At 46.1% G+C, this 72,089-nt stretch overlaps 1 protein-coding gene across 1 annotated transcript; it reads left to right on the top strand.

The window, feature by feature from the left end:
* Positions 1–22,238: 22,238 nt before the first annotated feature.
* Positions 22,239–65,186, top strand: LOC144804947 (uncharacterized). Its single transcript, XM_078671934.1, has 6 exons — positions 22,239–22,365; positions 24,928–25,045; positions 43,458–43,527; positions 57,769–57,938; positions 58,034–60,636; positions 64,921–65,186. The coding sequence occupies exons 5-6, from the start codon at positions 59,235–59,237 to the stop codon at positions 65,184–65,186; spliced, it is 1,668 nt and encodes a 555-aa protein (XP_078528060.1). The 5' UTR covers positions 22,239–22,365; positions 24,928–25,045; positions 43,458–43,527; positions 57,769–57,938; positions 58,034–59,234.
* Positions 65,187–72,089: the final 6,903 nt, after the last annotated feature.

Below are 72,089 nucleotides of genomic sequence, written 5' to 3'. Positions count from 1 at the left end.
AGAAATAGCCTGAGAGTACTTAAATCCCTAAGAATTGAGCACTATCGATATTACGTAAAGATGCAAAAAATACGTGTTAGGTGAAAAACAATCACGCAATAAGGCTAAATATATTATGAAGAGCTGTACATAAGCACAAGCGGCAAACAGATAAAATAAGCCGATTGTGCATGATAATAGTCAAAAAGTAATCCCCAACCTGTTACACAGTAAGTCATGTACCGACCGAAAAAAGACACGAGAACGTGCCCGCCATCTTAGCGCGTATAGCCTGCATAGTCAGTCAGCTACAAAAGTCCATACACAGTAAATATTATGATAGGATTAGACCCAGTGAGGCAGCATAACTGTCAGAGGGTTATAAAAAGTATGTCTAAAAAGACAATTCAGGAACCCATATAGCGTTATCCTTTGGGACTCACCATTTATTCGGCGGCGTCGTCTCGTGCGTATGTGGTCGTCTGGTCTGCCGGTGAATAATGAGGGCATTTTTTGGAGGGTATATATATCCTCCAGAGGTGTATAATTAATCAATTGAGATCACTAATTAGTCAAACACTAAAAGCGCGCAGTCCCTGATGACGTGAAGGACAATACTAACATGGCCGCCATCTTAGTCTAGTCAAGAAAAGGCGGAGAAAGTAACGAAAACGGATGAAGAGACGGTTTCTTGTTCTTTTATGCAAAAAGCAAGATTGTTTAGTGGCCGATAACATTACTAGGGATGGTTATAATTAGAAATCGTGCTAGCAAGTTAAAAAAGGAGCCTATTTATGGAATATTTATGGACGGTAAGACAAATATGTTAAGGTCCCAAAAGACATAAGTGCGAGCAGACATCTTGTACTGGTAAAAAATGGTCATGAGAAGCCATAGACACTTAGAAACAAGAGTCATACATATCGTTATTGGGCTTACAATTATATACTGGCGTGATGTGAACAATTTGAAAGCAAAATAAGCGCAATTGAATATTTTGCACATATTTATCAAAAAGTCCCGAATTATATCCCGTTTGAGGAATCTTTGCTCACCTCAAATATTGGCGCTTATATATGCACGATTAAAGGTAAGGAAGCTAAATAACGCACATACATTTATACTCACAGACCAGGCATGTATAATGGCCAGCAGTCTGGAAAAAGGGTCAGATGTTAGTTTAGAGAGAACGCACTCAATGTTGTACAAAACTGGCCATTGCGTCTATGGCCAGATATAAATGAGAATCTAATCGATATGGCTATACAACACAAATGTAGTCATGGTCATCAACCAGGCCAATGTATTGGCCAACAGACTAAGTATTAGATCATGGCATTGTAAACACATGTGACAAGTAGCAATTATTTGATACCTGAGCAAATGATTGGTGTAATAGTAACAGAAAATGTTAGGTCTAAGTTCAAAGGAATAACTCAACAAAAAGCTCACATCAGTTACCCAGATGTGATACTAAAAAAGCCCCAGTCATTACACAAAGTTCTAACTTTATGTACTTGAATTTAGACAGAAAACGACCAAGGACAGATGCAGTTGATCTAATGTGAAAATAACATGCAATGACATACAAATCAAGTCTCTAATGTATTTGTAAGAGACCGACAAAAAGAATTTCTGGGTCAGCAGTAATCTTACAAGGAAACCTCAAAAAGATAGGATGGAATAAGCTGATTCACAAAAAGTGATGGAATTCATTGTTCGCATTTAATCCCTGATCTACAGCTCTAAGTCTACATATCCAGCGGGCCTCAAGTTGTCTGAGGCATGTGATCCTGTCACCACCACGTTTTCCTGGCGCCACCCTATCAATTGCATGGAATTTGATTTCTTTTTCGTCCGGGTGGTTGCCTGTGATATCTTGTGCCACTGGGCTACGGAGATCATTGCTTTTGATGTTTCTAATGTGTTCCTGAATACGTGTTTTTAAGCATCTGGTGCTGCTACCAACATAGATCATGTTACAGTGGCAAATGATTACATAAACTACAAAAGTAGTATTGCAGTTAATAAAAGAAGTAACCCTATGTGTCCTAGGGCTGTTATACCTGTAGTCAACCAATTTGTTTATGCCGTATTCACACACTGTACAGTTACCACATACAAAAAAGCCAGCCGGCTTCTCTGTAAGCCATGCAGAGCCACTTGTCTTTGGGGGATCTACATGACTGGGGCAGAGAATGTTCTTAATGGTTCTGCCCTTTTTGTAAATGACCTTAGGTTTGTCAGGAATAATACCTTTCGGTAGTGTGTCAGATTTTAAGAGGTGCCAGTGCCGCCTCAAGATGTTGTATATATGATTACTATACATCCCGTATTCAGTTATGAAAGCACATTGATCATGGGGTACACTGGTGTTCTTTTTGGGTTGTTTGAGCAAGGTTTCATGGCGTTTCTTTTTTCTAATTTTACTCTCTGCCCTGTCAACATCTTTCTCAACATACCCCCTCGCCAAAAAATCATTCTTCATTCTTTGTATGGTGTTTTCAAAGTTGGTATCTTCACTGCAAATTCGGCGAGCACGTATCATCTCACCATAAGGAATAGCCACTATGGTGTTCCTAGGATGACAACTTTCAGCATGAAGTATGCTGTTGCAGGAAGTAGGCTTTTTGTGCATTTTGCTCTGGATGCTGCCTTCTTTTATATAGAGATGCAAGTCAAGAAACACAATTTCACTTTGGGAGGAGCTCATGGTGAGCTTAATATTACGATCATTACTGTTAAGGAAGCGAAAGTAATTGGTCAACCCATCAGTACTGCCCTTCCAAATAAGGAAAATGCCGTCAATGTAGCGTACATAAAAAATTATGTCATCTATCCATTGACTTGCACCATGACCCCAGGCATGCTCCATCTCAAACAGACCCATAAAAAGGTTTGCATAAGATGGAGCAAACCTGGAGCCCATGGCAGTCCCCTGTGTCTGTAGGTACCAATCGTCTTCGTGCAAAAAGACATTGTGAGTCAAAATCAATTTGGCCATGTCCAGAAGCATCTGGGTATGCTCAAGGTGACAAGCATTACGTTTGAAAAGAAAGTACTTCAGAGATCTCATCCCATTCTCCAATTCTATACAGGTATACAAACTTTCCACGTCCATGGTTACAAACGTGAAAAGCTTGTCCTCCCAAATTACATCCTCTAATTTGCAGAGAAGTTCCCTGCTATCTTGCAAGTATGAAGGCAGGTTCCGTACAAAAGGTTGAAGAAAGGAATCCACGTATTCAGCTAGATGTTCAGTGGGACCTCCGTTGCCCGATATAATGGGTCTTCCAGGAGGAAATGCACCGCCCTTATGCACCTTGGGAAGGGCATAAATGCATGGAAAACGTGAGTTGTCCGCCCTCAAATATCTGTATTCTGGGTCGGATATCAGTCCTGATTCCTTCCATTCTACTAGTCTCGAGTTGATCTTACTCTCAACATCTTTAATGGGATTTTTTCGCAATGGAGTATAGCAGGCAACATCATTCAACTGTCTCTTTATTTCATTGGAGTAGTCCATGAAATCCATTATAACAATATTGCCGCCCTTATCAGCCTCACGAACTACCAAGGACGAGTCATCACGTATGGTCTGCAAAAACAATTTATCAGATTTGCTGATGTTATAAGGATGTTTGCATTTGTTATTAGAATAATGCACGTCTTCTAATTTGTTAAGGTCCTGTGTCACTCTGATGGAGAACTCATCGATGGCAGTTTTAGAACTAGGTGGTATGAATTTTGAGCGATTTTTTAAGCCGCTATCTATAGTCGTGTCCTCATAGATATCAAGATTTCGGGCATGCATGATCAAATCTCCCACCATATCATGTTCATCCAATGTAGCAATAGTGTGGGAAGTGTCAACTTCAGCAATTGTAAATTCTGAAACATTTTTTACAGATTGAACAGGAACACGTATATCAGGTTGCTCAGCAAAGTATTTTTTTAATTTCAACTTGCGGGTGAAACAGAAAAGATCAACATGTACTTTGTCCAACATTTGTTTTTCAGTTACACAAAAGTTCAAACCTTTTTGCAGAATAGACATTTCTGAATCAGAAAAAGTTTTAGAGGACAAATTAATCACATTCACATCGTTACCTTTATCATTTACCATAGTCCTGTCCATTTCATGGTTCACAATCTGAGTACAATGGCCTATTGGTTGTTTCCCATTTTTGCCTTTGTTGTGGATCTTGTGTTTCTGGCCACCCCGCCTGGTTCTTCGTTTTGTGCTCTTTTTTTGTTGTTCCCCAGGCGGTACCTCTGTACCTCTTTTAAAAAATCCGACTCTGGGATTGGGTTAGAGGTAGCAGTACTAGTTCCCTCCCCTGGGTCAGTTTCAATTGATGAAATAGAGGAGATAGACGTGCTGCTTGATGATATACTTGGTGTACGTATTACAGCAATAGGGGCCGTGGTATTTCTTGGGGCTACATCATCAAATTTTCGCGCAAAGGTAAATATACGTCCCCTTTCATAGTCCCCGCGATCTCGCTCTATTTTTTGTTGTTTCTTACCCTTGATGTATAGTTGGTAACTAGTCAATTCCTTTTTTAAGATCTCATAGTTTTTTTGGGTCAGGTCAGGTAAGTTCATTTCACTAATTTCTTTTTCTAGTGCCAGTATGTCTTCCCTTATTTTTTTGCCTCTCCTTTCAGCATTACGCACCAATATGTCCATCATTTTGAATGATGCGGCATGTAAACCTTCCTCCCATTCACCCAAAAGGTCCAATTCTAAATTCTCATAGTTTGGAAAGATAAGAATACGGAGTCCTCTGGGGATGCGTTTGTTCTCTAAGTATTTTTTGAGTGTCGCACCATCCCACCATTTGGCGAGCTCTTGTTTACGTAGTTTTTCTAGTCGGAAATGAAATGAACTTACCTGACCTGACCCAAAAAAACTATGAGATCTTAAAAAAGGAATTGACTAGTTACCAACTATACATCAAGGGTAAGAAACAACAAAAAATAGAGCGAGATCGCGGGGACTATGAAAGGGGACGTATATTTACCTTTGCGCGAAAATTTGATGATGTAGCCCCAAGAAATACCACGGCCCCTAGTGCTGTAATACGTACACCAAGTATATCATCAAGCAGCACGTCTATCTCCTCTATTTCATCAATTGAAACTGACCCAGGGGAGGGAACTACTACTGCTACCTCTAACCCAATCCCAGAGTCGGATTTTTTAAAAGAGGTACAGAGGTATCGCCTGGGGAACAACAAAAAAAGAGCACAAAACGAAGAACCAGGCGGGGTGGCCAGAAACACAAGATCCACAGCAAAGGCAAAAATGGGAAACAACCAATAGGCCATTGTACTCAGATTGTGAACCATGAAATGGACAGGACTATGGTAAATGATAAAGGTAACGATGTGAATGTGATTAATTTGTCCTCTAAAACTTTTTCTGATTCAGAAATGTCTATTCTGCAAAAAGGTTTGAACTTTTGTGTAACTGAAAAACAAATGTTGGACAAAGTACATGTTGATCTTTTCTGTTTCACCCGCAAGTTGAAATTAAAAAAATACTTTGCTGAGCAACCTGATATACGTGTTCCTGTTCAATCTGTAAAAAATGTTTCAGAATTTACAATTGCTGAAGTTGACACTTCCCACACTATTGCTACATTGGATGAACATGATATGGTGGGAGATTTGATCATGCATGCCCGAAATCTTGATATCTATGAGGACACGACTATAGATAGCGGCTTAAAAAATCGCTCAAAATTCATACCACCTAGTTCTAAAACTGCCATCGATGAGTTCTCCATCAGAGTGACACAGGACCTTTACAAATTAGAAGACGTGCATTATTCTAATAACAAATGCAAACATCCTTATAACATCAGCAAATCTGATAAATTGTTTTTGCAGACCATACGTGATGACTCGTCCTTGGTAGTTCGTGAGGCTGATAAGGGCGGCAATATTGTTATAATGGATTTCATGGACTACTCCAATGAAATAAAGAGACAGTTGAATGATGTTGCCTGCTATACTCCATTGCGAAAAAATCCCATTAAAGATGTTGAGAGTAAGATCAACTCGAGACTAGTAGAATGGAAGGAATCAGGACTGATATCCGACCCAGAATACAGATATTTGAGGGCGGACAACTCACGTTTTCCATGCATTTATGCCCTTCCCAAGGTGCATAAGGGCGGTGCATTTCCTCCTGGAAGACCCATTATATCGGGCAACGGAGGTCCCACTGAACATCTAGCTGAATACGTGGATTCCTTTCTTCAACCTTTTGTACGGAACCTGCCTTCATACTTGCAAGATAGCAGGGAACTTCTCTGCAAACTAGAGGATGTAATTTGGGGAGGACAAGCTTTTCACGTTTGTAACCATGGACGTGGAAAGTTTGTATACATGTATAGAATTGGAGAATGGGATGAGATCTCTGAAGTACTTTCTTTTCAAACGTAATGCTTGTCACCTTGAGCATACCCAGATGCTTCTGGACATGGCCAAATTGATTTTGACTCACAATGTCTTTTTGCACGAAGACGATTGGTACCTACAGACACAGGGGACTGCCATGGGCTCCAGGTTTGCTCCATCTTATGCAAACCTATTTATGGGTCTGTTTGAGATGGAGCATGCCTGGGGTCATGGTGCAAGTCAATGGATAGATGACATAATTTTTATGTACGCTACATTGACGACATTTTCCTTATTTGGAAGGGCAGTACTGATGGGTTGACCAATTACTTTCGCTTCCTTAACAGTAATGATCGTAATATTAAGCTCACCATGAGCTCCTCCCAAAGTGAAATTGTGTTTCTTGACTTGCATCTCTATATAAAAGAAGGCAGCATCCAGAGCAAAATGCACAAAAAGCCTACTTCCTGCAACAGCATACTTCATGCTGAAAGTTGTCATCCTAGGAACACCATAGTGGCTATTCCTTATGGTGAGATGATACGTGCTCGCCGAAATTGCAGTGAAGATACCAACTTTGAAAACACCATACAAAGAATGAAGAATGATTTTTTGGCGAGGGGGTATGTTGAGAAAGATGTTGACAGGGCAGAGAGTAAAATTAGAAAAAAGAAACGCCATGAAACCTTGCTCAAACAACCCAAAAAGAACACCAGTGTACCCCATGATCAATGTGCTTTCATAACTGAATACGGGATGTATAGTAATCATATATACAACATCTTGAGGCGGCACTGGCACCTCTTAAAATCTGACACACTACCGAAAGGTATTATTCCTGACAAACCTAAGGTCATTTACAAAAAGGGCAGAACCATTAAGAACATTCTCTGCCCCAGTCATGTAGATCCCCCAAAGACAAGTGGCTCTGCATGGCTTACAGAGAAGCCGGCTGGCTTTTTTGTATGTGGTAACTGTACAGTGTGTGAATACGGCATAAACAAATTGGATGACTACAGGTATAACAGGCCTAGGACACATAGGGTTACTTCTTTTATTAACTGCAATACTACTTTTGTAGTTTATGTAATCATTTGCCACTGTAACATGATCTATGTTGGTAGCAGCACCAGATGCTTAAAAACACGTATTCAGGAACACATTAGAAACATCAAAAGCAATGATCTCCGTAGCCCAGTGGCACAACATATCACAGGCAACCACCCGGACGAAAAAGAAATCAAATTCCATGCAATTGATAGGGTGGCGCCAGGAAAACGTGGTGGTGACAGGATCACATGCCTCAGACAACTTGAGGCCCGCTGGATATGTAGACTTAGAGCTGTAGATCAGGGATTAAATGCGAACAATGAATTCCATCACTTTTTGTGAATCAGCTTATTCCATCCTATCTTTTTGAGGTTTCCTTGTAAGATTACTGCTGACCCAGAAATTCTTTTTGTCGGTCTCTTACAAATACATTAGAGACTTGATTTGTATGTCATTGCATGTTATTTTCACATTAGATCAACTGCATCTGTCCTTGGTCGTTTTCTGTCTAAATTCAAGTACATAAAGTTAGAACTTTGTGTAATGACTGGGGCTTTTTTAGTATCACATCTGGGTAACTGATGTGAGCTTTTTGTTGAGTTATTCCTTTGAACTTAGACCTAACATTTTCTGTTACTATTACACCAATCATTTGCTCAGGTATCAAATAATTTCTACTTGTCACATGTGTTTACAATGCCATGATCTAATACTTAGTCTGTTGGCCAATACATTGGCCTGGTTGATGACCATGACTACATTTGTGTTGTATAGCCATATCGATTAGATTCTCATTTATATCTGGCCATAGACGCAATGGCCAGTTTTGTACAACATTGAGTGCGTTCTCTCTAAACTAACATCTGACCCTTTTTCCAGACTGCTGGCCATTATACGTGCCTGGTCTGTGAGTATAAATGTATGTGCGTTATTTAGCTTCCTTACCTTTAATCGTGCATATATAAGCACCAATATTTGAGGTGAGCAAAGATTCCTCAAACGGGATATAATTCGGGACTTTTTGATAAATATGTGCAAAATATTCAATTGCGCTTATTTTGCTTTCAAATTGTTCACATCACGCCAGTATATAATTGTAAGCCCAATAACGATATGTATGACTCTTGTTTCTAAGTGTCTATGGCTTCTCATGACCATTTTTTACCAGTACAAGATGTCTGCTCGCACTTATGTCTTTTGGGACCTTAACATATTTGTCTTACCGTCCATAAATATTCCATAAATAGGCTCCTTTTTTAACTTGCTAGCACGATTTCTAATTATAACCATCCATAGTAATATTATCGGCCACTAAACAATCTTGCTTTTTGCATAAAAGAACAAGAAACCGTCTCTTCATCCGTTTTCGTTACTTTCCCTGCCTTTTCTTGACTAGACTAAGATGGCGGCCATGTTAGTATTGTCCTTCACGTAATCAGGGACTGCGCGCTTTTAGTGTTTGACTAATTAGTGATCTCAATTGATTAATTATACACCTCTGGAGGATATATATACCCTCCAAAAAATGCCCTCATTATTCACCGGCAGACCAGACGACCACATACGCACGAGACGACGCCGCCGAATAAATGGTGAGTCCCAAAGGATAACGCTATATGGGGTTCCTGAATTGTCTTTTTAGACATACTTTTTATAACCCTCTGACAGTTATGCTGCCTCACTGGGTCTAATCCTATCATAATATTTACTGTGTATGGACTTTTGTAGCTGACTGACTATGCAGGCTATACGCGCTAAGATGGCGGGCACGTTCTCGTGTCTATTTTCGGTCGGTACATGACTTACTGTGTAACAGGTTGGGGATTACTTTTTGACTATTATCATGCACAATCGGCTTATTTTATCTGTTTGCCGCTTGTGCTTATGTACCATGAGATAGCTTTTCATAATATATTTAGCCTTATTGCGTGATTGTTTTTCAACTAACACGTATTTTTTGCATCTTTACGTAATATCGATAGTGCTCAATTCTTAGGGATTTAAGTACTCTCAGGCTATTTCTCAAATTAGTTGAACTCCCTCACTATCGCGATGTGTTCAAAATCGCACATGTCTAAATATTGACTACAGTGATTATGGGCTTTTTAGACATTTGTCCAACACTCCTCGTTTACTCATACGGATATATGTAGAAAGGCTTTCATTCTGATGACTACCATTTACTAATTAATAACTGTTGTCTCTGGTCTTATAACATATAGTTTTCACTTCTCTTTGTAATATTCTGCCAATCCTTCTTTTCAGGCATACACTTTGTTCTTCTCTTGTCCCACTGGATCTTAACGAATGGATGTTATTAGATTTGCCAACTACACAATTATAGTAAGTGCTCATTTGCCCATCTCTGTGATTAACAAACGTTCTCTAACCCCTATATACACTTTTGTGTTTTTAAACAGGTAGGCTCTCCTTTGCCAGTTTATTGTTTTTAAATAAAAGCATATTTTCATAAAATAGCCCCATAGATTAGGCATACTATTTAGATATCGACTATGCTTCTACCAAAACTAGTTTTAAACCTTATAGATACCAACGGTTGTTTGTTAATATAGGATCTTAAATATGACCATGCTCTCTAAAACATGGATATATTTACTTATAGAACCCCATTGTTCAGACAACTATCAAGACGGATGGGACGCATAGCATAAAAATACACTGCGTAAAGGTATTTAAAACCATTTATGTTTATAAAGTTGTTATGTAAATACCATAATGTGTACTTAAGTTAGAGTTCAGTAGTCACTCTCTTTTCACAATCCCTTTCTTAAATGGTTAGGTTAATAATACTCTGTATACAGTATATCGTTTTATATCTAGAATAATTTTTGGCAACAACATATGTTCTCCCTGGAATTTATATGCATTTCTTCCAAGTCCTCTTTTTCGTATGTTGTACATTTCTAAATTGTCTGGTGTATTATAAATTGTTTCTCTGAGTTTAAATTGTATGATCTATTTATCTGTGCACGTACTTCTGTATCTATACACACACTTATATATACTTTTGTATCTTTTTTAAATGTAGCCCTGAAGAAGTCCGGTTTCGGACGAAACTCGTTGGCTATTTTTATCTGCGAATTTTGAATAATAAAAGAAAGAATAAAACGAAGAAAATTGACTTGGAATTTTCTTGGGAGAACTGTTGGATTCCATCTTTGTCACAAAACAAATGTTTACCAAGCACTAATATCGTGTTTATTATACTGTTTTTGGTGTGCGAGGTCAACTTGTGAAGTTTGATGTATAGAACAAATTCCTATTTGTTTTATGTTGGGATCTAAGGGGTTGTATCCCAGACCATTTGCACCCATATTATAGTAACAATAGGAACTTGACCCTCGGTGCGGCCCTTAAAGCCTCAATCCCTTTTTCTGCTTTGACGAATCCAACAGAGTCCTTGCATCTTGGAAATGCTGGGCTCAGCTACAGGTACAGTGGGGACAGGGGGAGCAGGGTTTGGGGGAGAGCAGGGTGTGAGTCCTTGCATCTTGGAAATGCTGGGCTCAGCTACACTTAGAGTGGGGACAGGGGAAGCAGGGTTTGGGGGAGAGCAGGGTGTGAGTCCTTGCATCTTGGAAATGCTGGGCTCAGCCACAGGTAGAGTGGGGACAGGTGGAGCAGGGTTTGGGGGAGAGCAGGGTGTGAATCCTTGCATCTTGGAAATGCTGGGCTCAGCTACAGGTACAGTGGAGACAGGGGGAGCAGGGTTTGGTGGAGAGCAGGGTGTGAGTCCTTGCATCTTGGAAATGCTGGGCTCAGCCACAGGTAGAGTGGGGACAGGGGGAGCAGGGTTTGGGGGAGAGCAGGGTGTGAGTCCTTGCATCTTGGAAATGCTGGGCTCAGCCACAGGTAGAGTGGGGACAGGGGGAGCAGGGTTTGGGGGAGAGCAGGGTGTGAGTCCTTGCATCTTGGAAATGCTGGGCTCAGCTACAGGTACAGTGGGGACAGGGGGAGCAGGGTTTGGTGGAGAGCAGGGTGTGAGTCCTTGCATCTTGGAAATGCTGGGCTCAGCTACAGGTAGAGTGGGGACAGGGGGCGGGGTTTGGGGGAGAGCAGGGTGTGAGCCCTTGCATCTTAGAAATGCTGGGCTCAGCCACAGGTAGAGTGGGGACAGCGGGAGCAGGGTTTGGGGGAGAGCAGGGTGTGAGTCCTTGCATCTTGGAAATGCTGGGCTCAGCCACAGGTAGAGTGGGGACAGGGGGAGCAGGGTTTGGGGGAGAGCAGGGTGTGAGTCCTTGCATCTTGGAAATGCTGGGCTCAGCTACAGGTACAGTGGGGACAGGGGGAGCAGGGTTTGGTGGAGAGCAGGGTGTGAGTCCTTGCATCTTGGAAATGCTGGGCTCAGCTACAGGTAGAGTGGGGACAGGGGGCGGGGTTTGGGGGAGAGCAGGGTGTGAGCCCTTGCATCTTAGAAATGCTGGGCTCAGCTACAGGTAGAGTGGGGACAGGGGGGGCAGGGTTTGGGGGAGAGCAGGGTGTGAGTCCTTGCATCTTGGAAATGCTGGGCTCAGCTACACTTAGAGTGGGGACAGGGGAAGCAGGGTTTGGGGGAGAGCAGGGTGTGAGTCCTTGCATCTTGGAAATGCTGGGCTCAGCCACAGGTAGAGTGGGGACAGGGGGAGCAGGCTTTGGGGGAGAGCAGGGTGTGAGTCCTTGCATCTTGTAAATGCTGGGCTCAGCTACTGGTAGAGTGGGGACAGGGGGAGCAGGGTTTGGGGGAGAGCAGGGTGTGGGAGAACAGCGGCCAGGGATGATGCCGTTAGGTGTGGGTCAGGTGTGCGGGTTGAGAGGGAGGACTCAGCAGTGTAATTTAAGCGATGAGCCGTCCAACGCGTCTTGTAATAACAATTACAGCGCCTGTTGCGGTGCCTCAGCATTAGGCTTGCCTAATCAATCCCCGGAGGTGCTGCTGTCGAGTTCGCGTGTTTGGTACTGACTTTTGGGTGTTGATTCTATGTTATAAGATATGTTGCTGAGACCCAAGCACATCTGTGCTGCTGGCGGCATTGCGTGCGGGCCTAGGAAAGTATCCACTTTGGGGTAATGATTTAGTTCGTTTTGGCCCGAGAGAGTAGTCATAGTTTTTATGAATAACTACACTTCCTGGCTGCCGACTCAGCTGTGACCCACCAATGTCACTAGTATGCATGACTAAGCCTTGCTTAGTCATGCATACTAGTGACATGCAAATAGAAGTGATGCAACATGTTTAGGTGCCATTCAAATGGAACAGAAGTATCACAGTTGTGCAGCGTGCATTGATAATCCTTCTGTACGCAAGTCATCTGTAGCATGGGAGCAGCTCCATGTTGCTCTTTCTCACCCAGGCTCCCTCTTGCTGTCGTTCGTTTGAATGCTCCTCCCGATCCCACAGTATTCCTCTCCCTTGAGTGCTGCTCCCCCCCTCCGCCCCCACCTCAGTCCTATGTATTTATATTACTGCTTTTTAATTTTATACTTCAAATAAAAAATTCGGGGAAATCGCTTTAAAAGCATAGCGATTTACCTATTCCTCTCGTAACAAAATGTCAAAAAGAGGCTCTTGAGTCAATTTGGAAACATGGTCATGCACAAGGCCCTTGCATAATGACACATATAAAGGATCACGTAGGCTCTATCACGCCTTTATTCCCTCTTTGTGCTCATGCCGTGAAGAGTACAGCATGATGGATTGGTAGAGCCAATAAGCCTCATAGACAAGACTTATTGCATTTGATGGGTTCCCTGAGGGGATCCAGTGGGGCCCAGTGGGCAAAGGCGGGCTGAGGGAGGAATCAAGTTGTTTTTCTTCTGCCCATCCTGCAACACTACTGAGGGCCAAGATAAGAATTTTGTTGGGGCCTTGCATCCTGTTTGGGCCGGGTCCCACGTGGGACAGAAAGGCCCTGGAGTCCACACTGTGATGGTCTGCAGCTGCGCACCATTAATAGCCAGGGAGGAGTCAGGGGCCTAGTCGGCAAAGCCTGGCTATGGCAATCTGTTGGTAATTGGCTTTTCTGTCGATCTGTCTGGCAACTAGTGGAGAGAGAAGTGTGGCTCAGGGGTTAGAGGCGGCAGACCCGGAAGCTGAGATCGGCCCTGGACCAGGGTTCAATTCCCCGCCTCGGCGGGTCTTGGGCTAAAAATTCCACGGACTCGATAATTCTCGCTCCGGTGCCTTCTCGACTCACGGGTTCACACTCTGCGACTCTGGGCAATAGCTTGCTTAATCTCCACAACGGCCCCTCGCGGCGGGATGCCTGGCTTTCACCTTGTGGATACCCTGCCGTCCCCTGTGGTTATCTCACAGGGGAATACCAAGACGGGTTCCCTAAGCAAGCGCCGGGAAACCCACTGCGGGTAGCTGTGCGCTATATAAGCTCAAATACATTTACATTTACAACACATCAATCATTCCAACCAGGCTCTAGCAGCCCAGCTTCGATGTTTTCCTGCCTCAGCCTGTTCTCCTGGCCAACCTTGGAGTATGTCTACCGTATGGGCACAGAACTTTAATACATAACTGCTTTTGAAAAACGTGTTTAATATCATGGTTACTCATTCGTTTAACACTATGATCTGGTGGTTACAAGGGCACACCCGTTTTTCAATTTCTGGTGCTTTGCAGTAGGTTTAAAACCTTGCAAGGGTTTCTTGTTGGTCAAATGGGTGTAATTTCTAATATTATGTTTCCCTATGTTTAATTTCTTGATTTTTGCTCGCGAGAAAGTGTCACTCTTAGTCCTTGAAATGTCACTCACAATTACACTAAAATTATGAAAATGTCACACATAGCAAACCTGCAGAGAATCCCTCCAGGATTATTCAGTCTATTTCTACAAACACAGCAGAAGGTGCAGACAATCTCCTACCTGAGCAGAGACCTGCGCAGATATGTCCAGGTTCTCTCCTCTCCCTGGGGCTGGGGCGGGGGGGGGGGCAGATCTGGTGTCTCGGGGGGGGGGGGTCTGTGAGGGTCGAAAGATGAAGGTAACTGCTCACCAGACAAGGCTCCTTCCTCCTCTGCAGCAGGCTGAACACACCAGGAGAGGCCGGAAGTGATGCCAGCACCGCTGCTGGTGCTGTCTCTGCCGGCGCTGACCCGGAAGAGGAAACCCTTCTCCCTTTCATCCAATGTGCAGCTTAGCGGGTTTCATCAGCAGGCGAGGAGAACCCTCTAGTGGCCACTGACGGAACCGCCGCCTCCAGCAGTGAATACATTTCACACAAACAAGCATTTATACCTGTAAAGACCTGGGACTTCAGATGTAAGGCCGTGCAGCAGTGTGAGCCACCTGAGGCCTACCAAGCCACTACTCACGTCAATCACAGACCCATCCAAAGTCAGGCATGGCGGGGCCTCGGAGACAGACAGGGTTGAGAGCGGGAACCCTGGGGAACCGAACCACGACCGACCAGAAGCGCCCGCAAGTCCAGAACCCACTCTACGCCATGACGGAGAACTCGTATAGCGCTTATGCCGTGATGCTGCTCTCCTCGATCATCTTCGCCGTGGGCATCATCGGCAACATGTCCTTCATGTGCATTGTGTGGCATAAGGTGCACTGCTGACGGACCAGGAAGAGACAGCAGTCTGAACTCGTCTAGTCCAAGTAAGTGTTACTTAAGTTACATCAGCCCAACAGGCAAAGTGCTGCACGTCAGGCAGAGCCGTGACTGACTTAGAACTGTACAGTCAGTTTATTATTGTACTTTTGTGTCAGTACAGCTGCGGAGCGGCACAAGTCTGTCTGATCATCAACAGAAAAAATTATTTCACAAACAATAGCATCTGGAGGCAGTTACGTGATTGCTGTTTAAACGCTGCCGCCCGGCCCTCCGCACCGAGCACGCTCCCTCCTCACTTACTCTACTTAGACACTTACACACAGTTACACAGCGGAGGTGCTTTCGACTCCCCCCCCTTGGCCTCCCACTCGTAAATAACAATGGCATAAACTAACTTTGCCCGTCTGTGATTTAAAGCGTCAGGAAGTCCCTCAGCCCACCTGACCAATGTGCAAAAATCCCTTACTTAGCATTTACTTCATGGCAATGTCATTTTTGGAAAAGCCTCATGTTAGCCACAATTTCGTACCTTGACAATTGACGGGCAACTAATTATTACGTTGTTTGCAGAGGAAATAAGAGTCTGTATTTTAGAATAGCGCGGTTGAAATGAAGCATCATTCTTTTCTGCACCAATAATAACACTCTCTGTGCAGCTGAGATTGAGATTTGTATAATTGTACAGAGCGCACACTTGCAAAAGTGATTCAGAGTAACTGGCCCGTCTATATTTCTTGACGCACTGGCCTCTAAAACTTCCTTTTTGTCTGCTGCTTCCCAGTGTTGATCCACGACCACGAGTGAGGTCTTGTCAAGCTAAGCAAGTGTCTCACAGCCCCATCAAACTTCCTTCTCATGTGTCTTCATTGCCGCTATTAGTTTAAAAATGTAGTTATATTAGAAAGAGGTTGTATGCGCAGTATCGCAGTAGCGAGATCGGCATGGAAGAAAAGTGCATTTTCTCACCCGCAGCAGCCCGTCTGACCGAGACTTTAAAATGGCGGCCCTGCACGGACGAGCAGACGCCTGGTGAAGGAGGCAGATTCGAGGGCATCTCAAAGGCACTGCGGCAGATCCTGCGGAGGGAGCCGGACGGGAACAGCAGGAAGCGGGGCAGAAGGCGCCCTCGCGCCTGGACCTGGCACCGTCTGCTGAAAACGAATGGATGCTTCCTACGCCACTCCTCTGATGAAACAACGGCCCGACCAGGATCCCCCTGCAGCACGCCTGGAACCTCCTCTGCAGCCCCACGAGAAACCACCAAGTGAGACCCCAATCCGACCGAATACTCAGCCATGTGCACGGACTGCTGATCTTATTTTTGGAAGGATTCAAGTCCAACTCTCCACTGGAGTAGCGCCGGAGGTAGGACGCCTGACCCCAAAATGGCCGCCACGCGCGACCTCACCAACAACAAATGAAGCTCGCCGACTCCCAATGCCCCCAATTTGATTAAGCGGAGCACAGACTCCCAGGGGAGCACAAAGGGGAACCATACAAAAATATAATCGCTCTTGCCACTGTCCTGTCAGCAAGTCTGGACGCACGAATAGCAATCTGACTGCCGGTCGCTCCTCACGCCCCATCGCTGCCGCTGCCCTCCGGAGATAAGTTCTGAGGCTGCATTCATTTGGTATTGCTGCTGCACTGATTTTATTTCATCGTCCTCCGTGCCCCTGCTGATACTGTTGTGCCTGCTTTATTATTGTGCTTAATTTAGTTTTGTGTACATCGCGATCCCCGCCACTGCTCCCCCGCGGCACAACCCACTCCCTCCAGCATCACCGATCCCCTCCCCACTCGCAACCCCGCACCCGCCTCCCAGCTGCTCCTCCCTCCCACTGGAACCAAAAGGAGAGGTCCGATAAGCCAGGAGCTGTGATCCGACCTGACCTGGTCAGTGCCGGTCGCTCCTCACGCCCCATCGCTGCCGCTGCCCTCCGGAGATAAGTTCTGAGGCTGCATTCATTTGGTATTGTTGCTGCATTGATTTTATGTTATTGTCCTCTGTGCCCCTGCTGTACTGTTGTGTTGTGAGGCTGCATTCATTTGGTATTGCTGCTGCACTGATTTTATTTCATCGTCCTCCATGCCCCTGCTGATACTGTTGTGCCTGCTTTATTATTGTGCCTAATTTAGTTTTGTGTACATCGCGATCCCCGCCGTTGCTCCCCCGCGGCCCCACCCCCGCTCCCTCCAGCATCACGATCCCCTCCCCACTGAAGGCACGCCAAAGGTAAGCTCGTCTACGCCCGTCCGCGCCTGGACCGCGCCCAGCGCCAGACCCCCTGGCCCACCCAGAGACCATCCCACCCGCCGAACTTACGACGCCGCAACCCTCACTGCACTCAACACCGGACGCCTTATCGACTGTCACAGAGCCGCCCCAGGAAGTACCCATGGACCCTTCACTTGCCATTCCTGCACGTTCTGCTGCATCAGGACCCAAGCTGCAATCACTAACACCAAACTGAACTCCAACAACAACCACCTGAAGTGCATCCTGCTCAACACCCGCTCGGTCCACAGACATGCCATTGAACTATGAAACCTACTCGACACCACAGCGCCGGACGTCGCCTTTCTCACGGAAACCTGGATGAACGCCTCATCAGCACCCGACATCGCCATAGCCATCCCGGACGGATACAAGATCATCCGAAGAGACCGCATCAACAAAACAGGAGGAGGCATCGCCATTATCCACAAGAACACCATCCGCATCTCGACCAACTCCGACGACACCCCCATAGCCACCGAACACCTCCACTTCCAAATCCAAACCGACCCCAAGACAACACTCTCATATACAGACCCCCAGGACCCCACACACAATTCAGCGAAGACTTCGCTGACTTCGTCAGCCCACACGCCCTCCCCTCCGAGGACTACATTCTCCTTGGGGACCTCAACTTCCACCTGGAAAATAACAATGACAACAACACCATCACCCTGCTGGACAACCTCGCCAATCTTGGACTCAGACAACTGGTGAACACCCCCACCCACTACGCCGGTCACACGCTTGACCCAATCTTCTCCTCCAGCAAGCACATCACCTTTAATTATATCATAGGACTCCACTGGACAGACCACAGCTCCGTCCACTTTAGCTTCAGAAAGACTACGACCCACCACCACCCGCAAGAAATTCCCCACCAAAACTGGAACAAAACTACCACGACCAGCTCACCACATCTCTGAACCAAAAACCCCTTGCCACATCAACGGACCCAAATCAAGCAGCCATCAATCTCGCAAAGTGGATCACCCACTGCGCTGATGAACTAGCACCCTTGAAAAACCATCCCAACAAGACAGGAAGCAAAAAAGCCTCCTGGTTCAATGACGACCTCAAGAACTCCAAAAAGAACTGCCGCACCCTAGAGAAAACCTGGCGAAGAAACCCCACCACAGACAACATGACCGCCCTCAAGAACGCCACCCGCAAACACCACCAGCTAATCCGCACCACCAAGAAATCAGCGTTCAAGGATCAACTAGACAACAACGCTCATAACAGCAAGGAACTCTTTAGCATTGTCAAAGAGCTCACCAATCCCAACGCCGGCAACAACGACATCACTCCCTCTCAAGACCTCTGCGACTCTCTAGCCTCGTTCTTCCACAGCAAGATAGCAGACATACACAACAGCTTCTGCGACCAGTCCACTCCCCCCACCACCGAACCGAAGCCCCCCACCAACACCCTCCACGCCTGGACCCTGATCAGCAGTGAAGACACCATCCGCATGATGAACTCCATCCACTCCGGATCTCCAACCGACCCATGTCCCCATTACATCTTCAACAAGGCCGACTCCGTCATCGCACCCCAACTTCGGGACATCATCAACTGCTCATTTGACACCGCTACCTTCCCGGAAAGCTGGAAACATGCCAAACTCAGCGCCCTCCTGAAGAAACCTACAGCAGACCCCACCGAACTTAAAAACTACCGCCCCATCTCACTCCTCCCGTTCCCCGTCAAGGTCTTAGAGAAGACCGTTAACAGTCAGCTCGCCGCCTTCTTCGAATCAAACAATTCCCTCGACCCCTCACAATCCGGGTTCCGAGCCAACCACAGCACCGAGACCGCCCTCATTGCAGCCACAGACGACATCCGGACCCTGCTCGACAACGGAGAAACAGCGGCCCTCATACTCCTGGACCTCTCTGCAACGTTCGACACGGTCTGCCACCGCACCTTTGTACAACGCCTCAGTGACGTCTGGATACAGGATAAGGCATTAGCTTGGATCATCTCGTTCCTCGCTGGAAGAACCCAGCGAGTTTGCCTCCTCCCTTTCAGATCAGAGGCCACCGAAGTCATATGCGGCGTTCCACAAGGATCATCGCTCAGCCCCACCCTCTTCAACATCTACATGTGCCCCCTCGCATCCATCGCACGCCAACACAACCTCAAAATCATCTAATACGCAGACGACACCCAGCTGATCCTCTCCCTCACCAAAGACCCAACCACCGCCAAAACCAATCTACACGAAGGGATGAAAGACGTAGCCGCATTGATGAAGAATAGCCGCCTAAAACTGAACTCTGACAAGACGGAAGTCCTCATCCTAGGCACATCTCCCTCTGCCAGGGACGACTCATGGTGGCCCCCGGCACTAGGCAATGCACCAAAACCAACTGACCATGCTCGCAACTTGGGATTCATCCTAGACTCCTCCCTCTCGATGACCAGACAAATTAACGCCGTCTCCTCATCATGCTTCAACATCCTTTGCATGCTCCGAAAGATCTTCCGATGGATCCCCACCGAAACAAGGAAGACAGTCAACCAAGCACTCATCACCAGTCGTTTGGACTACGGAAATACCCTTTACGCCGGAACCACAGCCAAATTGCAGAAAAGACTTCAACGTATTCAGAACACCTCCGCTTGACTCATCCTAGACATACCCCGCCACAACCATATATCCGGTCACCTGAGAGACCTGCACTGGCTCCCAGTCAACAAAAGAATCACGTTCCGTCTCCTCACCCACGCACACAAGGCACTACACGACCTAGGTCCCAGATATCTCAACACTCGCCTGACCTTCTACACCCCCACCCGCCATCTTCGATCGTCCAACCAAGCCCTCGCCACGATTCCACGCATCCGGAAAGCCACCATGGGAGGAAGATCCTTCTCCTACCTGGCGGCCAAGACCTGGAACTCCCTCCCCACCCACCTCCGTCTCACACAGAACCACCTCTCCTTCAGAAAGCAACTCAAAACCTGGCTGTTCGATCAGTAGTGAACTCATCTTCCTTAAGCGCCTTGAGACCCTCCGGTGAGTAGCGCGCTATACAAATGTTTGACTTGACTTGACTTGAAAATGGCCGCCACTCACGACCTCCCCAACAACAAATAAAGTTTGCTGACTCCCAATGCCCCCAATTTGACTAAGCGGAGCACAGACACCCATGAGAGCACAATGGGGAACCCCTTGGAAAAAACTAATCGCTCTGGCCATCGCCCCGTCAGCAAGTCTGTACGCACGAAGAGCATTCTGACTTCAAAATGGCCAGGGGCACTCCTATTAGACGCATCGGAGAGTCGGATGGCCATAATTACAGACCCCGGTACGGGAAACACTTGGGGCACTGAATTTGTGGACCACAGACTCTCATGGATTTCTTTAATTTCCCTTCTGTCCTGCCCGCCATTTTGCTGCTGTTCTCGGCCGTCTTTCCTTTCCATTCCTTCGTCTTTTAACCTTTTCCCTCGTTTCCCCCTCGATGTTCCTCAAATGTTTCTTCCCTTTTCTGCCTTGCCTTCTCTCCTTACCCTGATTCCCTCCCACCCTCCCTTGGTGTTGTGACCACATGCCCCCCTACGACCCCACTTAAGGGACCTCTGCCTAAGAAATTCTACTATGTGTGTATACATATATATATATAGGGATAACTCTAATCACTAGTATATGCAGTAGACTGTTGTGCTCTCTTCCATTTCTATGTGACTCTTAGAGTATATCCATTCGTATCCCTTCCCTCTGTATATAGAGATAACTCTATTCACTAGTACATGCTGTAGACCTTTATACTATCTACCATTCTTATGTGACTCTTAGAGTATATCCACTTGTATCTCCTCCTTGTGTGACTTTACATCTTGTACATTTGCAATTTTTTCCGTGTGTAACCTTTTTGTAACGCATGTAATCCTAAGTCCTTATGTTTTTCAACTGGTGCTTATGTAAAGCGCTCTGACACCTTCGGGTAAAGTTTGCGCTATAGAAAATCGCATAAATAAATAAATAAATAAATATGTTAGTGACCTTTCATTTCAGTTGTTTCCCATTATTTTCAAAATTTGTTTAGAGGTTCTCATTGTTCAAAATATAGAAATTTCTGATATTTATTTCTTCCAATGCACTTCATTCGATGACTTCTCGTGCCCCGGTACAGGGGGCAGTGTCTGTCCTCAGCGCATGCTCAGCTGGTGATATAGGGCCCGAGACCGCTGTCTGTCCTCCGCGCATGCTCAGCTGTTGATATAAGGCCCGAGTGTGCCATCTGTTCCCCGCGCATGCGCAGTGGTTCACCCAACAGACCCTCAGTAACCCTCCATCGGGTGCTGCGCAGTGGGATCGTAGTGTCAATACTCTGCGCATGCGCAGTTGTTAATCAAAAGACAATCTTCAACTCGCAGTGCTGTCTGTCCTCAGCGCATGCTCAGGTGGTGATATAGGGCCCGAGAGCTCTGTCTGTCCTCCGCGCATGCTCAGCTGTTGATATAAGGCCCGAGTGTCCCGTCTGTCCCCCGCGCATGCGCAGTGGTTCACCCAACAGACCCTCAGTAACCCTCCATCGGGTGCTGCGCAGTGGGATCGTAGTGTCAATACTCTGCGCAGTTGTTAATCAAAAGACAATCTTCAACCCGCACTCGCAGTGCTGTCTGTCCTCAGCGCATGCTCAGGTGGTTCATCCAAAAGACCCTCAGTAACCCTCGCTCGGGGGCTGCGCAGTGGGAACGAAATAGAAGAACACCGCGCATGCGCAGTTGTTAATCACTAGCAATCGCCAGCTGTGATCAGTCCTCCGCGCATGCGCAGTTGTTAATCATTATGCAATCGCTGTCTATCCTCAGCGCATGCGCAGTTGTTAAGCATATGCAATCTTCACCAGTGTCAGTCTTGAGCGCATGCGCAGTTAATGCAAAGCCTCTACCCCGCGCTGATAGGTTGTTTGGCACAGGCGCCATTGACAGCTCCCTGGGTGTCCAGGTGGGTCTGGGACAAGGTGTCTCAGTTTTTAGTTCCTCAGGGGGCCCCATGGCGGGTGTTTGAAGAGTGGATACAGTTAAACGGAATTTCAAAGCACCTGGCTTCTTGTTCCAGGTATAGTTGAGTGCATTCGGTCTTCTCATTTTTTCTGCTCAATGTAACAAAATGTTTACAATAGGAACTGATTCTAGTCTTATTTCTTACAGCTCGATCTTTCCACAAAGCAAATGGTGCAAGCACATTAGTTGTGAAGTGTTCACAGCTCTGGGGCCTATTTCCTTTAGGTGCTTAACTCTACAAGATGCTTACACTGCATAGTTATCAACATTATTTCGATTATAATGGGAGAACTGAGAAAAGTAGTACATTCTACCTGGTCTTTTCTCACTGGTGCATTGCCCCAACCCAGAGAAAGATGTGTGTTCACGCCCTTGGATTTGTAAGCGCTGGACATGTGTATTGACCTGCCATTTGCACATTTGAGTCTAAATGACCAACCTGTGGCCTGCTGAGTTATGTGCCACCCTCTTTGTTTTATCAAAAATATATGTATTGCTTTAGCACGAAAATGCAAAAGGTGCACATGGAAAAGAGTTTGTTTTAAAAAGGTCGATATTGCTCATGGTAAATTGAAACTAGCATTTGCAATGCAATAGGTCTCGTATTTACCAGAGTTTCGTAAATGCGACACCTATTGCATTGCAAATGCCTGTTTGTAAAAACGCCCATGCAGCGCATTAACTTTAATGTTGGCCGGGCCCCTTTTCTTAGACGAGCCGTGTCTAAAGAAAGGGGTGAGTCGCCATTAAAGTGAAAGAGCAGTATGGGGCGCTTTTACAAAACAACAATTTACAATGCACTAGGTCTCGCATTTACACGAGTTTGAGCTATTAACATTACAAATAACAATGCCTTTTATTTTTGATTCGTTTTTAAAACATAAATAAAAGGCATTGTCATTTACAATACCAATAGCTTAAACTCGTGTAATTGCGAGACCTATTGCATTACAAATGCTTGTACATAGATTGGTAAACAGAAACAGGCTGTCTTTTACTCAATGCAAACATGGAATGGGAAACAGATGTATTGATACAAAAACAGTCAGACACATCAACACAGCTCCCATTTAACGTCACAGCGACACCTGCCAATATTTGGAATAGCGGTATTTCATTTATTTCTTTTACCAATCAAGTGGCATAACGTATGCAAAATAAAGCTGCATCTACTGTAGATAAATGAAGTAAGCCATCCCTTTCCTCGGGGCAGGAAAACAATGCAGCAGAAGAGAAGTGCGCACATGCTGCTGCTGTTAACCTGCTGCTTGCGTGTGTCTCCGCTCCAGATACAAGCTTCCTAGGACCGGTTTCTGGCATTTCAGCCGTCTTCAGCCAGGCTTGCTCGAATCCAGTGGCAAAGTGAGCAAGGGACTCACGCCCGAGCATACCCTGCCAACTTATGGCGAACAAAGCGGTACAAAAGGGGGTGGTGATGGACCGCTTTGTTCAGCTGAAATGCCAGAAACTGGTCCTAGGAAGCTTGTTTCCGGTCCAGGAAAGGCATGGCTTGGCAGTTCGGGCTGGACTGTTCCCATGAGGCACAGGGTCAGACTGATTTGCATATGGCCATGTCTGAACTGGGGTGGCAGAGTGGGCTAAAGAACAGTGATGGATTAAATCCAGATCTGTTGACTGGGTGTGAGTGTTTGATTGGTTCAGATGCTCCGTCTATCACCACCCCCTTTTGTACCCATTTGAAACCCGGCCTTTTTTGCCTTTATTACGCCACTCCCTTCATGGTGACACCACTCTTTCCGCATGTGCTTCCAGGGCGAGCAATATTCCTCGCCCCGGCCAGCACATGCGCAGGAGGTCTCTGACCTGCTGTGCCCTCGTCATCGTCCATCCCTTGACGAAAAAAAACAAAACAGTCAGAGTCAGACTGACTGAATTTAATTTGTCACACACGGGGCAGTGAGCAGTTCATTGATTTGACGCTGCTGCATTGCGTGTGTGTGGTACGTGTCTCTCTTGTCTTCCTCCCCGTCCCGACTCCCGAGGCTAGTGGGGCAATGCCCCATTCGCCCCTATGTACCAATCGCCACTGCTTATACCCACGTGCAATTCATCCTCTCCAAAGCCAAGCCTCAAGAATTCCTGGGTGTGAAGGGTGGCTGATCCTGATTGGGTGCTTGATAGTTTTCCAGAAACTCATGTTCTTGATTGTTCATGTTTGTCAGTAGTTAATTAAACATGCCCAGGGGTTTTATCTCTTCAGTTGACAGAAGCTACAATAAAAGTTTCTTTGTCATTGCAAAAAAATATGAATGGCGAACGAGCCTCTGTCTGTCAAAGAATTGAAGGGCTGGGGAACTGTCAGTCATCTCACTGCTAAGCAGAGCCATGTCATGCTTCATCTCCGTCAGGCCTCTGATTTTAACCAACATCACTTAGAACACTGGGACTTTAGAGCCCATCCTTTTAATGAGAAAAACAAAACTACTAGTCCCATAAGCAATAGTGGTGGAAGGTGTCACGAATGACCTGGGACAACTTCCGATTCAGCACATCCAGTTCTATTTTTTAAGTATTTGACACAATATTGAATGTATAACCTTTGTTTTTTATGGTCATGAGTCACCAGGATACTAAAAACGTGTCTTTTATTTTCAAGGTCAATTAAGTAATGGTCACCAGCTTGGAAGCTCTGTTAATTCTTCAGTATTTGTCATTGATCTCCATGTGTGGCTGGTTTGGGTCTGCCCCTGCATCGTTCCCGATAACTTGCACAGGTAAGGACCTTGTAGCAGCAACATGATAACCCCATACTCGTCGGTAAGAAGTGCGCTCCGAGGCAGGTATCCGATCATTTTTGTGAAACAAGCAAGCACCAATATCTGCTATGTACATTTGTTAAAATAAAACACAATCAAGTCAATTCAAAATATACTTTATTCGGCATAAACGAATACCATAAAAGTACAGTGTTAAAAAACAATATCTCATACATTATAAAAACCATACTAAAAACCTGTTTAACATCAATACATAAAATATAAATGATTCGGCACGGGGATCATCTTATAGAAATGACAAGGAGGTACCCGGTTAAAAATGTTTCATCCATAGTATAGTGCAAATCAGAGCAAATATTGAACACACAGGACCATTATTCCTCCCCTCTACTGGTTCTGAGTTTCATCGCTAATCTTAGAAAATGTACTACACTGAAAAGTTTTTAAAGGTTCGACTGACAATTTCAGAAACAGTAGGGCCACCTTAGTTTGTTTGAACTTGGCCTTCCTTAAAATACCTTTTAAAAATAGTCGCCATGGGTAAGCGTAAAATGGGCATAGTAGGACCAAATGGAGCGTATCCTGTGGAGACCGTTGGTCGCAGCCACAGGAGCCCTTACTCTCCAAATGCGTTGTATAGCCTGCTGGAACCGCCAAAGTATGGTGTAACAAATCTAGCTTGAAACGGGTCATGAGAAATCTGTCTTGAGGATTGTAAATAAGACACAAATAAGGTTCCACGCCCAGGCACGACTTTGTTAACTGATGAGTTCTTACTGATGGCTTAGTCAGCTCTTTTGCTTCCCTATTTGACTTGGCTCTGTTTAAAAATTCTGACTTAATACGGCCCTTATCCTTAGATAGCAATTTGGTCGGGTGGGTAAAATATTCAACACAACCCATGGCTAACAGGTTTTCATTGATGTGTCTACTCCAAGGAATATTGTAACCCCGTGCCTGTGCAATGCAGTCTGATATTATTTGTTGACTTAACGCCGCCTTTGGGTTTGTCCATACCTTAATCCAGCATGCAAGGGGGTTCCATTGCAGCCTATCGCACAGATGGGTTATACCCAGTTCCTCATGAACCACGTAGGAGGAAATGCTTTGTGGGACTTTCAGTACCCATTTCAAATATTTGTTTTCTTCTTTTTGTAACTTAAGCGGGTCTATAAAGCCCCAGACCTCACTCCCATATAAAACTTTGGCACAGCTTACAGAACTGTAGAGGTTCAGGATTTGTTCCGGAGACCATCGGCCTAGACTCTTTGCAAAATTCATAGTTGCCCTTGTTGAGTTAATTCGTTTATTGCATTTCTCCTCCACAAGGGCTTTAAAACTAAGGCGACTGTCGAACATGATCCCCAGATATGAAAATGACTTGACCTTTTCCAGTCCCTGTGTGCCTATTGTATACTTAGTTTTGCTGGATGGTCTTTCCCTACCTCCATAACACATGATTTGGTGAGGTTCGGTGACAAATCTAAGCTATCCATAAAATGGACAAAGCCATCCATGTGGCGCTGCAGTCCACGCGCAGTGCGGGCCAAGAGTACTGCGTCATCTGCATACAGTAACACCGGTATCCCTCTCCTACCCATCTGCGGTCAGTCCACCCCTAGAGCTCCCAGCGCCTGGGTCAAACCATTTATATATATATGTAAAGAGGAAGGGGGCAAAATACATCCCTGCCTCACTCCCCTTGAGCATGGGAAGTGGTCTGTGACTTTTCCCTCCTTATCATATCTGACCTGGGCAGAAGTATTCTGATGCAGTGTCCGTAATATATTTACCAGACCAGGGTCAACTCCCAAGGCCCCCAATAGTCCCCACAATTTCTTCAGATTTACTCGATCAAATGCCGCGGTGAGGTCCATGAAAGCCATGTACACCGTCCCCTCACTGGCTACGGTGTACTTGGCTGCCAGGAGATATAAATTAAGGCATTGATCTGTGGTGGAGCGCACCCTACCTAAACCCATACTGGGTATCCGTAATGATCTTGTGTTCCTCCGCCCAATCAATCAATCGGTTAAGAATGGCCCTACCTAGCACTTTCACGGTAACATCAATTAATGAAATAGGCCTATAGCATTGAGGGCTAATTCTGTCCCCATTTTTAAATATGGGGACTATTGTGGCCGTAGACCAGGATATTGGCATCATTGTTTGCACTGTGGTATTTATTACTCTGGTGAGTATGAGCACCCAGAGTTCTTTCTGGCTTAAGAGGAGATCTGGTGGAATCCCATCAGGTACTGGCGCCTTATTACGGGTTAGCCCCTCAATCCCCGCCTTTATTTCTCCCAAGGAAAAGGTAATCTGGGGTGGGTTCACACTTTCCAGTTCTCAATGCTACAATGGTTATACAGGCCCTTGGAATGCTCAAGCCAGGTTTCTAGGAGGATGTTGCAGGCCAGCTTGGGTTTATTTGAATCCTGAAAGCACGGTTCATTAACAACTCTCCAAAAAGCAGTCGCGTCCTTTGTCTCGGCCGCTTCTCTCAAGTTTTCCCATGCCTGGTTCTGCAATACGGTTCTGCGGCATCTTAGTGTTTTATTGTACCTAACCCTGCAGCTTGATACCTTCCCTCTGTCCCTAGGTACGCATTTCAGAGCCGATTTCAGATCCCTCAAGGTGAGGATGCAGTCATGATCGAACCACCTTGGTGCACTGTGTTCCTTGTTGATCTTCCTACCCCTAAGTAAGCCATCTATTTGTTTGGCAGCTCCCTCAAATGCCTTGATCAGGTCTGCCCCCTCAACCTCCAAGTCCAAACACTTCCAAACGTTGGACTCGACCTGTGTCAGTAAGATTCTGTAAAATGACTCACTGTCCGTGTTGACCCGCCTTAGTCTCCTACCTTGGTCAGTGGCTTTAATCAAACCTCCGGCCCCCCTACGTTGTGATAGAAGTACCGCATTTGAATCTCTGATGCACAGGAGAAGCGGGTTATGGTCGCTGAAAATGCTAACCTCTATCTCAAACTTTGTAACCTGACACTTTAACATGGGTGTAACGAAAATAAAATCAATTATAGTGCCCTTCGCCCTGCCTTTGAAAGTAGGGGTGACCGTGCTATTGCCCTCCCCACCAATCAAATCCATGGTATATGTTAGGGCATGCCTGCCCAGGATCTTATTCAGCGTTCCTCCTTCCCTTGTGTGATTCAGGTGCCACCCCTCTACAGTCGGGCAAGCCGACCAGTTCCCCTCATTCATTCTTAGGAAGGGGCATGGGTGACAATTGAACTCCCCTGCTAATACTAACTGGGAGCACAGTGCCCCTCGCTCCGCCAGCCGAGCCCCTAATTCATTTAGGCTTTGGAGAGTTTGTCCTGTAGTAATGGCATTATAGAAATTTACAACAGTTAAATTAAAACCCATATTACGATATGTGAGTCCCAGTGTGCAGTCCGAGGCCCATCTAAGTTCACTCCACCTTCCTGAGAGTCTGAGATCGACATAAATAGTCAGACCCCCCTTAGCCCTCCCCGGCGCCAGGATATGATCTTAATCTCTCCCACTATTGACTGCCTGCCGTGACAGTTGTAGGGTTAGTGGGCATTACAGGAACTTCACCCAAATTCCCTGCATCTTTCTCCACATTTCCCCCACCGGGCTCTATAACTCTCACATTGACATTGGAATCATCTGACTGTGTGCTCCCTGGACCTTCATTGTCTCCTATTATGGGTGACCCCTCCCCCCTCGTGCTATTCTCGTCTTACAACCCCCCCACCAGTCAATCTATTTCATTTAGGGATGAAGCACAGTGGAGAGGTGCAAATCAGTTAATGAGTGAAACTAGCTGGTCCCCCCGTCTGATACAATCCTATGCAACCCAGTCACCACGGAGGACACCAACCGCCTGATGAACTCCATCCACTCAGGATCGCCAACCGACCCTTGTCCCCACCACATTTTCAACAAAGCAGACTCCATCATCGCTCCCCACCTTCGAGACGTCATCAACTGCTCCTTCAACTCCGCAACCTTCCCAGAAAGCTGGAAGCACGCCGAACTCAGCGCCCTCTTGAAGAAACCCACAGCAGACCCCACCGAACTTAAAAACTACCGCCCTATCTCCCTCCTCCCTTTCCCTGCCAAAGTCATTGAGAAAGCTGTCAACAGTCAACTAGCCGCCTTCCTCGAATCCAACAAATCACTCGACCCATCCCAATCCGGATTCCGAGCCAAACACAGCACCGAGACCGCCCTCATCGCAGCTACAGACGACAACCGAAAACTACTGGACAATGGAGAAACAGTTGCCCTCATCCTTCTTGACCTCTCCGCGGCTTTCGACACAGTCTGTCATAACATCCTTATACATCGTCTCAGCAACATTGGAATACAAGGAAAAGCACTGGACTGGATCATCTCGTTCCTCGTCTGAAGAACGCAAAGAGTCCGCCTCCCCCCTTTCAGATCAGAGGCCACCGAAGTCATCTGCGGCGTACCACAAGGTTCTTCACTCAGTCCCACACTCTTCAACGTCTACATGAGTCCCCTCGCATCCATCGCTCGACAACACAACCTCAACATCATCTCCTACGCAGACGACACCCAGCTGATCCTCTCCCTCACCAAAGACCCAAACACAGCCAAAACCAATCTACACGAAGGGATGAAAGAAGTGGCCGAATGGATGAGGAACAGCCGCCCAAAACTCAACTCGGATAAAACAGAAGTCCTCATATTAGGATCATCTCCCTCAGCCTGGGATAACTCATGGTGGCCTCCGGCCCTAGGAAGCGCCCCCACACCTACGGACCACGCACGTAATCTGGGCTTCATCCTAGACTCCCCCCTATCATTGACCAAACAAGTCAACGCCGTCTCTTCCTCATGCTTCAACATCCTACGTATGCTCAAAAAAGTCTTCCGTTGGATCCCCACCGAAACTAGAAAGACGGTTACCCACGCACTGGTCACAAGCCGACTAGATTACGGAAACACCCTGTATGCCGGAACCACAGCCAAACTACAGAAAAAACTCCAACGTATCCAAAACGCCTCAGCCAGACTCATTCTAGATGTCCCCCGCAGAGCTCACATCTCTAATCACCTGAAAGACCTCCACTGGCTTCCCGTCAACAAGAGAATAACGTTCCGTCTCATCCCCCACGCACACAAAGCCCTATACAATCTAGGACCCAAATGCCTTAACACGCGTCTTTCGTTTTACACCCCCACCCGCAAACTTCGATCATCCAATCAAGCCCTCGCCGCAATACCACGCATCCACAGGTCCACCATGGGGGGAAGATGCTTCTCTTACCTAGCGGCCAAAACCTGGAACTCCCTCCCCACCCACCTCCGCCTTACTCAAAACCACCTCTCTTTCAGAAAACAACTCAAAACCTGGATTTTTGATAAGTAATTTCCCACCTTTCCAAGCGCCTTGAGACCCTATGGGTGAGTAGTGCGCTATATAAATGCCAAACTTGAAACTTGACTTGACTCTATTCCTCCTATGGTCACCTTGCATATTCCTATGGGCCATATCCCTATAGAAAAAAGCCAAGGGGAGCAGTCTAATACTGGACCCTCCATCGCCTTGGTATTGACCCCTGGATTGACTATGGAGGAGCTCATTGACTAACTCTGGATATCTGAAATTCAAAATCACACAATCACCCGCAAAGCTCTTTCTGTTACTTCCGATCCAAGCCACCCTCCTTGCCATCAGAATATGTCTGTGTTGTGTGATATTGAAACCCGTGTTTTTGACTAGCCAATGTGCTGTCTTGTTAATTAGAGTGCGCAGGGATTCCTCCCTCTCATCCCCGTTAGTAGGAACCCCTACAAGGACCACTGTGTAGGGGCTTGAGGCTGGGGGGAGATCCAATGTCAGTAAACCCCTAGTGCTCTGCACAGCGTTCGCTATTGTTAACTCCTCATCACTAACTATTGCCCTTCTTCCCTCCGAGCCCCTCTGGGCTGTGTCAGGACAAACCGTATTAGGTGGCCCCATTCTGTTTATGCTTAGGGTAGTCCAGTTCGTTTTACCCGCCAAGGCACCCTTGGTGGTGCCCTCACTGTCTTTGCCCACCTGCCCGTCTTCGCGGTGCCCCCCTCCTTGACCCTCATAACTAGTTGTGGGCTTTGAGTATGATGAGGCTTCTGCCCCCCCCCCCCCGGTCCCCTAATTCTAGCTGGCACACTTTTCCCCTGATCGCATAGCCGAGATAGTTTTTCCTCAATAACCTTAATTCTCTCGAGCACCGGTCCCAAATTGGTGGAAAAAAGGAGCTCTAAGTTTGACCTTAATAGATCTTCCATTCCTTGTCCGCTCCCCATCTTCCCACAGTTTGAACATTGCGTGCTATAAATGGGTCCCACGGCAGTGTTCACTCTGCTGGTATTTACGGCACCCTTCTGTTTTGATTTTGGCTTTGAAACAATCGGCCCCTCTTCCCCCGATCGTGTGCCCCGGGTCCTTGCGTCAGCTAGAGGTGATACCAACTGAGTAGTAGATGCGTCTTTTATTGCACCTTTTGATCTTGTGATCACTTCTCCGCCCCCCTTACTATGGTTCCTATACCTGAGTTGGCCCTAGAGGCTACCAACTCTGATGGCCCTTGTTCTGGCCTGTCAATCACTGGAGTGGACGCGCTGGAATTCTTCTCCACCTCTTCAATACTAATGTGAGACCGGTCAGGGTCAGAATCCATTATAAGTGGGTCATCAGGGTACATAAGTGAGCCACTCTCCTGTGTCATATGGGGAACATGTACCATAGCACTAGTGATGCTACCACTATCTTGCTTTGATTGACCTTGGAGGATACTTTTACTTGGTGTTTTAGACCTTGCTATGGGGCCCATTGATGATCGCTTATGTTCTAGAAGTGTATCTAGCGACAATCTTTTTTCTGTGAGCTGAATTTCGTGGACTAACAGTGATTCTGCTCTTTAAAGAAATGCATCAAGGGTCCCCTTAACCCCGCCCCCTACCCCAGGAATCACCTTCCGCTTACTCATACTGAGTGGTGTTCGATACTCCCACCGGTTACAGCGCAGATGTGCTATAGAACTATGGTCAGGTCCTACGTTACATACAGTACGAAAGGCACTAAAAATGAAATAGAGTCCACAAAGCACAAGGCGCTGCCTCCCTAACTGCTAAAACTGATGTAATCAGCTATTACGTCCACTCATTCACTGGAGGACGTGTCCACTATGTGTATCCTCCCGTATTGATTATTTTTTTTTATCTCCCAGGGGTTAGAGTTTTCGTGACAACATTTTTTTTTTAATGCATTCTCAGATCACGCAATGCTCACATTGGAAATCCATCTGGGGGAAGGATTGAGACTCCCAAAACGGTGGGCTTTCAATAAGCAGTACTTAAATGATGAAGACTGGGTAAAGTCCATGGAGTTAGAGATTAGACAATTTTTGAATCAGAACACTATGTCTGCTGCACCAAATATAGTTTGGGATTCACTTAAAGCATTTGTGCGGGGACTATTAATAGGCAAAGATGCAGCCATTTCCAAGAAAGCTAGGCTGGAAAAGTTACAGCATGAAGAGAAGATCCATGCCCTAAACGAGATATTTTTGAAAGATCCTACTGTTTCTAATAAAAAAGTTCTTGATCAGGCCAAACGTGAGCTCTGCTCTGCCTATAACATCCAAAGTGAGATCTTTTTTCAACGCTTTCAACGGAAGGTTTATGAGGAAAGTAATTTCACTGGTAGGCTATTGGCATGGCAGGCCAAAGAGCAGGCCGCAGCAAATCAAATTAAAGCATTAAAATGCCGACTGACAGCAGCTCCCACAGAAGACCCAGGGATAATAGGGGACATTATGATGGCCCACTACGACTCTATCTATGGTAAATCACAAAGGGTTGATGGCCAACTGCTTGCTAAATTCCTTCAAGAAAATCCATCCTCAACCCTGTCTGAAATAGATAATCAATCTATGGCGAGCCCTTTCTCTTTGTCAGAACTGGAGGAAGTCGTAAAAAGTTTGGCGAATGGCAAGGCCTGTGGTCCAGATGGACTACTCGCAGAATTTTTTAAGGTCTTTTTTGGAGCACTTTCAGATTTTTTTCAATTCCTGATTAATTCTTTATTAGAAGGAGGGCCAGTTCCGTAATCTTTTAGGCAGGGGAACATTGTAAGTTTCCCAAAGAAAGGTTAGGATAAGATGGATCCTAGCTCTTATCGTCCGATCACGCTGCTGAACTCGGACTACAAAATCGGTACAAAACTTTTATCTTGTAGGTTCAATACATTTGCAGCACAGTTGATCCACCCTGACCAGAACGGGTTTCTAGCTGGTAGACAATTGTCTACTAACACTCACTTTCTCGCAGACGCCCTGAATTACTTTGAGGGTCAGAAGATTCCGTCTCTCATCTTATTATTAGATGCAGAAAAGGCCTTTGACCTTGTGGTCTGGGAGACATTATTTTTAATTTTACACTCTTTTAATATCCCAAGGTCATTGATACTTTTAATTCAGACCCTATATGAGAACACGATGGCCAATATAATCATCAATTCGGAAGTGGTAGGATCTATTAAAATTAAGCGAGGCACGAGGCAAGGTTGCCCTTTATCACCGGTGCTATTCGCGTTCTTTATTGAACCCTTAGCAACAGCTATTCGTAACTGTGTCGATATTTGTCCTCCAATTACAGCAATGCCCAAAATAAAGCTGTTTGCTGATGACATCATGCTCTTAATTAAGCCCACAGTTGAGGTGCAATCCAAGGTCTTCAAGTTGTTTGATGACTTTGAAGCTTTAGGGGGATACCGCATTAATAAGGGCAAGACGGAAGTTATTCAGTGTGGGAGTGACGCTATAAATCTACACCCTGATATCCGGGGCTCTGTTAACTCGAATCCAAAGAGATATTTGGGAATATTTTTCTCAAATCTAATTGATGAGCTATATAAATTAAACTTTGATCCCCTAATAAAGAAAGTTAAAGGGCTGTTCTCCCGATGGAATTTACTTCCTTTGTCTATTATGGGACGAGTGGCTCTGATTAAGATGTCTGTTTTACCGCTATTTAATTTTTTGTTTGCCTCAATTCCGTGCACTTTATCAAATTCCTTCTTTTCTCAGGTTGAGTCAATGTTTACAGCCTTTATATGGGCAAACAAAGTCCCACGCCTTGCACTTAGCACTTTATATGAAGACTTGGATCAGGGTGGTTTAGCACTTACCAATCTTAAAAGCTACTGTGATGCGTATTTTGCACAATATTTATCTAGGTTTAAGCCCGCACCACAAACACATTGTTTTACCAACTTTTTTATCAATCTTATGTGTCAGGACACCCAAACTCATTCTCCCCTGTTAATGTTCAGATCTCCAAAGCTGGTCCGCTACAGGAGCTTGCAGTGGCTTTTTAAAAGAAGGCAGGCATTCTTTAAAAATTATTCCATACCTGCAATCAACTCTGCTTCCTTGTTAGAAGAAATTCTCCCCTTCATAGGTGTTAGACAACCTAGATATCTGGCTGTAAAATGGGCGGAAGCAGGGCTTGTTAAAATCTCTGACTTTATACAGGATGGTAACTGGGTGTCTATGGCAGATATGCGCCAATCATTGATCAATGATTTTATCTTAATGAATTCCTATGACACTTTATTTAAATATCTTGCCGAAACTAGCGCTATTTCCTTTTTGGCTCAGAATCGGTTGGTGGAGAATCTTTTAGTTAAGGTATCAGACAAGAAGCCTGGTGCCTGGAAGAAATATTTGACCTCGGTAAGGGGGGGTGAATGTTGAATCTAAAGTTTTAAGGAAATGGTCAGAACAGGAAAACTGTGAAATCTCCCCCTATTTTTGGACCACTATTAACAGGTTGAATTTCAGCTCCTTAAGAGGGGCAAATTGGCGCAGGATGCTATTTTTTAGTAAATGGCTGCTGTATCAAACCCCAGCAGCCCTGGCCAAAATGTACCCCAATCAGTCTTCCCAATGTTTCCGATGTTTGAACTTTCCTGCTGCCAATTGGTCACATATTATGCTCCGCTGTCCAAAGATTAATGTTTACTGGGTAGAGGTATTTGTGTATCTCGAAAAAGAATGCAATTTACAGTTGGAAGTAAATGACAGGTTAATTGACAGGTTAATTCTTTTTGGCTTTGACCCGGATATCCATTTTGCAGATTCAGTGACTAGATTTCTGTACATAGCTATGGCGATTGCAAGATCACAGGTCTTTCAAAATTGGCGCTCTGACTTAATTCCGTCAGCCTTGGAATGGGGGCATAAGATGAGAAGGGTAAAGAAAAGTGAATATACCTTTGCAGCAAGAAATGGGGGACTTATTAGATTTAATAAAACATGGGGTTTGAGATTTGATTAAAACAGAGGGTGAGGATGTAGTGGCCAGTTTGTTTGGTGGCGGGTGGGAATGAGATTTAAGACCTCATTAATTGTCTATTTATCTATTTATCTATTTATTGTGTGAATGTTTACAGGGGGCTTTTTCTACTGGATTTTTGTACTTTTATACCTGATCAACTCTCTTTTATGAAATATATAACAAGTTTGTGACCTGGGATAGCTACTTATGGTGATTCTTTTGGTTCAAATAGATTTGTTTTAGCTGTTCGGCTTTTTGCTATGATATAATGCTGGTTTATGCAAATGTTTATGTTGACAAACCTTGGCTTCAATAAAAAAAAAAATGTTAAAAGTGTATCCGGCGGTTCACTTACTGCCACTCTGGGTCTAGCGTCCGTCCCTATGGGAGGTGTCCTGTTTTCAGACTCAAGTGGGGTGGCCCTGCTCGGCCTCCTCTGGCCTTTGACGGACAAGGATGGGCCTGCCCTTGGCCCGGGCTTAGCCCGGGCGAGCCCGCGCTCGTCCTGCGCCGCGGGAGCCCCAACGCTAATTTATCCTCGTTGGCCCGATGGGAATGTCGCGAGAGCGCACTGCCTCCTGGGAACTGGAGTCCCGGCAGTCCCGCGCTCCGCGATGTAGATGGGGCAAAGTCCGTCAAAGAAAGGCAGCCACAAACAACAAGCAGGTCCCTGGGCAGCACAGAGCAGCAAAGGGCAGGCGGAAATGGCCGGTAGATCAGAAGGGCAATCAAATCACAGTATACTGTTCCAGAGGTTCAGTCCCAGAGACATTATCTGTAACTGAACCCAGACACCCTTGGAAGCATGTGCTTTTAAGACAAGTTGCGTTCACTCACTTGAAGGTGACATGCTTCATCATTGTGCTATACTCCTCACCAGGCCGGCGCTACAATGCCTGTCGAGCACCACAAGAGGACACTTTATCGCAGATCTTTTATTAAGTACTCGGGATGAGCATAGTAGTACAGAGGATGTTGTGTCATAAGATTTGAGATTGGTGAAAGTCTGAATATAAGATCAACTATCGCCCAGTTGCCGCAATATAGTTAATGTGATCATCCTGGTCCATGTTGAGATTAAAAACAGTGGCAGAGAAATTGAAGCACTAATGGCCCCTATCACTGTTTGAAAGTGTCGATCACCTATGGACCTGCTGGTAAGCTGGGGTCTATACTTTAGGTCAACTTTGTTCATGCCCTGTGTAGTCATGGAGCATTCTGTTGGCATTTCATCAGGACCAAATATGGGAGAATGGGTAAATGTGACCTAATCTTCTCCACAGCGTGAGGAGCTATGTAACTCAAAGCCCTGCACCGTGCATAGGTGATAAGGTGCCTAGTACCATCTTACTACCACAGGTGAGCGCTGTCTAACAGAGTGCACTACATATGGTAACCCTCCTAAAATTCAGGACATTTTGACTTATCCAATAGTGCCGCATCAGAGGACAACTGGTTTGAAAAGCACATGCTTCCTAGAGTGCCTGCGTTCAGTTAGAGATAATGTCTGTGGGACTGAACCTCCAGAACAGTATACTATGAGTTGATTTATATGAATAATGTGTATACTGGACTGTCATTTTCCTCATCATCTCTTGTGATATGTAAAATAAAACACAGCACACCGGGAGGCCAGCAAATCTATCATATATTTAATGCAAAAAAATATTATTTTTTTTCTTTTTTTTAAAGTTTTCAAAAATCTTTATTGAGGAACAAAATCATGGCAGACACAATACACCGAGCAATTCCGCAGCTCACATCAGCAAGATACAATTCAAGTCAGTCATTTAGTAACAGGCAGATTACATTGAATACATTTAATGCAAAAATAGCAAAAGGCCAAGCAAACTAACAAGTGACAATTGTCTTTGCAATGGACGAGAGCATCCACCCTAAAGCATTTTGAGTATATAATGCTAATGCTACACAATGTATTTTTACACACTTTTATCCTAATACAAGTCAATGAAACATGAACACGTGATAGAAACAGTTACTGAAACGACACTAATGAGTAGGAGGCAGGATCTTCTCTCGAGAGGAATGTGAGGAGTCTGTGAGGTGCAGATAAAAGATACACAGACAAGCTGCAGAACTCACTGTTTGTGGAATAACACTTCTGTTTGTCAATATTCAATTTACTACAAGATGCAGGAAAGTGTGCAGATGGACATCACTAAATAAAATGGTTCTGGGCCCTAATAGAATCCAGTAGAAGAGGAGTTGAAGGGTAGTAGAGAGGTAGAGGGGTAGTAGAGGAGTAATAGAGGGGTAGAAGAAAGGGAAGAGGTGTAGAGGGTTGGATGAGGGATAGAGGGGTAGTAGAGGGATAGAGCGGGTGTAGAAGGGTAGAAGAGGTGTAGAAGAGGGATAGAGGTATAGAAGAGGGGTAGAAGAGAGGTAGAGGGGCAGAAGAGCGGTAGTGTAGAGGTAGAGGGGTAGAACAGAGGTATAGGCATAGAAGAGAGGTAGAGGGGTAGAAGAGAGGTAGAGTAGAGGTGGAGGGGCAGAAGAGAGGTAGTGTGGTAGAAGAGAGGTAGTGGGGTAGAAGAGAAGTAGAGGGGTAAAAGAGAAGTAGAGGGGTAAAAGAGTGGTAGGGGTAGAGGAGGGGCAGAGGAGTGGTAGAGGGGTAGAAGAGGGATGGTAGAGAGGTAGAAGGGTAGTAGAGATGTTGAGGGATAGAAGATAACTAGAGGGATAGAAGAAAGGTAGAGGGGTAGAAGAGAGGTAGAGGGATAGAAGAGAGGTAGAGTGGTAGAAGAGAGGTAGAATAGAGGTAGATTGGTAGAAGAGGTAGAGGGGTAGAAAAGAGGTAGAGGGGCACTAGAGGGATAGTAGGTTACAGGGGTAGTAGGTTTGAGGGGTAGTAGAGGGGTAGAGGTATAGAGGTGTAGGGGGTAGAAGAGGAGTAGAGAGGTAGAAAAGAGGTAAGGGGGTAGATGAGAGGTAGAGGCGTAGAAGAGAGGTAGAGGGGTAGAAGAGAGGTAGAGGGGTAGAAGAGAGGTAGTGTGGTAGAAGAGAGGTAGTGGGGTAGAAGAGGGGTAGAAGAGAAGTAGAGGGGTAAAAGAGAAGTAGAGGGGTAGTAGAGGGGTTGAAAAGGGGTACAGGGGTAGAAGGTGGTACAGGGGTAGAAAAGGGGTAGAGCGGTAGAAGAGAGGTAGTAGAGCAGTAGGCGAGCAGTGGTAGAGGGGTAATATAGGGTTTGAGATATAGTAGAGGGGTATAAGAGGGGTTGAGGGATAGAAGAGGGGTAGTAGAGGGTAGAGGGATAGAAGAGAGGTAGAGGGGTATCAAAGGGGTAGTAGATGGTTGTAGAGCAGTAGTAGAGGGGTTGCAGGGTAGTAGAGGGGTAGTAGGGGGTAGTAGAGGGGTAGACGAGGGGTAGTAGTGGGGTAGAGGGGTAGTAGAGTGGTAGAGGAGGGGTAGAGGGGTAGAAAAGGAGAAGAGGGGTAGTAGAGCGGTAGAGTGGTAGGAGAGCGGTGGTAGACGGGTAGTAGAGGGGTTGAGGTATAGTAGAGGGGTATAAGAGGGGTAGGAGAGGGGTAGAGGGGTAGAAGAGAGGTAGAGGGGTAGAAGAGGGGTAGAGGGTTAGAAGAGTGATAGAGTAGAGGTAGAGGGGTTGAAGAGAGGTAGAGGGGTAGAAGAGAGGTAGAGGGGTAGAAGAGAGGTAGAGTAGAGGTTGAGGGGTAGAAGAGAGGTAGTGTAGAGGTAGAAGAGAGGTAGTAGAGGTGTAGAGGAGGGGTAGAAGAGTAGAAAGAGGGTAGAGGGTTATTAGAGGGTTAGAGGGGTAGAAGAGGGATAGAGGGGTAGAAGAGGGGTAGAGCTGTAGAAGGGGGTCGAAGGGGGTAAAGGGTAGTAGAGGGGTAGAAAAGGGTAGCGGTGTAGAGGGGTATAAGAGGTATAGAGGGGTAGAAGGGTAGAAGAGAGGTCGAGGGATAGAAGAGAGGTAGAGTAGAGGTCGAGGGGTAATAGAGGGGTAGTAGGTTAGAGGGGTAGTAGGGTAGAGGGGTAGTAGAGGGGTACAAGTGGTGTAGAGGGGTAGAAGAGGGATATTAGAGGGGTAGAGGGGTAGTAGAGCTGTAGAGGGGTAGCAGAGGGTTAGAGGGGTAGAAGAGGGTTAGAGTGGTATAAGAGAGGTAGAGTAGAGGTATAAGGGTAGAAGAGAGGTTGAGGAGTAGAGGAGAGGTAGAGGGCTTGAAGAGAGGTAGAGCGATAGAAGAGTAGAAGATAGGTAGAGGGGTAGAGGGATAGAAGAGAGGTAGAGGGATAGAAGAGAGGTAGAGGGGTAGAAGAGAGGTAGAGTAGAGGTAGAGGGGTAGAAGAGAGGTAGAGGGATAGAGGAGAGGTAGCGGGATAGAAGAGAGGTAGAGGAATGAAGAGAGGTAGAGGAATGAAGAGAGGTAGAGCGGTAAAAGAGAAGTAGAGGGGTAGAAGAGAGGTAGAGGGGTAGAGTAGAGGTAGAGAGGTAGAGTAGAGGTAGAGAGGTAGGGATACATAGGCAAATGAAAAGGAAGCTACCAACTTCAGAAATGTGAACGAGAGCTCTCGTAAATGTAAAATGTAAATTGATACTTGTATAGCGCACTACTCACCCGTAAGGGTCTCAAGGCGCTTGTACAAATACCGCTGTGGAACCCATCCTGGCTTTCCCTGTGAGGTGTCCACTCCTGGGCACCCCCAAGGTGGAGGCCAGGCATCCTTAGCGTTGTGGGGGCCGTTGTGGAGATTAATCAAGCTATTGCCCAGAGTTGCAGAGTGGGACTCCATGATTGGAATAGGCACCAAGGCGAGAAATATCAGGTCCGTGGAATTTTTGAGCCCAAGACCCGCCGAGGGAGCGAATTGAACCCTGGTCCCGGGCCAGACCTCTGCATCAGGGTCTGCCGCTCTAACCATTGAGCCACACTTCTCCACTTCTCGTATTTTGAAAGCTGATGACCCATGAGGAGAGAGGAAAGCCAGATAGCTCCTCTGCTCGTGAGCGCGCGCCCGAGCGCGTAACCGCAAGCTCTAGGCCACAGTGGTAGAATTTTCTGAAGCCCACTTACTTAAAGTCTCGCCAGTGCAGGGCATGCGCTGGCTCAGGTGAGACCTAAAAAGGTCGCTTTCTGACCAAAGCACTACCTTTTTGCCAAATTTGGGGTAATTCCGTTCAGTAGTTTCGGCTGTAGCGTTGCACAAATTTTCCTATGGGAAATTGATTTTTTTACTCTTATTTTTTGATTTTCTCAAAAACTACTGAAAGGATTTACACCATTTTAAAAAAGGTCGCGTTCTGAACCAAGCTCTACCTTTTTTTTCCACATTTCGGGTAATTCCGTTCAGCAGTTCGGGCTGTAGCTTGTCGCAAAATTTCCTATGGAAATTAACATGGAGAAAACGCTTTAGCTTACGCTTTTCCGCCTCTATTGCTAATTCCATTTATAGTTCGGAAGCTCAGACAAATGTCCCTCACTGATCTTAATAGCTCCCACATGTTCTCGTCAACCTTGGTACTCTCATCCTTAGAACTCTCAGTGGTTCCACATCAAAAGCTACATATCACATCTTGTCTCCTCACTCCGAGCCATGGAGAAATCAGACATCCAATTCCCAGAGAACTCAACCTAGCGATTTGGCTCCTGAAGTCATAGAGTTTGGTTATTTACAACTACAATGTTGGACCCGGCCTCGTGGCGTGGTCCTACCCCTCCCGCATGGCGGGCCCCGGACAACATCGGGTCCCCCTCCAAGCCCAGGTCGGCCCTAGCGGCCTTCTGCACGACCTACGAACCATCCGATCCGCCACCAGGCGGCCCACGACCACTGACGCGGCACACTCGGGCCGCCCCAGCATTGCCGGTCCGATGCCCACTCCGGACCCTCATTCCAGGCCCGACGCCATCTTGGGCCCATCACGTCACAGACACGTGGTCCCGGCCCAGCCGCGGCCACGACCCCAGCGAGCCCGCCATCGAGGCACCAAGATCCCTCCAGGTGGTAGAGTGGCCACTCAACCAAAGACAAGGAGAGGGGAGTTTCGATGGCTCTCCAACCGTCCCCGGATGCCTGGTTTCGATCGGCCTCCGGCCTCCCTGGGCGCTGGCTCCACCCCCTGCTGGGTGTCTGGACACCATCATCCCGGCCCCTCTGACCCCCAGGCGAGAGGGTCCGGACATCAAAGGTCTCCAGACCTATATCTGGGGCAGCCCCGGAGTAGGACGGCAGTTGTATCCCGGAGTCGAGAAGCCCTGCTGACGCTGTCGCGGCTGACCCTGAGAAGAACTCATCTTTGCTGTCCTGCCTGGAACCTGCTGGCGCTGCCGCGGTCCACCTTCGCCGTAACCACCCTGGAACCTGCTGGCGCTGCCGCGGTCCACCTTCGCTGAATCCATCTTGGAGCCTGCTGGCGCTGCCGCGGTCCACACTCGCTGAACCATCTTGGAACCTGCTGGCGCTGCCGCGGTCCACACTCGCTGAACCATCTTGGAACCTGCTGGCGCTGCCGCGGTCCATCTTCCCCGTAACCACCTTGGAGCCTGCTGGCGCTGCCGCGGCCCAACTTCTAGAGACCCCCCAGCTCGAGGATTGAGAGCTGTGCGTAGGGTCTCCTTGCAACCGACCATCTTTGAGACTGTCCCGCTACCTTGCCCTTGTTACGAGACTTTACAGATCTCCGGATCTGCTGTATATATTGAAACGATCCTTACTACCAGATAAAGCTTGAAAATTCTAACTATGTGTGGTGTACATTTGTGGTGGTGGGGTTACTCTGCTGTACGATTCTAGGAGAGGGCCCTCACGTCGGAGGCCCCTCGACATCGCTCGGTCCCTTCTTTGAAGGAGGGGTAGACCTAGGGGTGGTCAGTCAGACACCTTCTGCCTCCCCCGGGTTCGCCTTTCTAACATACAACCAGACTGTATGAATATTTTCAAGGAAGCTAGAAAGCCTACTACTAGAGCATGTTATGCAGCAAATGGAAACGTTTTGTTGCCTATTGTAACAACAACAATATCAACCATCTTGATGCGTTTGTGCAGAATATAATTTGTTATCTGTTGCATTTAGAGCAATGTGGATTCACTTACACATCCATTTGTTTACACCTGGGAGTCGTAGCTGCACACTTGCAAAATAGACAACACCTATCTCTCTTCAGAGTACCAGTGATTAAAGTCTTCATGGAAGGATTAAAAAGGGTTATACCGCCAAATATTCCCCCTGCTCCAGAGTGAAACTTAAACATAGTTCTTCCAAGGCTAATGGGCCCGCCTTTTGAACCAATGCACAAATGTCCGTTACAATTCCTGTCATGGAAAGTTGCTTTCCTCAAAACGATAAACTCACTAAGGAGAGTTGATGAACTTCAGGCATTAACTATGCAAGAGCCCTTCTTTCAACTTCACAACGATAGAGTGGTTCTACGTAAAAATCCTAAATTTCTCCTTAAAGTAGTTTCTGTTTAGTGGCAATTCATGTGCAATATCAAATTAAAATAACATATCATTAGCATTTTCATTATTAATTTAACCATCGTAATTCTTGTATAGAATGTATGTGCTGCAATGATAATAGAGCAAAAGACACACAATTGATGGACGGAATGCAGAATAAATCAAAACATTCACCCCCAGTCAAGAGATCTGGGTTAAATCCATCATTATTTTGCTCACCATGCCACCCCAGTTTAGACGTGGCCATATGCAAATCAGTCTTGACCCTGTGCCTCATGGGAACAGTCCAGTCCGAACTGCAATGATAATAGAAGCAGATAAAAGTAGTTAGAAAAATAGGCACATTGAACATAATAAATAGTTCCACTATCTTTCTAAAACAATGTACATATGCAAGCATAGAACAACTGTATATAGCATTTTCCTACTATGCTTTCCCGTGTGTGTGTGTCTGTTGGTCTCTGTGTTTCTGTCTCCCATTCCCTGTAGGGAAAGTATGTAGCTCCCTGTTGTAGAAGAGTCGGTCAAGAGGGAGCACACTGCATTGAATAGTTTCTTGGTATGCACTTTTTATTAGTATTACAGGAAATCACAATGATTGATTGTCTCTGTTATATTCTTCTTTCCCACAGGGTCTTCTTCTTCAGTCCCTTAGGTGAGCCTCGGCTGCCGTCGTCCCTCGGACAGAAGGAAAAGACTCAGGTAAGTGTTTTTGCTTTATGGTTAAGTCAAGGGAGGATGTGAGGGATAAATAATAGCTATGAATGAATGTGAAGGGAGGGTGTAGAGGTTGGAGCAACCAAAAGAAAAAGAGTAGCCGATGATTTCTGCTCTTCTCTTTGTTTCCGTCTCACTTATTTCCTTTTCCCTGGGTCCCTTTTACCCCTCAGCCTCCCCTCCCGTCCCTCTCTTACTCAGCCCCTTTCCAAAAACCCCGTAGACGCCCACGCACCTGTAAGAGCCACGTCCCTCCGGGGCCATGGTGTGGTGACTCCGCGTCCTTCAGTGAGGTCTGGTCATCTGCTTCGGCTTTCCCTCCTCCGCCAGGTTCGAGTGTTCTGCTCGCCGACAAGCTGTGACCTACCCTGGGCTCTAGTTCTCTCTCTCGTAAGGCTGTTAGTCCTTCTCTGTCTTTCCGGTCTCCCCCCCCCCCCCTAGTTTCTCCGCCTCGCGTTCCGGTTCCGCGTGTAGCTGTACCAATTACTGACCAACCTGACATGCTCGCCGCCCCCGCCTTCTTCAAATGTGTATCCTCTGATGTCCATCCTTAGACTCCGGCTTAAAGGGGCCGCCTGCCGATTTCCCTCTCTCCACTTCTTGATGACAGCAAAGCAGACAACTGGTAAAAGGGGACTGTGAATATAGGAGGGGAGAAATATATAAAGGGATGGCATGGCACTCCTTATCCTCTATCCCATCGTCTACCACAGGGGCTACCTGACACACCCCACCCCCAGACGCACCCAAAAATAGCTTATCCTAAAAACCCACCTACCAAAAACAAGACACCAAACAAAAGGAAAATCTTAAGAGCTTCAGGTGATGTCCCTAGTGTCTGATTACTGGTGTTTGTTTAGGTTTACAGGAGTCCAGATGTTACATAGCAAACCTTGTCTATGCATGCTGTCTATTTTTCATTCATTATTGTAGTATTTATGAAATCCACTCATCCCGAGCCAGAAGGTAGATGTATTTGGCTACAGTTGTTTATATAGCGCCAGACTAGATCAGGTCTGTGTCTCCTGCTCCACAGCTTGTACCCGTAAAAGTGCATCAATGTTTCCTTCCCTTGGAAGCAAATCCACTTGTATTCCAGTGTAAGCATATTTATTCTCATAGAATCACTTTCGAAATCCTCTGTTCCGCAAGTAAATTTAAATTCAGTCTGCCCCAATTCATTTTGGGGGTTCTCCCTTCATCAGGGTGCGCATGTGAGGAATCTATGTTGTATGTTGTGTGCGGAAAATAGTGACATATGAATTAACTTGCAATACAATCTAATCCTACAGATACATACATTAATAGTTTACTGCATGTCCTGGTAGAGCCTAACCGCATGTCTGCGTTTGTGTTATACCAGGGTCTTCGCCTTTTCGATAGTGAGAGCTACTTCTGATCGAGGAGAATCATCCTGATCTACTGCCTATATTACGTGGCTTAGCTAAGGGTAGATGAATGCCAAGCAACTTAATTGCGCCCCTAGAGCGCCCGGTCCTGCTGCAATGAGCACATATCATTTGTAGCACTGGGTTAGGAAAGGTTTACCTGTAGGGCCCCTAAGCCTTTGTAGCACTGTTAGGTTTACCTGCGGGACCCCAAGCATTTATAGAACTGGTAGGAACGGTGCATCTGTGGGGTCCCCAGGGACGCATTATGTTCATTTTATTCTTATTAACGAATCCCATCTGAGAGGTGAGTGTTTCACTGAGGGTTGTGGCCTCTTAGTCATGCAATACATGGGATGGCATTGTTCTCTCTGAGTGAGTGTGAAGACAGAAGACTTCTATTATCTGGTGAGTTGCCCTCCTGTTCATTGGCTCCTGTCCAGATCCTGGCCCTGCTTTAACAATTCAAGATTAATGTTCAATAGTGGCAGTCACAGTATAAGGACTGTGAGCAAGGCCTGCTGTAGAGTTTTCGCTGTCCTAGGAAAAATGTCTCAATGTAGGAAAGGGCCTGTTTTGGACATGGTTAGCCTTCACTTTTTACCTGGAAAATGATATCGTTTTTACTGGAAGTGCACAGGGTCCCTGCCAACCAGGTCCCCTGAGCCAGATCTCCTTCCCTTAAGTGTACCTGTCGTTTCCACGATTGTCACCCCATTAGCTCACTTATAAGTCCCTTGTAAAAGATACCTCTGGTACCAAGGGCCTTGTTGTTAAAGAGGGTCTCTAAAAGCTGCAGCCCAAATTATGACACCCTAAGGGACGCCTCGCCAAGCACATACATACATACACACTGCCACTGCAGCTGTGTGTCTTGGTGTAGACAAAAATGAAGAGTCGACGTGGCACACATCCCTGTATGCGATGCCCATAGGGACTGTCTGAGATGTAGATAAGACACCCTTCTAGCAGGCCTTATAGTGCACGCTGCTTTAGGGATATCTCCTGTGAGGGCATATCTGCATGAGCAGATATGCCCCTGCAATATCCTTGTCGATTCCGGGATATTGCAAGTGACCAGGGAAACTCTATAGCAAGTACGTTGGCTGGACACTTGTCATTACGAGTTCCACTGCTCCATGAAGGTTTCACTGAAATATGGGATATTTGCTACCAAACATCTCAGCTTAATAAACCTGTGCCGATTGCAGTGTCCAATTTATTAAAAATTGCACACAGAGTGCCCCTTAGAGGTGTCCCCGAAGATCTACCAATCCTTAGTGTGGTCATCGACTGGCCTGAGCCAGCCTGCTACCACCAGACAGTATCCTGTCCTCTTGGGGAGAGTGCCTGTGCACTCTGATGTCGAGAACAATGCCTTTCCTGTGTGGAGGTGCTCACACCTCCCCCTGGTCAGGCAGAGCCATATGTGGCAACGATTTTCAAAGGCCTTGCCGCCTTAGTAATGCGACCCCAGCCTCTCCTGTTAGAGGGAGCAAGCGATCTTCCTGTCCTCACCCCCTTTTAGGCGCAAGGACAGGTGGGAAACCTTAGATAGAACAGGAGGTGCCCCCGCGCTCCCTCTGTCAACTCCACCCCCCAAGTGCTAGAGGCGAGGTGAAGTACACTTTGTAGTTCCCACTATCTTGAAGATGATGGGACTTATCCAATCAGGGCTAGGACTGTGTCCCCTTCCCACAGGAGGTGGGCATGATAGAGGGTATAGACACCCCAGGAAAGGGGCCCATTAGCCTCTACCTGTCACTGCCTTGTAACACCCTTAAATCAAGATTTTAGGTGGCATCCCCAGACCCTGAATTTCAGTTCTTGGCGACCTAAGAATAGCCGGGCACTGCGGCCTTCTCTGCTGGTGAGGATCTGTGGAGAACTATGGACTTGCAGCCCAGCGACCTCCAGAACCTTGGGAGGACTACCTGCCTTCAATAAAGGGCAATCTAGTTTTGTGTAGTGGGATTTGGCCAGGGAGTGTCAGAACAAGCCAAGCTATGTTACTCACTCTATATTGGCAGACTTTGTGTTTTTGGTCTAATCACTCTCACTAATGTGCCCCGTATTTTCGGTGTCAACACTATCGATTGAGCACTAGTTCAATAAAAAGAGTTTTACAAAGTACCTGTGTCTTGGCAAGATAAGCAGTGTGCAGGTCATTTATTCAATCGAGTCTGTTGTTGAGCTCTGAGTTCAAGCTGCCCTTTAATGTAAACAGGGTAATTGATTTGGCAGTATCAGTATCTGCAGTTAAATTAGACAAAAATGAGTTCTAAATGCCACCTGCCTGGCATCCTGAATGGCCTCCACCCAATCGCCATCGCGAAGCTTGCCTAGATCCCTCTCCCTCACAGCTCTCTGCGTCCCCAAGGGATCCAGAGAATTGTAGATCAACTTCCTATACATGGTTGAGATTGCTTTTTCGTCCGGGATTAGTTAGCAGCAGGTCCTCCAGTAGGGATGCATCAGGCAACTACCCCCCTTCCCGGATGTGACTTTGCAGAGCGTGGCCACCTGCAAATGTCAGAACTGTTTTTAGTCGCCTAATTTATACTTTTGTTGTAGGATCGTGAAGGACACAAGTGTCCCCTCCACACATCGCCCGGCCGTTCTAAGCTAATCAATCCCCATTTTATGAAGCCCTGCAATCCTCCCACTGCACTTAAGAGATCACCATCTTACACTGGAGTCATTTCAGTCAGCTTACCTTCCCAGCCTAAATACTTGGTAGCCTCTTTCCACACCCTTACCAATGTTTGGGTATGAGTAGGTAGGGTGCACTCATACTTTCTTCGATACAGCAGCACCGGGGTGGGGTAACCTCTCTTGCCCATGGCCAATCTATCTACCCGGTAAGCAGGATCCTCACAGTCCGCAATAAACCCAGTTGTTGACTGCCACCAGCTTCGTGGCCCAGTAATACTTGTGAATACTCTGGACCGCCAGTCCACCTTAATAAACTCCCCTCTGCACCTTACTCAGCGTGACGTGCCGCCATCCCACAACAGAAGCTGAAGTTCTCAGACTACCTTTTGAAAAAAAATGTCTGGTGGGATCTTAAAGGACATTTTTTGCACAATGTACAGGAGACCCTGGAGCGTCATCACTTCAAATAGGGCCACCTGGCCCAGTAAGGAGATCGTCCGCAAGTGTGGGGCATCCCAGCGAAGACGGTCTAATTTCGGAAGTATGTTCCTGCCTCTGCTCTCTTGTAATGAACACAATCAAATATTTAAAGCCATGTAGTGCCACCCTAACTGGGCACCTAGACTGCAGCCGCAGGGTCCCTGCCACCAGCAGGAATATTAAGGACTTCTTCCAGTTGATATTATATCCTGATCAACTGGAATACCCCATATGAGAGGTCGTGGTGAACCCAAACAAGTGTGAAGAGCATAGGAGACAAGGAACATCCCTGTCGACGGCAAAGACTCTGTAGACTGTATTATTGACGCGCATGCGCGCTAGAGGAGCCACATACAAGAGCTTAACAGCAGCGCCACTGGTTCAGCAAAGGAATCTGCTATTACATATGGTACTCCATTAAGGTGTCAGATTTAAGCGCGTTCCCTGGTGTGGCATAAAGCCCGGTTGATCAGGATGACCACTGTTACAATTACTGTCCGCAGGCAGATCCCCAGGGTGTTTGCAAGGACCTTAATCACAATATTAAGCGGGGAGATAAGTCTATAAGACCCACACTCAGTTGCCGGTTTGTCCTTTTTGGGATGACCGCCACCTCAGACGTTCTTTGGTCCTCCGGGAGACACCCTTATTTTCATATACTCTGGAGGTACTCCCTGATTTTATCCACCATGCTTTTATATAATTCTAAAGGGAGCTCATCAGGTCCAGTCGCTTGCCCTGTTTCCAAGGTTCCTATTGTCTAATTTATTTAGTCTACTGTCAGGTCTTGGTCTAGTGCGTCTAGGTCCTTATTTGTTAGCATTGGCAGGGTCAGGTCTTTCCCTAAGTCTCTCCCAGTATTTCCGTCCCCCTGTTGTCTGTGTCCTCAAGGATCCAGTTCCGTCCTTTGTCTTGTCTCTCTAACCATGTAAGCAACTCATTGGCTTTATCACCGACATCATAGAGACAATGCTGGGTAGCCAGCGCATGAGTGCCCGCTATTTTCCATTAGTGCTCTTAATGTGTGCTGCTTCAGTTGATGGTGCAATGGGAGAGAAACTGATTCCCCACTTGCCAAGCGAACCTCCAGGAAAGCACATTCCTTGTCCTGAGCCTCGCACTTCAATTTACGTTCCTTCGACATTCTCCCAATCAAGGCTTGTGTCTGGCCTCAAATCACTGCCTTGAATTCACCCTATAGCATGCAAGCTGATTCAACAGGCCGCCCATTCTCCTTAAAATAGAATTCTGCTCTATCTCTCATACAAGCTTTGAACGTCTTGTCTTTTAAATATCACGGATCAACCCTTGGGGGTAGCATGAAGGCCACAACCGGACCATCGAGGTGCACCTCCACCAGCGAATGGTCTGAGATTCCCCCTGCTATGTGTGCAGCGGTGCTAAAATCAACTTTATGGCCAGTCTGGGTGAAAGGATGATGCAGGCATGCCAGACTACAATGTGCTGCAGACAGGTGCGTCTGGTTCTGATACCCTCTTCTCCTCTAAGGGCATTTAGGAGTATCATGAATATAGTATAGGTGCAGTTCTGTCACTCCAGTCACCCCAATGCGTATATGCTCTGTCGTAAGTGTCTTATCCTTCCACAGGATGAGTTAGTCTTGTCTGGGTCTCTTTCCTGTTTCCCGGCACTTGAATGGCACGCCTGAGCACTCGAGAGAGCAATGACCCACCAGCAGACTATTGTGGAGCGCTTTTATCCTGGATGTAAGGCTGCATACAGTAGGGCACCCACTCTGTCTTTTCTTTGCAGTTGCCTGAAGATCAGCAGTCCCAAGGTAGCAGTCACACCTGGCCTGTCGGTAAGTGCAGCTCCTGTGGAGGCCCGGCCGTCAGCAATTGAGCCCACACTGTGGCCGGCTGGACCACAGGCGTAAGCTCAGACATGGTGTTCGAACCTGGAGTAGTTGTAGTCCCTTATGGGCCTCTGACACAGAGTAGTAGGAAATTCAGCAGCTTAGAGCCCAACACAGGCTCTCCAGGAAGTCAGTAGATTCAGACCCTGTTGTGTTAGGAATTTGGCAAATGCAACCTTGAACGGGGTGTTGGCAGCTCACAATCGTCCTACTGGGCCTCAACAATCACGTTGTCGTAGAGTTTTATTTTCTGCCTTGAACTGCTGGGAGAGTCTTGGCAAGGCGGGGTCCCTCAGACTAGCTGGTCCTGCTGAATGGCTTTCCGGCCCACCCTACAAATACCGAGGATGTGTCGGACCTTGCTTCTTCCAGGACAGCCTTGTCCTCCTGCTGGATAGTCAAACTCCCTTCCCTTTCATACCAGACAGGCAGGCTTCTAGGCAGACTTTTAGGCTCTTCAAGACCGGTACACAGCTTCTCCATTAAGTAATTCAGCCTGCAGGTGATGTCCCTTCAACTTAGATAAACTGTCAGGCTGACACCATCCCTGGTATCACAGCAGGCACCTGAGTACTTTGTAGAGCACATTATTCCTTGGTAACAGAGGACTTCAAACTGGGGCATTAATGAGGGATAGATGGTCCCACTTGCATACACAACTGGCAGGCAGGAGATGCGGTTTACTCTGTCGCACTCTCACATTTCATTTATGCTATGCACACCAACACCCTAAACACACACTTGATGATAGTGCAAAGTCTGGGCACAGGCATAGAAATGGAGCATTCCATGGGTGTGTCAGTAGGACGCCACTCCACTGACCATGATGCAAAGATCGCATCAGGCTATTGATCCTTACAACAGGGTGCATTGCCACCACCGCTCTAGCTGTTAAACCCATGACAGTCCTCTGACTTAAATAAGGGCACACTTGGTGTGACCCTCCAGGTCGCAGGACCGGTCCAAGACCTCTCATAGTCCCTTGTTAGAAGTTGCACAGTACTGGAGTGGCAGAAAAATCTCATGTAATTGTTTTTTTTTTACTTTGTGGTACATTTACCCCAGTAACGTGCAGTCACAAGTTTGACGCCATGGACAGGGGAGTTGCCACGAGGCACAGATTCTTCTGCCTGTCAAACCACATGCCATTCACTATTTCATAGTGTTTTTCTGCTTTTGTTTACCACTAGTTTTAGGCAGATGGTAGATAAATGCATGTGATTGGTTGGGGGGCGATGGGTGAATCAGGGGAGGGAAGGGTAAAGAAATGTCTAACAAGGGGAAGAATTGTGTGTTTCCCATAGTTTGTAAAACAAAACAGCATAAGTCTTGACTGCTTCTGCTGCACCCAGAGTCTTGTGCGTCTTTTCAGTCTAATTTTCCTGTCTGGAAAAAAATTGTGTCCTGTTTTTCTGCACCCGGTACATCCAGGTGCAGAAAACCCAACAACTGGTAATCAGGTGGAATAAAATGAGCACATGAAAGTACTCCTTAATTTCATTGCTCTTGATTCATACTCTGGACTATAGTTGAGGGATATGTCTAGGCATAGTCCTCTCAGCACACAATAGATTTGCTTGAGGCAGAGGCCAAAACTCAAAAGTCAGGACACCAGATACAAGTAGGTGGTACCTCAGGGCAGGGGGAAACGCCTGTTGTCCATGGAGGGGAAATGCCCGTCCCAGAAATCTACATTAAAAATTAATAAATAGAGGAGGAGCTACGCGGGCATCCAAGATGGTTGCGTGAGCACAGAGCTCCCCGGACCCATGCCGCCCCTCATGATTATCCAGGCTTCATCCTGACTTCATCGACGGGCCTTTGTTCGCTAATCCTAGCTGATCGTCGAACTCTTTGAAAATTCGAAATTGGACTTCGGGGTCCACTTTTACTCCGTTTCTACATTCTGAGGCCCACCCCGAGACGGACCGGGGGTTCGGGTTTGGAACAGGCCGTGGAGCAGTCGATCAACAACGGCCACCAGGGTCCCCACAGGGTCGGCCCCTCCTGAGTTTCGGTTTCGGTTTCCTGGCTCGACTGGCAGGGGCGCGGCTTCTTCTTATTCACGACTGGCCCGTTGCTCTCTCTCCTGTGTGGGGTTCCCTGGCCACCTGCACCCGGCTCTGTCTACTTTTGTTTGCAAAGTCTGGACTTGGTCTTACTGATTCTTTGGACATTTCCACCCGGCCATTTTCACAAGGTCGCAGGGACCCCTTCGGGGTCCCTTTTCCAAGATGGCCACTGGCCTGCCTCTCGAGAAGCGGAAGACTAAGGCGCCTCAACGGGGCGGTCAGCAGCAGACCAACACCATGGATCACTACGCACATGCCAAGGGATCGCCCGGTGCTGTGAGCCGTGTCTCGGACACTTCTAAGACCCTCCTCCCAGAGGCCTCGGACACGTCATTGTAGGATGTTATGGGAGCCATTGCCGCCATGCAGGCCTCTATGGGGCAACAATATGAGGCCTTGGTGACCAAGATCGACACGATGGCCATCGATATCACGCTGATTATAGCGGATCTTTCGAAAACTAACGAAAGAGTGGAATCGTTGAGGCTGAAAACTTCTAGTTTGGTCACCGATGTCTCGGATGCCCAAGCGGAACTTGGTAACCTTCGGTCCTCACACGACCTCATGGCTCGCCGTCTTGAGGATTACGAAAATAGGGCCCGCCGCAACAATGTACGCCTTATTGGTGTTCCGGAGGGTTCCGAGACTGAAGGGGCTGATCTCCTGGTTGAAGACCTGATATCCAACCACTTGGCCCCCGGGGGACTTAGTAAATTCTTTGCGGTGGAACGTGCTCATCGTGTTCCCAGCGGGAAGGCTAAGCTGGTTCCCCTCCGAGGCCCATCATCGCGAGGCTGTTCCATTTTCGTGATCGGGACGCAGTGCTGCAATCTTCCCGGGACAAAGGACCGGTGAAATTTGAGAATGCCTCCATTTCCTTTTACCCTGACTATTCGCCTCTTGTCCAGAAGCAGAGACTTGGATTTCAAGGTGTCAAGAGGCGGTTACGAGACTTGGGCTTGAAGTACTCCTTACTGTTTCCTACCAGGCTGAGGATTGTGTATCGGGAACGTACTTTCTTTTTTGACCGCCCTAGTGATGTCAGTGACTGGCTTGATACTCTGCCTGAGGGTCGGGATCGCTCCGGATACCCTGGCGGCGCTGATGGAGGTGTGGCCGAGTGATGACCTCGTCGGTGGACCCCGTCGTCTGGACTTTTGTCTGCTGTATCAGCTGAGTTTGTCCTTGGAACTTATTGTACCTTGATCGGCCCGGGGGTAGCGGGGGGTGAACGGGGACTCTTCCTCCTCCTGGGTTCTTAGCGTAGTTTAGTTTAACTATGGGGCGACAGGCACACTGCAAGTTGGGGTGGCTTCTTAGTCTTATGCAGGGGTGCAGGGTGGGGGGTTTGTCATGGGTGAGTTTAGGGGTGGGGGGTGTTTGTGTGTTTTTGTTTCTTCACGAGGCGTCGTATTGATTGTTGTGTTCTATGTGGGTCTTGCTCCTTTCACGCATTGGGGATGGGGACGGTGAGTTGAGACTTTTATCCTGGAACGTCAATGGTTTGGGAGATAGGATTAAACGGGGTATTGTTTTGAGGTACCTTAGGCGGCACTCCCCCGATATAGTCCTCTTGCAAGAGACCCATCTGATAGGTAACGCTTGTCAGGCTCTTAACCGACGTGGTTACCGCCTAGTGGCCCACGCGGGGTTTACTTCTGGGTCAAGGGGGGCTGGCATCCTTCTTAGGTCTTCCCTCCCTTTTGCTGTTGACGAGATCAAGCTTGATGATAGGGGGCGCTACGCCATGCTCACTGGGAGGTGGGAGGGGAAGACCTTGTCCATACTTTCGGTCTATGTTCCCCCTGGCCTACAGACCTTAACCTTCGCTGACTTGTGTGGTGTCCTTTTGGGTCTTCCTGAAGGGCTTCTAATCATGGGGGGGGGGGACTTTAATTCTGTTGTCTCTGGCGCTTTGGACCGACATCCACATAGAGACCTGCCTATGGCGCACATGTGGCTTAGCGACTTGTTAGAGACCTTCGGGCTTGTTGATGCTTGGAGGTTGCTGCACCCCACGCAATTACAATACACTTTCCACTCTGGGGCCCATGGCAGTTTGTCCAGGCTTGACTATTTTTTATTGCCCGCAGTTCAGTCCACCGCTATCAGGGAACTTCGTCTGCTTCCTAGGGGAATCTCGGATCACTCCCCATTGTGGCTCCGCTTTGAGGTTGGTGTGGGGATTGAGGGTAGAGTGGCTCCGATTAACCCGTGGTATCTTCATGACCCCCTGATTCGTTCCAGCCTTGTTACAGCCATTGAGAATTACTTTGACGAAAATGTGGGGTCTGTCTCATTGTCTATCTCGTTGTGGGAGGCCTTTAAAACTGTGATCCGTGGGCAGTCCTTATCCCTGATTGCTGCTGCGAAGAAGGCTTCTGCTGGAGAGGTGGTGCGGGTGGAATCCGAGATTGCTGCCTTGGAGGATGATCTCAGTCTTGGTGTAACTAGCGTAAAGTTGCACTCCCTTGCTTTGAAACAGGCGGAATACAAGGCTCTTGTTACGGATGCAGCGAAAGTGATGTACAGGGAGCAGCAGGGGCGATTGTATGACGTTGGTGATAAAGCGGGCAAGTTGTTGGCTTGGTTGGATAAGAAGGAGAGAGTGAATCGTGTTGTACCAGTGTTGGAGAGACTTGATGGTGAGTGTGTCACGGACCCTGTTGGGATCGTTCAGTGCTTTGCGGACCACTTTGGGACTGTGTACACCTCAGTCTGTGATCGAGACGAGGAAGACTCTTGTTTATTGTTACGGGATATCGCTTTGCCTCGCCTTTCTGATTTAGATAGGGACCTTCTGGATTCCCCGTTCACTGTGGATGAAATCGCAGTGGCGATCCGTTCACTTCGTTCGGGTAAGGCGCTTGGCCCCAATGGTTTGCCTATCGAGCTGTACAAGCTACAGCCCGACAAAATTGCGCTTCATTTAAGGGACATGTTTCTAGAGGCCTGGGAGTCGGGCTCCCTTCCTTTGGACCAACGGCTTGCCACCATTGTTGTTATTCCTAAAGAGGGTAAGCCTCGGGACCGCTGTACCTCCTACAGGCCTATCTCTTTGCTCAACGCCGAACCCAAGATATTGGCAAAGACACTGGCTAACAGATTGGTCACTGTGATCGGAGACCTGATCCATCCGGATCAGTCCGGCTTTATCCCGCATCGCAACACTGCTTTAAACCTGCGTAGACTACACGGAGTTCTCGCGAGAGTTGGGGCGCTTACAGAACCAGCCATTTTGGTCTCTCTAGACGCTACCATGGCCTTCGACACGATCGAATGGCCCTACCTGTGGGCGGCCCTCTCGAAATTCGGGTTTGGGCCGGGCTTCATAGCCTGGGTGAAGCTCCTTTATGAGACTCCCCTAGCCCAGGTAGTGGTTAACGGACGAGTCTCTAGCGTCTTTGAGCTTGGACGGGGTACCCGGCAGGGCTGTCCGTTGTCTCCATTGCTCTTTGCTCTCGCTCTTGAACCGTTGGCGGAATGGCTCCGTTGGGAACCGTCCATGCGGGGCATTCGATGATCCCCTGATTTCGAGGATCGCGTCTCCTTGTACGCAGACGATATGCTCCTATATCTTACGTCGCCGCAGAAATCCCTCAATGTGCTTTTTGACGTGCTTGCTTCCTTCGGCAAGAACGCCGGTCTCATGATCAATTGGGCTAAATCCTGCGTCTACGTTTTGGCAGGAGATCTTCCTCCGTTGCCGGGTAGATTTCCAATCCCGGTGGCGAGGACCGGTTTTAAGTACTTGGGGATTTATATTTCCTTGGATCCCGTAATGCTCTATGATCTTAATCTGTTGCCCCCTCTTCAGCGACTTAAACTTGATGTAGCTCGCTGGCGTAGGTTGCCACTGTCGCCCCTTGGCAGAGCGGCGCTCTTTAAAATGATGTCTTTGCCCCGTTTTTTGTACGCGCTACAGAACTCCTTCGATCCTATTCCCTCCAGCTACTTCCGTGAAGTGGAAAATTTGCAGAGACAGCTTGTCTGGGACGGACCTGCTCGTATCGCCCTCTCCAAGCTCACGCTTCCATGGTTTGATGGTGGCATAGCCCTCCCAGACATCAGACGTTATTACTGGGCGTCCCAGCTCAGCGCAATCAACCATGCGACCTACGCTCCGGGCCCGGCCCCGGCTTTTTCCATGGATAGGCTTATCCTTCCGGGAGGGTCTTTCAGTAGAGCACTGTACTCTGGGGTCCGCCGTGGAGCACTGACCGGTCCCACTAAGATCGCTGTGAGAGTGTGGCACGATGCGACTGCGGCCTTGGGCTGCAGTGATAGATTTACTCGAGCCACCCCCCTGTACGATTCGGAATGCTTGGGTTCTCTGTGGCGGACGAAAGGGTTTGATAAATGGGACATGATTGGCATTAGCAAGGTTGGTGACTTGTGGTCGAAGGGGACAGTCAAGTCCTTCGACGCGCTGCGTCTGGAGTATGACCTGGGCGGCACTGAATTCTTCCGGTACGCTCAGGTCCGTCATGCTTTGTTGTCGGTGTTCCTAGTGGGCACCGATATTCCTGAATCCTCCCCGTTGGAAGACCGCATCCTGGATGGACATGTACCCGACAGTACGATCTCCTTAATTTATAAAAAGCTTATTAATAACAGAGCTGATCTACTAATTCGCCTTAGAGACGCATGGTGCTCTGACGGCTTGGAGTTAGATGACAAGGACTGGCAGTCGGCTTTGTCTTCGCCTAAAGAGGTCGCTATCCCTGCCCGACTGCGATTTGTCCAATTGAAGATACTGCACAGAGTGTATGTCACGGGGCCCGGTTTGGTTCGTATGGGATTTTCTGTGGATGGGTTGTGCAAGCGTGGCTGTGGTATGACTGGCACCTTTCTCCACATATTGTGGGAATGCCCGGAGATGGTACGACACTGGGCCAGAGTACATGATGTCATGAGGAATGTTACGGGTGTGTCCCTGCTGCCCGAAGCCAGGCGTTGTCTGCTCAATGTTTGGGAGCCTACTGACTACAATTCCGCACAAACTAGGTGGGCGGCCCTTGGTAACATGGTCGCCAAAAGGGACATTGCTCAGCTTTGGGGTTCACATAGGCCGCCTACCCTTTCCACGTGAAAGGAGAACATGGATTGGTGCATGTTTCGAGAGAAGACTGTATACCTATCCCGGGGACGTCCCAGACAATGGGGTCGTATCTGGAATGCATATCGGGGTAATATCTGTACTCCCCCACACGATTTGTCTACCGAAGTGCCTTTGTCCCCCTAACCTGACGTTCACCTGTTATCCCCGATACATTTGCTGTTTGTCTCCTCGCCTGCCCCTCTTCATGTTTTCATCGATTGTCATATGTTGATTTCTTGAGCTCCGCCCACATGGACCCATGATGATGTGCTATTTATATTTTTTGCCTTGTGAAGTTTTGTTGTTCTTGTATGTCTGTTATTTTCAATAAAAACTTTAAAAAAAATAATAATAAATAGTATCCTTTTTTAAATATCTGTTTGGTGCCAGTGCATATGACTTTAATTTCTGCCTTTGGGATTCTATGTTACAAGTCCATAGGGTGCATGTATCCTTTGTGAGCTTAATAAAATGTTGAAAATTCTATAAATCCTCACTCCTACATCCAAGTACTCCCAGGCTACCATTCTACACTCTGCACTGTCTGAAAAACAGCTCAACATTTTCAAAATTCTGCAACTCTGCATTGATTTGGCTTGTAAATTATATTTTGGGAAATTTTCATGTATTAACTATTTAATTTTAATACTATAGGTGATTGAAATTACTGACGAAGAAAGCAAGATTTAGCACCAGGCAACTGAAGTCAGTGCCATAAGAAGGATTATTTTTGAAAAACTGAAGGACATCCAGCATTCTACGTTTAAACAATTTCCAAAATCTAGGTGTGGCGAGGAAGTGGGAGCTGAGGAAAGTACTATACTGTAAGTGAAGTCTCTAATTTAGTATTTCGTTAACCCAGAGCAAAGCCATTTCTGTGCACAGAATAACGTGCACATAAAACATCATGTAATTCCAGAGAGGAAGCACACACTGCATAAAAGAAAGTTATAACAAAAAGTTTCTCCTGCAAACCATCAAAGAAAAGACGCTGAGAGAAGACTCCGAAGCTGACACGTTAACACCCAAAAGATTGGAAAATCACCTTTGTTCAACAACCGTTTTTAACCAGTTACGCAAGTTTGAGACTATCTGCCTCTGGGTAGAAAACCGCGACCCACTCTGCTCACTCTGGCGAAAACCTTAAAAATTCACCACTTTATTGTGTTCATAACCATCTCAGATTGTTTCCTTTTTATTGTGTACTGTTCTGTAATTCTATGTAAATCGCCTCAACATTATCTGCTGTGCATGAGTGATATGTAAAACTGTTAAAGATAAAAATCGAATAAATGAGCACAGTTGCGCTATAGGTAATGTAAATAAATCCTCGTCTTCAGAACTACAAATCTTAACCTTACACCAAACATAGAAAGGGTAAAAGGAACTGATGTTCTGCGACTAATGATCCACAATAGTACTGTGCACGTTCTAACGCCTTCAGTTACTGCCGTTACGTCAGTGCAAAAAGGTACTTATCAGTTTAATCATTAAATATCAGACTAACACCTTATCACTGCATTGCTAAGAACCTATACGAATAGATTCGAGAAAAACTTCAGTCACAAAATAAGTTGCTGCTGGATAGGCTATAACCTAAAGACTATTATCTACTAAAAACATTTCGACATGTGTTACAGGGCTGCTTCCAGACATATTTTGCTCAATTCAAGTGTTAAGAAGATTACACACAATTTCTTTTAGAGATAAATGCTAAACATTATCTAAACAAGCCCAACTCTAAAATTGGGTTCACTCTTACCGTGGCATATAAGCAAGAGAAAACTAAACATAGAGATATTAACTCTAGGAATACACCTTATAAAAACACGACCTGTGAGAACAAATTCAGTGTTCAAAACCGCCTCAATCAAGGTAAAATAACCTAAGTTGGGGAAAAAAGTTACATGTGCCAAAAAAGATACAGCCATAAATCTTATCTCACAGAATTTGACAGAATGAACACTGGGGAAAACCACTTTCAGTGCAATGTATGCCCAAAAAGTTTCAGGCGTAAATCTTATCTCACTGAACATATGAAAATCCACACTGGGGAAAACCACTCTCCGTGCAAAGTATGACAAAAAAGTTTCAGGCGTAAATCTTATCTTACTAAGCATATGAGAATGCACACTGGGGAAAAACCTTATCAGTGCTCTGAATGCCAGAAAAGGTTTAGTATCAAACCGAGTCTATATCTACATGCATTAACCCACTCTGGGGAAAAACCTTACCAGTGCGCTGAATGCCAAAAAAGTTTCGGCCGTAAATCGAAACTCACTGAACATATGAGAATCCACTCTGGGGAAAAACCTTATCAGTGCTCTGAATGCCAGAAAAGGTTTTGTAACAAACCGATCCTATCTCGCCATGCATTAACCCACTCTGTGGAAAAACCTTATCCGTGTGCTCAATGCCAGAAATGTTTCAGTGACAAAAGAGGACTTACTATACATACAAGGACCCACACTGGGGAAAAACCTTACCAGTGCTCTGAATGCCAGAAAAGGTTTTGTAACAAACCGAGCCTATCTCGACATGCATTAACCCACTCTGTGGAAAAACCTTATCAGTGCTCTGAATGCCAGAAATGTTTCAGTGACCAAAGGAGTCTCACTCGGCATATAAGAACCCACATTGGGGAAAAATCTTTTCAGTGCTCTGAATGCCAGAAATGTTTCAGTGACCAAAGCAGTCTCACTCGGCATATAAGAACCCACACTGGAGAGAAACCTTATCAGTGCTCTGAATGCCAGAAATGTTTCAGTTACAAAATCAGACTCACTGAACATACAAAAGTCCACACTGGGGAAAACCCTTATCAGTGTTCTGAATGCCCAAAACATTTCAAACGTAAATCACTTCTAACTGCACATTTGAGAATCCACACTGGGGAAAAACCTTATCAGTGCTCTGAATGCCCAAAACATTTCAACCGTAAATCTATTCTAACTGAACATTTGAGATTCCACACTGGGGAAAAACCTTATCAGTGCTCTGAATGCCAGAAAAGGTTTAGTTTCAAAGCCACTCTATATCAACATGCATTTACCCACTCTGTGGAAAAACCTTATCAGTGCTCTGAATGCCAGCAATGTTTCAGTACAAAAAGTAGTCTCACACGGCACATAAGAATCCACACTGGGGAAAACCGTTATCAGTGCTCTGAATGCCAGAAATGTTTCAGTGAAAAACGCTCTCTCACACGGCACATAAGAATCCACACTGGGGAAAACCGTTATCAGTGCTCTGAATGCCAGAAATGTTTCAGTGAAAAACGCTCTCTCACGCAGCATATAAAAACCCACACAGGGGAACAACCTTATCAGTGCTCTGAATGTCAGAAATGTTTCATAAACAAATGCAGTCTCACTAAGCATATAAGAATCCACACCGGGGAAAAACCTTATCAGTGCTCTGAATGCCCAAAAGATTTCAGACTTAAATCACTTCTAACTGCACATGTGAGATTTCACACTGGGGAAAAACCTTATCAGTGCTCTGAATGCCAGAAATGTTTCTGTGACAAAATAAGACTCACTCAACATACAAGAATCCACACTGGGGAAAAACCTTATCAGTGCTCTGAATGCCACAAATGTTTCAGTGAAAAAATCAATCTCACTCAGCATATAAGAATCCACACTGGGGAAAAACCTTATCAGTGCTCTGAATGCCAGAAATGTTTCAGTGTAAAAAGCAGTCTCACTCAGCATATAATAATCCACACTGGGGAAAAACCTTATCAATGCTCCGAATGCCAGAAATGTTTCAGTGACAAAGGCAGTCTCACTTACCATATAAGAATCCACACTGGAGAAAAGCCTTATCAGTGCTCCGAATGCCGAAAATGTTTCAGCCAAAAATCTCATCTCACTGAACATGTGAGAATCCACACTAGAGAAAAAAAATTATCAGTGCTCTAAATGTCAGAAAAGATTCAGAGGAAGAGATGGTTAGAAGTGCCATAAGAAAACACACCATCAAAATAATTCAGTGCTCCAAGTGCCAGAAAAGCATCAATTTTAAACGCAATCTCACTCTACATGAGCAGACGCACACAGGGGAAAAACATTACCAATGCGGTGAATGCCAGAAATTCCTATTTGATTGGCACAGCCTCACTAACCAAAAGCGACTCCATACTGATGAAAAACCTTATGAGTGCTCTGAATGCCAGATAAGCTGCAGAGAAAAACGCTATCTCACCATGAGAAACTCCACACTAGAGAAAATCCTTATGCCTTAAAAGCTTGTATCTGAAAGACTGTTCTGCTTCATGAGAGATCCCACTCTGGGGAAAAACCTTAGGAGTGCTCGAAATGCAAGCAGCGTTTTGGTTACAAATTACTTCTCACTTGACATGAGCGAACTCACACGGGGGAATAAAGCCTTATGTGTGTTAAGAATGTCAGATAAGGTTTAGTCTTGAATACAATGTCATTTCACAAGAGAGAATTCACACTGGACTAAAGCCATATACAGAAGGGGAAAGCCAGAAACGTTATACTCAGAAAGGAGATCTCGCTAAACATGAGAAATGCATCCACATGAGGTGAAAAGTAAGGCGTATCTTGAGTTGCAGAAAAGCTTCTAATAACCTGACTTTACATGAGAGAGCACATATTGTACTTGCAATAGGATTCATCAAGAAACTCTTGCAGGATAACTTAGGCTGCCCGCATGCAACCTCTAAAGAAATTTCAGGCCTGGAAATATTTTTAATTGCAACAGAATCCTCAATTTGAGTATCTGAAAGTTACAAAACTCTCAAGGTCTTTACTTTACACAGAGAAGTGTTAGTGCTTGCAAAAATCAAATAATTGCCAACAAAATCACAATAATAATGCCTTAAATTTTACTCCACCCAAAAGGTTTCTACTTACCATTGATTCTTAACATATGACTGATATCTATATTTTCATGATAAGATTAAGCCTATGCAGAGTTCCTCAATGAGGAACTCCGCACAGTGACAAAAAAAGTCTGGCGGTCTACGTGGAGTTCCACGAGCAGCGGAGTATGTAAGGGTCATGCTGTTTGTGGTGATTTTGATCTCCTGGTGTTTGTCCTGCCCACTAAAAATAATTGCGAATGGCACCATGTGCAGCGCAAGAGTGTGCAGCTGCCTCTACTCGAGTGGCAGCTTTGTCAATGCGAAGCATTGAGAAATCCGACGACCCGCTTTGAGAAATCGCCCCAGGAGGTTGATTTTGCTCGCCAACTAGACCATGGCGAGCCCGAGCAAGGAAAAATCTCATTAGGAGGTGGATTTTCCCCGCTCTGGCACATGACGTTGAAGAGCGCAAGCGTCGAAAAAAACCTCGCTACGCTCCATGGAGCGGAGTTTTTAGGAACTATGCGAGCTCCGCGGAGTACGGAAAACTGTGCGAGCAGAGTTCACCACCCAGAATGAGATAATATACGACAGCAGGAAAACATAACCAACCAGTTACTTGCCTTCGATAACGCTCTTTCTGGTGGGTACTCCTTTACCTGAAGATTCCTTACCGTGTGAATATTCCCCACACGCCAGACTGGATCCTCAAACTTTAAAGCACTCCTGCTGCACACAGTAGGAGACATCATGCAGCTCAGTGTCGACATCATTCTGTTCCAGAAGTAACAAGCGTAGACGCATAGAAGTACTTCCCATGCGCACAGTGAACAACTAAGAGGTCTATGAGTTCATTATCTCACTGGTCTGTATCACATATGCAGGCCCTGGTTAGATATTAATTCACCATTTTTTATCATGATTAGAATTCAGATGAGGACTTTTCATTTCCAAAAATTCTAATTGTATTCTTAGCAGCAAGGGTATATATAAATCATTGAGTGATGACTGCGCAGTGCTCAAGATGAAAGTGATATGATGATAAAACAGTCCGATCCACATTTTGTTCACAGAAACAGGGCTGTAAATTGCTTTTGTACAATACAAGTTAAGCAAAGGTGATTCTTAGAAGACATCATTTATATGAAATAGTCCCTGTTTAGTCAATGTTTCAACCATTCCAGTTAATTACCGTGGGCTCATCAGGATGGTAGATCACCGTCTCTCCCATACGCTTCTCACACTATATTCAATACAACCCAGTAAGGATTCTTCTGTATCTCGGGGCAGCGTACCTGGGAGCCAGTGAATCCTCGGCTCGCTGCCAACACGCTCAAGTGTGACTCTTCCTGATGAGACCATCGTCATTGACTGCTTTGTCTGTGAGAAGCTGCACCAGGCCTCCTGTGATGGTGGGCCGGAAGACCTTCACCGCCAAGTGAAATGCTCGCAACAGCTTGATGTGGAGTTGGGTCTCTGCCGGTGACGAGGGTTCCCTAGTCTCTGTCTCCCATATGGCCTTCCCATCCCAGAAGTAATACATCCATTGCCACTGTTAAGTCTGGATGGAATAGGGAGAGGGGTCTGCCACTAAAACAATCTAATTCACTGGAGAAAATGTTGGATGCTACCTACAATAGGGCGAGTCGGTGTCTGGAAGGACACAAAGAGGTTTTGCAGCTGCACCAGTTGTAGAGGCAGGTCACTCAGTGGCATGATGTCCTGGACGTTGCCTTTGTGTGCCATGGCCATGAAAGAACTAAGAGACCTGTGGGGTTTGCAGCAGGGTCTGGTGCTGGCAGAGTTGCAAAACCCTACTGTAGCCAAAAGGGGACGAGATTTGTGTTGAAATTGCATGGCGGAGGCAGAAAGACCCAAGGAATCTGTCTGGGGCCTAGTCCGCTTTCTTGCTTAAAAGGTGAGAGCCATCGAATAGCTTGTCCATTAACGATGCTTGGGTATCTTTAGAGAAGCATATAGACCTAATCCAGGCAATGCACCGAAGTTCCACACTCATGTCAATCGCCTGACCAAAGCAATTGGCTGTGTCCAAGTCACAACATAGTACAAACTTTGCTGCAACACATCTATCCTGAATAGCTTGTGTTTGCCGGCAGAGTTTAGGCCACTAGTTTCCCACAGGGCATGGTTATATTTGGGAACATTGTCATTCAGACCCTCCAGGATATAGCGATGTGCAAAAATAAATCGCCAGTTTTGTATCAAGCCTGCACTTTTCATATAAATGCTAGTGAATGCTACCTCATCCTTGCATTGAGCCAGCGCTCGCCAATGGGCCAATAAAAGGCCTGCCTGCTGTTTTGCATTCATCAATTATTTGATTTTGAGGATATTAAGTGTTTACAACAGGGGTCTTCAACCTTTTCTGAAGTGAGAGCCACTTCTGATTAGAGAAAATCTTGAGGCACTTAAGGCTAATCATCTCGCACATTGTTAACAGACAGTTTGTCAAGTAGGGCCTTTTAGATTGAAGACTAACCATCTGTCTGCGCCTTCCGCACCATGGTACTCCTATGATCTCAAGAAATGCCAAAGAAAATGTAGGCACCAACAGCAATGTTGGAGGAAGAGTTACAGCCTGCTGTTCAACACAGTTAAATCACTTTCATCCTTTGGTTATAAAAATGTAGCAACTCCCAGCCGAAAAGCTGTGATGAACTAACCTAATTCTTTTTTCCAAAGTTAATAAAATATTCCTGAAATTTAATATAACACCAGATAATCTTTAGGAACAGATATAGTGGAGTAATCATACGGTGAATAAACTAACTTACCATTTCCTGGTAATGAGTACATTTACCCCACTTACTGAAGAGAAGGTCTCTAATCTTATCAACACTATGAAATTTGGAGCCCTGCAGATTCTTGCCCTCCATTCAGTTTCAGCTACCATTTCTGCTGATCTCACTTTGTTATTACAATGGTGCTCAAGTCTGGCTTTTTTGCAGATGCATTGAAAAAGGCATCGATTTTGCCACTTCTAAAGACTCCTTCCCTCGATCCCTCAGATGTAAAGAACTACAGACCCAGATTGGTCCTTCCTCTTCCTGCTAAAATGTTTGAAAAGGCCATGAATCAGGAGATCACCACCTTCTTTGAACATACCAACTGTCTGGATCCTGCTCAACATGGGTTTAGACCCTACTACTGTACAGAGTCAACCTTATTGTCAGTAACTGAAGAGATCAGATCCATTGTGGATAGAGGAGATTAATGCGGCCTTGATCCTATTGGTTCTAACAGAACTCCACCAAACATTCCAAGTAGGAGATGTCGCCTGGCGCATGCTTTACAAATCTCCCTCCTAGCCAGCAAAATTAAGTAAAACGCCAGTTTTTGTTGGGGCTCTATCGGGTCTGAAGCTCCCCCCAGTGCAGGAGTAAAGCCAAATAGTATAAGAGTTGGGCTTACCTCCACGATGCGACCCAGGGCTCTAGAGATAGTCTAACCCACACTTGTCCAAAATTCTTGTATCTTGAAACAGGACGCAAATACATGGACATCATCTACATTCTGAAGGATGCATCTCATACAGCTGGCTTCTCCACTTCCCTTTATCTTGGATAACTTAAGGGGAGACCAATAGATTCTATGGAGTCTAAAAAAGTGTTTTTTCTCAGTGCATCAGATTTAATCAGGGGGTAAAGAGTATCTAGAGATACTTGCCATAAAGTTTCCAACTCCTCGCTCGGCAAGTAGTTCTCCCAGATTCTGTATGGTTGATCCATATTTCTGCCTGTAGCTGCCAAAAGATGCTTATACCATTGCGCCACTTCTACTTTCCTTGGAGCTAGATCCTGTAGTTCGCTTTCCATACTGCTATCCTCTATAAGTTGTCAGCTTTGCTTCCTACAGCAGGAAGAGAGCTGGTAAAACTTGAACCTGGACAAAGTACAGTTAGTAATATGGTTCCAGTATTCCCAGGAATGGCATTAGTCACCCAGTACAATGTCTCTCCTATATACAACTCCTGCCTCTTTTAGTGGGTAAGCAAGAGAGTCCAAAAGAGACTCTGGTGTACCAGGAGAATCCCAAACTGGTGCCCAATCACTATAATAGGTTAGTCCTAAACAATTTCGGCAGTCCGACCACAACCTAGCTGCCGAACACAGAGTCTTTAAACACATTTATTTAAAGAATTTAGGAGAGTCAAACTTGTACATGAAACCTAGCTCCTCTTCCCCTACTAACATGGCTTTAAGCATGCAGCCTATCGGCGAACTGTCCGGAGAGAGCAATAGCAATCTACAGTTCTTTAGTTGATAAGCCCAACAGTACAGCTGGGAGTCTGGTAGGACCACCCCCCCTTGCTGGAGCGTGCACCTTAATTTCTTCCAGGATAACCAGATCGCTTTACTTGCCCAGATAAAGGAAGATATCTTGCCCTGGATTTTAAGAATATCAGATTTTCCGAATTCTAAAGGAATGTTGTTAAAAAGGTAAGCGTATTTTGGGAGGACACACATCTTGATGAGATTAACTCGCCCATACAATGAAAGTGGGATGCTCTGTCATCGTTTTAGTAGGACATTGACCTCTTTTGAAACTCTATCTAGATTAATCTTGGGGATTAGGACCGGGGTCCTGAGATATTATAACTCCTAAGTATCTAAGTTCTTTAGCAAAATTCCCCTCCTGATCGGTTATGTTCCAGGCCATAACCTCGGGTTTCTCATTGTTTATCTCATAAACTGACAGGCTTCCAAACATTTGGGTTTCGGCTTCAAGCTCTGAAAGTGTAGTGCTGACATTGGATGATAGAAGGATCAGGTCATCAGCATACAGTTCTAACTTTCGTACAAACCTGTTTATTTAAAAAGGGACAATCTTCTGATTCAACCTTATGCTCTGAGCTAGCGGCTCTATATATAAATGGGGGAAAGCGGGCAGCCCTGCCTAGTTCCACGCCCTATCTTAACTACCGGGGAGAGATTGCCATTAACCAGAATCTGGGCCCGAGGGGATTTATATATTTCTTTCAACACTTCCCTAAAACTATCGGCAAAACCAAAGACCTTAAGAACCCGATCCAGAAGGTGCCAGTTCACCCGGTCAAAGGCCTTGGCTGCATCAACAGTAATGATTGATAGAGGGAGACCCTGCGACGAAGCCAAGTCAATCGACCCAATGTATGTATTAAATCAGACATCTGCCGGCCTGGCAAGAAACCCTTTTGATCCATGTGAATTATTGGCCCAACAACTTTGCTAAGAATTCAGAATTCAGAATTCCAGCAAAGACTTTATAGTCAACATTTAGCAAAGAAATTGGGCGGTATGACTGACATTGAGTTGGGGTTTTCCCTGGCTTTAAATTCAGCGCAATAACTGCATCACTCCAAGAGTCAGGCAGGAGAGATGTACCTTCTAAGATTCCATTAAACAGTTTTAGCCAGGCCGGGATAATCTCCTCCCTCAAAATCATCCGAAACATTATCACTAATTAGGAAAATAACAACAAGTGGTCCTGTGATGCTTGCTGGAATGGAAAGTGTTTGATATGTTAAATTATTCTTTGAAAGTATATATTGCTCTCTTCTGTCGTAAGTTCAAAAAGAAAATTAGTACTTTTTTTTATGATGTATTATGTAAATTTGATGACAACGACCTTCTTGCAATAACAATAAAAATATTTAAAAAAAGGAAAGTGTTTGATTAGAAGGTGGATTGAATTAAGTTTAGGTGTCAATTTCACAAAAAAATGTATGGATTTTGTATATATTTAAAATTGTTGATCTCCAAAACGGCCTAAATCAATAAATTGAAGGGAAATTTATTGATTAAGGAAAATAATAGTATTTGTTTTTCTATATGTAGGAAGCATTACATTAATGAAATCACTGTATCCCACCTTCCTTCTTTCCTTTCCTGTTCTTTATGAACGTTTCTATTGTTGAACTTTAAAGATTGCCCGAAATTAGGAATTGTGCTCTACATAACTTTGCTGTGTTACAGTATTTTGATTTTTATGTACAGCTTTCGTCTCTTATGTGTATGGCAACTGATGTTTTGTTTTGCTTTAATAATCAGCTTATGTGTATTAGGTTTTATTATTCAATAAAATGTGTCAAACGCAACAAATGGTATATGATATGTATTTACAACTGCAGCATTTTTATTGTATGGGCAGTTTCAAAGGGGCCAAAGATATGGTCTGCAGGATGACGGAGGACCACATTGGCATCAGCAGGGAGAGGTTTGGGCAGGTGATTGGGGATACATGTAAAGTTGGAAGTAGGGGGAACAACGCATGTACATAGTGTGGACTGTAACTCCTGGAGTTATTGTGAGGGATACCATGCTACCCTGTAAATGATTTCCCTAGTGATTATTATCAACAAACTTTATTCGGTTTTATAAAAGAAAACCATAAAAGTCACACATAAAATCATTGTCAAAGTTACAGATTGACAAATATAATATGTCCAAGTTAATCAAAACACAAGATAAAAATGAATTACAGTACAGAAGTTAATCGCAGCTTCACCTGAGTCGAACAGCGAGCCATAAAAAGTTAGGCGTATGCAAAACAGTGTCATTAGAGAGCAGTTGTAAAAAGATAAGAGCTGGTCTCACCCGCCGAAACCCCACTTTTTTGAGAATGGGAATAATAAATAACTTTCTAGGGACAGCATAAAAACTAAAAAACATTAAAAAAAGTGCATGTCCTGAGGAGACTCACCGTTGCAGCCACAGGCCATGAAGCACTGGCCTCTGTGGAAGCTACAAGGGTGTGCCATGAGGTAACGGAAGAGGTTGAGCCGAAACCGGGTCAATAGAAAACGATCATGGATGCTTTTAAGCCCTAGAAGATAAGGTTCAGTGGTTGGTACAGTTTTTAATACAATGTACTTACGCACACTAGATTAACACAGCTCATTTCCCTCTCTATCACAGCAGCTCATTCTTTAAAAAACACCCTTTGACCAGAGAAAGGTCCCTCTTACATATGCGCTCAGGGTTAGCGAATAGTTCCCACCTACCCTGGTAAGGCCAACTCTTCTATACTGGAGCCATCGGATGCTTGAGACATGGTCAAGTGAAAGGCATTCCCGTAGGATGTCTTTGCTAAGTGTATTTTCTTAATTAGCCCAAATATTAAGCCACAAAGCCAGGGGACGGAAAACCAGTAAATCTGAGAGGAATGGGGTGCTTTGTGGGACAGAAAGGGCCCATCGCAGGAAAGAGTTTTCAGCACTTTGCACTGCCCCTACCCCAATGTGGCCCCATATCTCACTCCCATAACTAACCTTTGAGATATATTTGTCCTCATATGTCTTCAAAAGAGCCTCTATTGGCTTCCCTCCCACTATGCTGGCAAAGTTAAAAACAGCTGCAAAAGCTTTCACTAGATCACCTTTCTTCCAAGTAAGCAAAGGGCACCAACTCAAGGAATCATCAAACACAACTCCCAAATAGGAGAAAACATTGGTCTTCGGTATTGACGAAAGTCCAAATTTAAAAGTGAACTGCTTAGCTTTACGAGGTCCCACCTGCATAATAAACGACTTGAATGATTAAATGAAAGGTCCAAGTCCTTCATAAAAAGGGCAAAAGAATTCAGAAGAAGTTGTAGGCCCCTAGCTATCCTCGCCAAGAGGACTGCACCATCGGCGTATAGAAGGACTGGCAGGCTACACTTGCCTACCTGGGGACAATCTGCATTTGTGGCCAAAAGAGCCTTCTCTAAGGAATTAATATATAAGTTAAAAAGAAAGGGTGCTAAAATGCACCCAAGACGCATCCCTTTCTTGATGTCAAGCTGACAGGACACTTTCAGGTCCTTTGAATAGCGGACAACCGCAGTTTAATCACGGTGAATAAAATTATGTTACTGTCAATGCCAATGGAGGACATCAACTGCCACAGCTTGGACCTATTAACCCAGTTGAATGCTGAGGACAGGTCCATGAAGGCTAGGTATATGGGGCTGGAACGAGCCACAGTGCATTTGTTCAGAACCATGTACACGTTTAGACACTGTTCCACAGTGGAACGACCTGGGCAAATGCCGTTTTGGATATCGGATAAAAAGTTGTTTTCCGCAACCCATGATACAACGGTGTCAAGTACCATGCGGCCCACCACCTTCACCACAGAGTCCAGAAGAGAAATGGGCCTATAACAATGTAAATGTAAATGTAGCCGTACTTGTAAAGCGCACTGATACTCCTGAGTGTCCTGGCGCTGTACTCATACCGCTAGGGAACCCTTCCTGGTTTTTTCCCTGTGAAATGTCCACTCCTGGGCATCCCCAGGGTGCAACCAGGCATCCCTAGCGCTGTAGGGGGCCATGTGGAGACTAAGCAAGCTATTGCCCAGAGTTGCAGCGTGGGACCCATGCTTAGAGTAGGCACCGAGGCGAGAAATCAGGTCCGGGGAATTATGAGCCCAAGATTCGCCGAGACCAGCCAAGGCAGGAATTGAACCCTGGTCCCGGGCCAGACCTCTGCATCAGGGTCTGCCGCTCTAACCATTGAGCCACACTTCTCCACAATAGGTACTGTCCCGTTATCCCTTTTTAAATGCCGGGACTATAATCGATAAAGCCCAAGAATTTGTGCAGCCAATCTGGACTGCAGTATTGATGACAGCTGTGAGGACAAGCGCCCAGGTTTTTAAGTGGGCGATGTAGAGATCTGGTGGAATCCCATCCTGCCCCTCAATTGGAGGGGTATCCGAGTGGAAGATACCCTCAAAATTATGTACCCAATCGTCCTCTGTGATTTGGGCATCCAGTAAATTAGCATTATTTCCAGATAGAAGTGGGCTGTTAATAATGCCCCAGAACTTTGAGCTATTACGCAATGTACTAGCCTCCACTAATTCGATCAAGGCCTCCATATTCAGGGCGGAATCACGAGTTGCTAGAGCAGCCTTATATGCTCTTCGTGACCTTTGAGCGCCACCCTGTCTCGGGGCTTAACACCCAAGGCCTATCTCAGTTTCCTGGGAGCACGCGAACCATCGCCGACCTGGTGCTTACAGCCCCCTCCCGAGGCCCGTAGTAACTTCCTTATGACAGTAGACATGGATACAAATGCACCCATGATGTCCAGAGCACTTGCCTCATCATCGAGACAAGTTGCAAACTCGCTGCGACACTGAGTTAAAAGTGACTCGTGGAGTAGCTCTGGGACAGTACACCCCCACTTTACACTCCTTCCCGCTTCCACCTCTTTAAGGGGGACACCAGCCCCCCCCCCACCAACCTTGATGTGTCCGAGTGTTCGGGTCTAGCCTGTTAAGACACAAATGGGGTTGTGGTCACTACATTCACTCGCCTGCACAGAAATATCGGTAACCAGAGAATAAGGGGGGTAGATACAATGGTGAAATCAATAATGGTCTCACACCCTCTTCCAATAAAGGGGGGAGTAATGTCTGTTTTCCCCAGAGGCAGCTTTTTCAATACAGATGTTAAATCAAATTCAAGCAAGATGGAGTTAAGCTCAATACCCTGGGGAGTATGTTCCATGTGTAAGCCTGCTTGTCGTGCACAACCCATAGCTTCCACTTCTCTTTGATTGATGTCCCCACACATGAGTGTTAAAATCCCCTGTTAGAAAAATGTAGTGATAACTCTGACCTTTCAAGATGCTATCCTAAAGTACAGACCCCAGCAGAGTTATATAGCCCTCATCCAGGTGTGTAACTCCTGCGTTGTAAAAGTTTACCAGAAGTAGCTTGCTCTTTCCACTGGACAACAACATCACATGTAAATTGGGAGAGACGTTTAGTGAGGTAGCGGAGATGACAAGGACAGCTAGATAAGAAAAGGCGATAAGCCTCCCCTTGGCTATCCCTGTCCTGGATGGTGTTGCTGGAATGAAGAGGGTTTTATAGCCATCCAGGTGATAAATATTGTCTACAGCCCAAGTTTCCTGGAGGCATATCACATCAAAACTCTTTACAAGGGCCAACCATTCGGTGTTCTCAATCTCACTCTCCAGCCCCGCGATATTCCAAGAAAGAAATGTACACCCTCCATTCACACTCGATGCCTGTTCTGGGGGCGATACATTACCCTGGGATGCGGGTGCCACAGGGTCCGAGAGACCCACACATCGTCAATCGCAATCTTCCAATGAGCTCAGAGGAGTAAACCTATTTGCTGT

This window comes from Lissotriton helveticus, chromosome 1_2 (genome assembly GCF_964261635.1).
Source record: "Lissotriton helveticus chromosome 1_2, aLisHel1.1, whole genome shotgun sequence".
NCBI classification, from domain to species: Eukaryota; Metazoa; Chordata; class Amphibia; order Caudata; family Salamandridae; genus Lissotriton; species Lissotriton helveticus.
This window is presented reverse-complemented; position numbering and strand designations above follow the sequence as displayed.

What these genes read in the sequence shown, in the direction of transcription:
- LOC144804947 (XM_078671934.1), top strand. Translation starts at nt 59,235, where the DNA reads ATGAGAATGCACACTGGGGAAAAACCTTATCAGTGCTCTGAATGCCAG. An exon ending in TGAATGCCAGAAATGTTTCT is followed by an intron (nt 60,637 to 64,920) that starts GTGACAAAATAA and finishes GCTTTTTTGCAG; the next exon opens with ATGCATTGAAAAAGGCATCG.